Source organism: Vombatus ursinus, unplaced genomic scaffold (genome assembly GCF_900497805.2).
Source record: "Vombatus ursinus unplaced genomic scaffold, bare-nosed wombat genome assembly UNPS02014838.1, whole genome shotgun sequence".
NCBI lineage: Eukaryota > Metazoa > Chordata > Mammalia > Diprotodontia > Vombatidae > Vombatus > Vombatus ursinus.
This window is the reverse complement of record NW_020954616.1, coordinates 2,573,711-2,645,799: the sequence shown is the minus strand read 5'-3', so window position 1 is coordinate 2,645,799 and position 72,089 is coordinate 2,573,711. Positions and strand designations below refer to the sequence as shown.

The 72,089-nt window shown below is 37.7% G+C and overlaps 3 protein-coding genes across 3 annotated transcripts; all 3 read right to left on the bottom strand.

Moving 5' to 3' along the window:
- Positions 1–16,143: 16,143 nt before the first annotated feature.
- Positions 16,144–17,109, bottom strand: LOC114026351 (olfactory receptor 6K2-like). Its single transcript, XM_027840031.1, has one exon. The coding sequence runs from the start codon at positions 17,098–17,100 to the stop codon at positions 16,144–16,146; it is 957 nt and encodes a 318-aa protein (XP_027695832.1). The 5' UTR covers positions 17,101–17,109.
- Positions 17,110–35,166: 18,057 nt separating this feature from the next.
- LOC114026425 (olfactory receptor 6K2-like) lies at positions 35,167–36,138 on the bottom strand. The gene has a single exon (XM_027840120.1). It carries the CDS (start codon positions 36,136–36,138, stop codon positions 35,167–35,169), a length of 972 nt encoding a protein of 323 aa, XP_027695921.1.
- A 21,071-nt stretch (positions 36,139–57,209) lies between these two features.
- Positions 57,210–58,160, bottom strand: LOC114026427 (olfactory receptor 6K3-like). Its single transcript, XM_027840122.1, has one exon. The coding sequence runs from the start codon at positions 58,137–58,139 to the stop codon at positions 57,210–57,212; it is 930 nt and encodes a 309-aa protein (XP_027695923.1). The 5' UTR covers positions 58,140–58,160.
- Between the last annotated feature and the right edge of the window lie 13,929 nt (positions 58,161–72,089).

The following is a 72,089-nucleotide window of genomic DNA, read 5'->3' as shown; positions in this document are numbered from 1 at the left end:
CCAGCAGTAGAGTAGACATGGTTCTGAAGTCCAGAAAGTCAAGGGCAAGGCCAAGAAGAAAACAGTTTTCACGGTACTGCTCTCTCCTGCTTCTAGTCCTACAGTTTGATTATTCCTTCTCCATTCTCTTTGCTATATCCTCATCTAGTAACATTGGCTAGCTGTGGATGTCTCCCAAACTTCCGTCCTGGGTCCTCTTATCTTCTCCACCTATATTATTTGATCTGTGACCTCATCAGCTCCCATAGATTCAATTTTCATCTCTATGCTCAAATCATTACTCAGCCCCAACTTTTTTTCTCACATCCATTTTCACATTTCCAACTGTTTTGGACGTCCACTTTGAATTGGATGTCCTCTAGACATCTTAAACTCAATATGTTCAAAACTGAATTCATTACCCAGGAGAAATTATTATTTGCTATTATATTAATAAACAATTATTAACTTAGGATCTAGACTTTTCTCCTTCTATTTCTTCATTTAGGGCCCAGCCCCTGCAGAAGGTCAGTTGGTCTCTGAAGGACATGACTGATAGATGAAATTGTCCTTAACCCTCAGGTAACATGCTCCTCCAGTCCCCACCCAATTAGGAGAACTTACTTATGTTTAAAGTGTAAACAGAATCCAGTCTAGACAAGTTCTTGCTCCAGGAAATGAGCTCCTGTCTTTGTAACCCTCTCTTAGAATTTAGGATGACCCAATTCATGGAGGAGAAAGCCAACCAGTGTGGTCTGGGTGAAGATGGATTCCCCGGTCCAAATTGCTGAAGGCAACTGAATCTCAAAATCAAGCCACATTCTCAGCAAGAAGAGCTGAAGATTCCTAGCTCCTTAAATGTCCACCAATCAAAGTTGATTTTCACTTGCCAGGATCATCCCTTTTTACCAAAGGTATTTAAAGCTTTCAGTGTCTCTAAAGGGATTTTTTGGTTTTCTGAGAGAAACCACTGATCATCAATTTATTGATTATTAGTTAGCCTAATTAATAAGTTGTTGATTAATTACCCAGAAACTCTGTCTCTCAGGATTTTTCATTCATTACATTACTTTCCCCTCAAATCCTCCCCTCTTCCTAAATTTCTTTTTATTTTCAAGGGCAACACCCTTCCTCGCAAACAGGCTTGCAACCTAGGTTTCATCCTCAACTTCTCTTTCTCTCTCTTAACCCATGTCCAATCTTCTGCCAATTCTTGTCTTTCTACCTTTGTAACATCTCTCATTGATGACCTATCTCTCCTTTAACACTGCCGACACCCTTATACAGTTCCTTATCACCTCATGCCTGGATGATTGCAATTGCCTGTGAGTGAATCTACTCACTACAAATCTCTTTCCACTCCAAACCATTCTCTACTCAATTGCCAGTCATTTTCCTACAGCACAGGTCTGATCAGGTCACCTCTCCCCAACCTGCTACAACCCCCCTACCCAGTAAACTCCAGTGGATCCCATTCAAAACCCTTTATAATATAGTCGTGCCCCTAACTTTTCAGGCTTCTTACACCTAATACTCCCTTTCTCCCGCCCCCTGACACACATGTATATTCTTTAGTCTAGTGACACTGGCTTCCTTCCTATTCCTTAAATAAGGAACTTTTATCTCCTCACTCTGTCCATTTTTACTGGTTGTCCCTCATGCCAGAAACTCTTTACCCGCCTCATCTTCACCTCCTGGCTTCCCTGGCTTTTTTTTTTACATCTCAGATAAAATCCCAGCTTTTGCAAGAAGCCTTTCCTGTTCTTCTTCAATTAATCAATCAATAAACTTGTATTAAGTACCTACTGTGTGATATTGTGCTAAATATTAGAGAAACAAAAAGACAGTCTCTACCCTCAAGGAACTTAACAATCTAATGAGGGAAATAATGTGCCGACAAATATAGACAAAGCAAGCTATATACTGGATAAATAGGGAATAATTAACAGAGGGAGGACACTAGAATTAAGAGGGCTTGTGAAAGACTTCCTATGAATGATGAAATTTTAGCGGAGACCTAAAGGAAGCCAAGGTCTCCGCTAAAATTTCTGCAGAGTTGAGGAGGGAGAGCATACCAGGAATGGGGGACAGCCCACAAAATGCCCAGGGCAGACAGATGGTGTATCTTATTTGTGGAACAGCCAGAAGGCCAGGGTCACTGACTTAAAGAGTACATGTTGGGGAATAAGTTGTAAGAAGATTGTAAAGGTAGGAGGGGGCTAGGTTATGAAGGGCTTTGAATGTCAACCAGAGCATTTTGTATTTGGGGACAAGAGGGAGCCCCTGGAGTTTATTGAGTGGCATGGTCAGATCTGTGCTTTAGGAAAATCATTTTTGTGGCTGAGTGAAGGATGGATTGGATTGGAGAGAGAGATTTGAGGCAGGCAAGCCCACCAACAGACTATTGTAATTGTCCAGAAGTGAGATGATGAGGGCCTGCACTAGGTTGTGGCCATGTCAGAGGAAAGAAGAGGGCATATTTGAACAAGGTTGCAGAGGTGAAATCAGCAGGCCTGGCCAATCTCTTGTACACAGGATGGGAGAAAGTGATCACCTGAAGATGACACCTAGGTTGTCAGGATTTGCCTTGGTAAGGAATAAGGACCTTTTATTATGTGACACAGGGGTAAAGGAGGAGATAGTGGCAGAAGGCATCTGAAGGTTTAGAGAAAAGGAAGGGTGGAGAAGAAAGAGCTTGTGCCAAACAGCCTCAATTTTTTTCTACAAAATAGGAGGCAAAGATCTCAGTTGATAGGGCAGCAGGAGGGGGAGCCATGGGAGATTAGAGGTGGGGAGGAAAAGGTTTGGAAGAGAAGCTACAGAGAGTGGGATAGCCAGTTGATGAGGGAGGTGTGGTAGGATTGCCTAGCAGCAATGAGGGCCAGTTGAGGTTGTGTAACACACATTAATAGTAGACCCAGCCAGAATAGTTGCATGATTTTCTCCACCTTCATTTAGCAGAACATGATTAGGAGTAAAAACATCAACATTATTGTCTTCCTTCTGAGATTATTTCCAATTTGTCCCATGTTTATCTCATTTGTACACAGTTATTTACATGTTATCTTTTCCATTATTAGGTTGTGAATTCCTTGGAGCAGAGACCATTTTTTTTTTACCTCTCTTTGTATCCCCATTGCTTGGCCTAGACAGGGATTTGTTCTGTGAAGTTTGGATTCAGTCAAAGGGCTGCACTTGAGGACCTAGAGGGCTACATGTGGCCTCAGGGCTGCAGGGTCCCCACTCTTGGCCTACCACTTGGCACATGACAGGTGTTTAATCAATGTTTGTTGACTTGGTTTTATTCGACTTTTCTCCCCTCTGCCACCACTTACCGGTTGACATACTTCAGGTCCCTGTTAACAAGTCCTATAAGCCTAAAAACATGACCAAGAACCCTAATTTCTCTCTAACTCTCTTTCAAGCTCCTGAAGTCCTTCAAAGTACTAATGGAGGAGGAGGGCAGTATTTAATTACAAGGGTTGCTTCCCCAATTTGCTGGATAGTCAGGGAAAGCCAACCTTTGAGCTGAGACAGATAAGAGAAAAATAAAAATAAGTCTCCACTACCCTTCAAAACTTCAATATATCTCCAGTCTCACTGATGTGGTCATTCCTTCCACTGGGGCATGTTGCTAATCATCCATTCGTTTTTGCCTCATCTGATTCTTGATAGTACCTTTTTATAATTCCTCTGTAGGAGATCACCCACCATGCTGAATACCTTTCTCTGGTTCTTTTTAATATTTCCTGGATTCAAGTGCTATACTCTGACTATTCATCTTATTTTTCTTTGTTATCAAGCTATTAGCTATCTGTATCTCTACATATCAGGCCCATCACCTCTTCTGGTCATCCATGTGTTTAATGTTCACAGATAGTAAAGAACTATCATTAATTCTAGCCTAAAAATACTGGTATATATTTTCATCAGTATGGTAAATATGCCCATGTGAATTCTATGTGCCCACTTACCTATAGAGATTAATTTTGGTCTGGGAAATGGGCTTGTTTCTTTTATAGCATACTGGTGAATTGGCAACTTAAGTTACTTCTAAATTCATCTTAAGACTTATAGGAAAATGCGTGCCCTGAAGAAAAACAAAATAGCAAGTCAGAGCAAAGTTTCTGAATAGAGGAAATAGAATGCTATTCAACTTCCTTTCCTGAAGAGGAGAAGAAAGAATAAAATTTGATTTGTTAAAATTTCATTATAACAGATAGAGCCAAGATGGCAGAGTAAAAGCAGTGACTTGCTTGAACTCTCCCTCAAACCCCTCCAATTACCTATAAAAAATGGCTCTAAACAAATTCAAAAGCAGCAAAACCCACAAAAAGACAGAGTAAAACAAATTTCCAGCCCAAGAAAACCTGGATGGCTGATCAGAAAGGTATATCGCACGAGACAAGGAGAGGAGCGCAGTTTGGCATGGGCACGCAGGCCGCAGCAAACCTGGAACAGGCCTCAGACTGAATTGCCAACAGCTGTGGCAGTTTCCAGACCTCTCAACCCATGAATGCCAGAGACAGCTTAGAAGGTCAGTGGGAAAAGTCTGTGACTGCGGTTAGAGAGAGAAGCTAGGTCTGGTGCAACGGCTGCCTCCTGAGCTTCCGACCCACAAACTGAGGGGGAATCGAGTGGCTGATCAGAGACAGATTGCAGGGATCTCTTTGCCAGTGCTGAGGCAGGAATCTCCTGCTTTGCCCATGCTTGGATGGGCTTCTGAAGGGCAGTCCTGGGGTGAGGAGGAGTGCTGGCCTGGTGGAGTTTGTTGTAGTGGTGGAGAGGAAACACCTCGCCCCTCATCATAGCACCTGGGAAGAACTGAAAATTTTCAGATCCCTAGAAGTACTCTGAAAACAGCTGTATAAACCCCTGAAGCTTGGGACAGTACATTCTCCACATTGGAAGCAGACTCTTACCTTAACAAAGAGTTTAAAACTCAAGTAATTGATTGGGATCATGAGCAAGCAACACAAAAAGAGTCAGACTATATTATCTTACTTTGGTGACAAAGAAGATCAAAACATACAACCAGAAGAAGAAAACAAAGTCAAAGCTCCTACATCCAAAGCCTCCAAGAAAATTATGAATTGGTCCCAGGCCTTGGAAGAGCTCAAAAGGGATTTTAAGAAGCAAGTAAGAGAAGTAGAGGAAAAATTAGGAAGACAAATGAGAGTGATGCAAGAAAATCATGAAAAACAAGTTAACAGCTTGCTAAAGGAGACCCCCAAAAAATACTGAAAAAAATAACACCTTAAAAAATAGCCTAACTCAAGTGGCAAAAGAGGTCCAAAAAGCCAATGAGGAGAAGAATGCCCTAATTGCAAAATTGGACAAATGGAAAAGGAAGTCCAAAAGATTACTGAAGAAAACACTTCCTTAAAAATTAGAATAGAGCAATTGGAGCTAGTGACTTTATGAGAAATCAAGACACTATAAAACAAATCCAAAAGAATGAAAGATTAGAAAACAATGTGAAATATCTCATTGGAAAAACAACTGACCTGGAAAATAGATCCAGGAGAAATAATTTAAAAATTATTGGACTATCTGAAAGTCATGATCAAAAAAAGAGCCTAGGCATCATTTTTCAAGAAATGATCAAGGAAAACTGCCCTGATATTTTAGAACCAGAGGGCAAAATAGAAATTGAAAGAATCCACTGATCACCTCCTGAAAGAGATCCTCAAAGGAAAACTCCTAGGAATGTTGTAGCCAAATTCCAGAATTCCCAGGTCAAGGAGAAGATATTGCAAGCAGCCAGAAGGAAACAATTCAAGTATTGTGGAAACACAATCAGGATAACACAAGATTTAGCAGCTTCTACATTAAGGGACTGCAGGTCATGGAATATAATATTCTGGAGGGCAAAGGAGATAGGCTTACAACCAAGAATCACCTACCCAGCAAAACTTAGTATAATCCTTCAGGGGAAAAAATGATCATTCAGTGAAATAGAGGACTTTCAAGCATTCTTGATGAAAAGACCAGAGCTGAATAGAAAATTTGACTTTCCAATACAAGACTCAAGTGGAACATGAAGAGGTAAACAGGAAAGAGAAAATCATAAGAGACTTATTGAGGTTGAACTGTTTACATTCCTGCATGGAAAGATGATATTTGTAACTCATGAGACCTTTGTCAGTATTAGGGTAGTTAGAGGGAAAAAATTATATAGATATAGATATAGATATAGATATAGATATAGATATAGACATAGACATAGACACAGACACAGACACAGACACAGACACAGACACAGACACAGACACAGACACAGATATAGATATAGATATAGATATAGATATAGGTATAGATATAGGTATAGACATAGATAGCAGGCACAGGATGAGTTGAAGATGAAGGAGTGATATCTGGAGAATAAAATTAAGGGGTGAGACAGGATTATACTAGGTGAAGGAGAAAGGGATAGGTAGAATGGGGTAAATTATCTCAAAAAAAAAACAGAGAAGAAAAGTCTCTTACAGTGGAGGGGAAGCGGGGGAAGGTAAGAGGGAATGAGTGAATCTTATTCTCATAGGATTTGACTTAAGGAGGGAATAACATACACACTTAATTGGGTATGGAAATCTGTCTTACCCTACAGGAAAATGGGGGGGGGGAAGGGGACAAGAAACAAACAAAAAAAAAACCACATTTCTAATTCTAGTACAAAAAGGGCTTAAATTTCAAAGGGACCTCAGAGATGTCCAAATCTGAAATGTCACCTTCTATGATGTCTCCATCAGAAAGTCAGCAAGCAATTGCTTGAATGTTTTAATTCATTCAAAACACATTTATTAAGCACTTGCTAAGTGTCAGACAATGTTCTAGGTATTGAGGATACAAAGATGGAAATAAAACAGTCCCTGTCCTCAAGGAACTTATATTCTAGTGAATGCTTCCAATGGTGATTTAGGCTTAGGTCAATCATAGGAATTAGTGTGCATTTCCTGAACATATATTGACCGGGCAGGGTTGTGGAACAGCATGGAGCAAACAAGAAGTCAAAAGGGTGAGATTTGATGAGGTTCGAAGGGAGGGAAACTGGCTTGGAATTAAACATATGGACTTGATAATCCATTTATTGAGAATGAAGATTTGGCAGTAAAGGTAATTTGCTCTGTGGTAAAAAAAAATCATTATAAATCATTTTGGGCTTTTTTTTTAAATGCAGAAAAACACATGATTTGGTCCAGATTTTACTACCAAGACTATACCCTAAGGATGTTATTGTAAGGGAGAAAAAAAAAGGTCTCTCTATAGAAAAATACTGATAGCAACATTGTGTTATTATTCAGTCATTCCAGTTGTGTCTGACTCTCCATGACTCCATTTGGTGTTTGCTTGACAAAGATACTAGAATTGTTTGCTGTTTCCTTTTCCAGCTCACTTTACATTTATGAGGAAACTGAGGCAAACAGGGTTAAGTGACTTGCCCAGGGTTACACAGCTAGTAAGTGTCTGAAGCCAGATTTGAACTCATGCACATGAATCTTCCTGATTCCAAGTCTAGTGTTTTATACAAAGCATTATTATTTATACTATAATAAAACCCCTTCTATCCAATGCACAAATTATGGTATAACAAAGTAGGCATGGGGATGATAATGTCTAGCATTTATATATCACACCAATGGCTCTGGAGGAGAAAGTGAGGGTAGCAATTTTGCACAGCCTTCCCTCACTTAAATCCAATTCACTTGCATGTCTTGGCATCACTTCTTTGATGTCATGGTTCTTTTTGAGAACAAAGGGTAAACAGCAGCAGCTGCAAGATTAACAAGTGCTTTAATCTATGTTAACTCATTTGATCCTCACAATAACCTTAAGAGGTAGTTGCTATTATTATCCCCATTTTATAGTGGTGGGAAGTGAGACGGACAGAGGTTAAGTGATATACCCAGTGTCACACAGCTAGTAAGTATCTAAGACCAGATCTGAACTCAGGTCCTCCAGGCTCCAGGAACAGTCCTCTGGGCACTGCGCCACCTAGCTGCCTCTGGGGTAGGAGCTGAACCTGTGATTTTTTTTAGTATAAGGGACTTCCCAGATGAGAAAACTATTTCTTTTTGTTTGTTTTATTTTGTTTTGTTTTGATGAGAAAACCATTTCTACCAGTTCAAGTTGGCAACTGAGAATTTTAAAGAGTTGCCTAGTGCACTGAGAAGTTAAGTGACTTGTCCAGAGTAACAGGGCCAGTGTGTGAAGGATTTTAACCCAGGTCTTACTGACCAATCCCAGCTCTCTATTCTCTACATCAATGAAAATCTAAAAAAATGCACAGAGGAAAAATAGCTCAGATGGAGCCATGGACTCAGAGATGACATTTTTGTTATCATATTGTTAAAGTGAATACGCACATTTTAAATAAATAAACTTACAGTAATATAATAAATAAAACTTACAGTTCTGTGTGTGATCACTGTAATTTAGTTTGTGCATTTTAATATTTTTATTGAAGTTACTAAGCAAAGAATAAAATTTAATCATTTTAGCATGTGCCTATGTGACACTATATTATAATGGAATTGGAAAAGTAGGGGTTCAAGAGCCCCCTCTGATACCAACTAATTGTATCACCACAAGGGTGCATTACTTAACCCCAGGCAATTTTCTAAAACCATAAGTTATATTAAAGCTTTGGATATGCATCAGTGAAAGGAATTCTAATATGGGAAGGTCCATACACTGATGAAATCACACACACACATACACACACACACACACACACACACACACATTCTTTGTAGTATCTGGATATTGCTCCTGAGTGGAAGATCAACAAATATTATGTGCTTTCATAATGTGATGCATTTCATGTAATTGATTGTTACACTTCTGACAAAATAAATATAAAAGTTTTTGAGTATAATTTTGTTGAGCAGATTTGATTGAATTACAGAATCTGATTTAATCCAACCCATACCTGAAAGTCCTCCCCATTATAATATATCTAACAAATGAATGTTTAGTCTCTGCTTGGTGACCTCTAACAACAAGAAACCATGCCCCAGGTAAGGTAGCCTATTCACTTTTGAATATTTAAGTTTCCTGTTGAGGGTTTTCCTGACATCAAACCTGCATTGGCCCCTTTGAAACTTCCATCCACTACTCTTTATTTTATTTTATGTTTTTTTTTCCTTTAAAACATATTTATTTATTTTTAGCATTTAAAAGAGTTTGAGTTTCCAATTTTCTCCTTTCCTCCTGCCCCTCCCCCACTCACTGAGAAGGCAAGAAATCTGGTATCACTTATACATGAAAAATCAGGAAAAATGTATTTCTGCATTGGACATATTGCAAAAAAGCAAGAAAAACAAACAAAGAAAAATATATTTCAATATGTACTTAGAATTTATCAGTTCTCTCTCTGGAAGTGGATAGCATTTTTTCATCATGAGTACTTTGGAATTGTTTTGGATAATTGCATTGATCAAAACAGCTAAGTCTTTCACAGTTTATCATCATCGTGTTATGGTGTACAATGTTCTCCTGGTTCTGCTCACTTCACTTTGCGCCAGTTCCAGGTTTTTCTGAAATAATCATCTTTGTCATTTCTTGTAGCACAATAGTACTCCTTTACAATCATATTCCAGATTAGCCATTCTCCAACTGATGAGCATCTTCTCAATTTCTGATTTTTTTGCCACCACAAAAAGAGCTAATATAAATATTTTTGTACATTTAGGTTCTTTTCTTTTTTCTTTCATCTCTTTGAGGTACAGACCTGGTAGTGGTATTCTGGATAAAAAGGTATTCACAGTTTTATAGCCCTTTGGGCATATTTTCAAATTGTTCTCTAGAATGGTTGGAACAGTTCACAACTCTGCCAATAGTTTATTAGTATACATATTTCCCATCATCCCCCTCATCTTTTCAGTATTTGTCATTTCTGATAGGAGAGAGGTGGTTCTCCAAAGTCATTTTAATTTGTACTTCTCTAATTATTGATTTAGACTATTTTTTAATGTAACTATAGAGAGCTTTGATTTCTTCTGCCTATTAATATCCTTTGACCATTTGTCAATTGAGGAATGTTTTTTATTTTTATAAATTTGACTTGGTTCCCTATATATTTGAGACATGAAGTTTTTATCAGAGAAACTTGCCATAAGTTTTTTATATTAATTACTTCATTGTCTGTGGCACCTTTTAGCAAAATATAGTTTTCCTCATAATTATCTCTTTTAATTAGTTCTATTTTTGTTTTTGCTTTGTCTGAAATTATGATTGATATCCCTGCCTTTTTAACTTCAGCTGAAGCATAATAGATTCTGTTCCAGCCCTTTAATTTAACTCATTGTATATGTCTTTCTGTTTCAAGTGTGTCTCTTTCAAACAACATTTTGTGGAATTCTAGTTTCTAATACTTTTCCCCAGCCACTTTTATTTTATGGGTGAGTTCATCTCATTCAAATTCACAGTTACACCCATTATTCTTGAATTTATACTTTTAGCATTAAATTTTATTTTTTTTTCCATATGGCAGCCTGGCAGCCCTTCAAATATCTGAATAAAGATGGCTGTCCTGTCTACCTGAGTTTTCTCTCCAGGCTAAACATTCCCAGTTCTTTCCACTGATCCTCAGAAGAATTTAAGTTTTTTTTTAAAGCTTCAATATCAGTGGTCTATGACAGATCTACTTAAATAAGAAATGTTTATATATATATATATAATATATGTAATATAATTATGTATAATATAATATATTATTTTATTATATTATAATACTACACATAATTATATATGATATAATTATTTGTTTAGAAATGTCAATCACAAAGGTAGATATTACCATTATTAAATTGGGCATAGTATTTTTTGTTATGCTTGTAAATTGTTAATTAATCCATTAATTATTGTAGGAAGTTTCTCACACTGATGAATTCATGTGTTGACATTTTCTCTCTCCTCGATAAAAAAATAACAGATAATAATTACATACTTCGTTTGTATGGTGGTCAGCAGAGTGGTAGCAATGGTGATGGTCTTGGGTATAATCATTGTGAAATTCAAAACTGGAAAATGAATGCATGGCACTTAATCCTTTTGAATAATGTAAATGCTTGCTCCTAAAGGCAATTATTAGTCATGTATAAATATCAAAATTTTAAAAGCATGAGGAAAATGTTAACTTTTGCTTTTCATTTGAGGTTTTTTTACCTTTCTAACTCATAAGAATCTCCTAATTTTTAATATAACATCCTCATTTTTTTTTATATTTGCAAAAGGGAAACATGTACTTCTGAGTTTCATCTGTGATACTGAAGGGAGTGGCTATGCTTCACCTCTCTTAGACCCGTGTATTCTTCATCATGTGCTTTGAATCGTTAGCACAATCAGGGAGGCAGGGCATATGAGTTATGGGAACAGAAGTAAATAGTTTTGGCTAACTGCCCAAGGAAGTCATCAGTCTCTTTCCCACTCTATAGTTATCAAAAATCAACATATAAAGCAGGGAAAGCTTAGATGTCTGGGCTGGTGTCTGTAAACTAGCTATTATACTGGGTCTAAGGATAATGTTTTGACAGAAGAGAAAATAAGTGACCTGGGGGGTCGTTTGTGAGGCAGAGCATTGAAGCTCTGGGGCGTCTGACAGTCTCTCCTGTGTTTGTGTCTGTGTTCTTCTATTTTGTGTGTGTATCTGGGAATGTTTATGCATCTGATGGCACTGTGAGCTACCTGAATTTTTTGACACAGAATATCCCAAAAGACTATGCCGTGATGACTCTGTCATACGGTCAACAGTAACTGTATACTTTAAATCATTCACTCAACTCTTCTCTATTTTCGAAAGCCTTGCCTGTGTCAGAGGACTTAGGGCATTGACAGTCTTCAGCTAGGTGACAGAGTGGACAGAGTGTTGGACTTGGAAAATCCTGAGTTTGAATTCTACCTCAGACAGTTATCTTTGTGACCCTGGGCAAGTCATTTAAGTTTTCTGTCTCTATTATCTCATCTGTAAAATTGGAATAATACCAGCACTTTATCTCACATGATTGTTGTGAAGATGATTTAGATAATATATGTAAAGTACTTTGCAACCCTTAAAGCACTATGTGAATATTAGCTATTATTTTAATTATTATCATCATTATAAGAGCAGTAGCCATAGTACTTGACATAAGTAATCATAAAAGGGCTGTAAACTTTTAGCAATTTTATGAGGAATCACAAGACAAGAAAAATTTGTACAAGGTGCTTTGTGCCTGGGCCCTGGGCTATTAAGAATATCACAAACCAGGCTACCTATATGATATGGTCTTTTGGCTTATCAGCTAACTCACTAGAACTGGTAAAGATGGCATTTCTGATAGCACCTATAAAGTAGAAATTAAGATGCTAGTGATACAAAATGGGCCTCCTGGGAAAAAGTTTGGAACCCAGAAGCTTGTTTAGGAGAATAAAGGTGTATACAGAAACAGAGATTCCTACAGAAAGGAGCTTAATATATGAAAGTATGACAGCTGTGTGCCTTGCATGTGATGGCTATGGCACTAAAGTTAGTGCACTCAGTAGTGTAAATTGTCCCAGTAGACTTTTCCCTATCTCCACTCTGTGCCTGCTGCCTTGCCTGAGTTTTGTTTTTGCTTTGTTTTGTTTTGTTTTGTTTTTGTTTTGTTTTGCTTTTCATCTCCATGAAACACGATGCCCCTTCCAGGTTAACCTCATCACTTCTAAACTCATTACCAAGCTGCTAACTCAAGCCTTGACTGAAACCACCTTCCTCAGCCTCCTCTGCCCTCTGATTGGAGGGCTGGAGGATAAAATACAAAACTCCCAATGCCTTCATTAAGAAACAGCAGAAACTGTACTTTGGACTTTATTTCATTATGCTTCTGCTGCCCTGTCTGCTTTCTTTTCTTTCTTTTTTTTAGTCAACTCAAGGGAACAAGATTCACCTTTGCTAGATATCCCTTGATGTCTCCCTGTTCTCAAACCTTTTCCTGCCTCCTTTTGGTGTATGCTCCCCCATTAGATTGTAAGCTCCTTGAGGCCAAGGACTGTCTTTCTTTTTCTTATTTGTATCTCCAGGATCTAGCACAGTGCTTGGCACCTAGTAGCCGCTTAATAAATGTTTATTGGATTGGATTTTGCACTGCTTTCCTTAAGCCTAGAGAAAGGCAGCATTTTATGGTATTATTGAGGGAGTATGACAGCTGAACCCCCACCACGTGGTGCTCTGCTTGAGCCATCATGCTAGCATCTACCACAGTTCCGCTCAGTTGTAAATATTTTATAGCCTTCTTGAAGACTGCAGTATCCCCACTGGTCACCAAAGGGCTATCTGCTTGCAAATAATTGGGCTACTCTTCTATAATAAAGCTCAATCAACAAGCAATTATTAAGCCCTTACTATGTATCAGGCATTGCACTAGGCTCTAGGGGTATGAAGACAAAGGTGGAACAATCCCTGATCTTGAAGAGCTTGCATTTTACAGGGGGAATCAACATTTATATAAAAAAAATTTACAGCATATATGAAATCAGCAAGCAAGTTTGAAGTCAAGCAGTATTGGAATGTCTGGCAGTTTAGAGGTGAAAACCTTCCAGCCAAGCCACTAAGGAGGAAATATTTGTTGGGGAAGGCAGAAGAGTGGCTCAGCCTCATCTCTCTTTCCCTCTCCCTTGAGCAGAGGAGAATTTTGAACTTTAGAAGGCCACAAGATTTGAACTTTTTCATTGGCTTCCAAGCAGTGTGTCAGCATCAGGAGTCAAGGACGAACTAGACCCACTGAAAGAAGGCAGCTTAAAGTTTCCACAAGGACCCCAGCAGAAGGGTTACCTCATCCCTAAATGAAATTTTGTGATTACCCCATGAAAAAAAGAAAATGGCCTCTAGAGTCCAGGAATGATGTTGCCTCTTCACCTTATGTGCTCTTTAAACATGAGCCCACTTTCTCCATAACTTTTTATTACTGGTAGTAGAGTGTTACAATTTTTGGGGGGGGGGGCAAGGGGAAGGGTGGGGGAAGGGTGGGGGGATGTTTTGTACCAGCTGTTCATACCAAACCATCTTTGTAAAATCCTCCTTTCTAGAAACTAATTAGATCTCATTGACTCATTGATATCAACTGATAATTATAGGGGGAAGCACTCTAATGAGGGCTTATTAGCTATAGCATTAGGAATCACTACCATTCCCCTAGAACCCTGAGGGGAAAAGACCCCCTCTGGGGACCCCATTCTTTAAATGGGAGTTGAAAGTATAGCTTTAGAGATTGTACTCTACACATGCACGCACACATATACTTATGCATATTTTATACATATATACATACACATTCTCTTTCCAATAACAACAATGATTATAAATAACAACATTTATATAGCACATTAAGGTAAGCACTTTACACATCTTCATTTTTTTTGAACCTCACAAGGAACCTGTGAGGTAGGTGCCATTATGATCCCTGTTTTATAGATGAAAAAACTGAAGATGAGAAAATTATGCAACTTGCCCAACATATGAGTACTAAGTAGTTGAGGCAGGATTTGAATTTAGGTACTCCTTACTACAAGTCCAACACTCTACTTACTGCACCACCTAGATGCCACCAAAACTATTCATTTTTCCATTTAGATAACTCTAGTTGCTAGATTTTTTTGTATTTTTTCTTTGCATTGAGCTGAAACTTAGGATCATAGGAATATAGATGCAATCTTAGAGGTTGTCTCACCCAAATCCCACATTTTTTCATATGTGAAAACTGAAGTCTAAAGAGGTTAGGTGACTTGCCCCAGATCACAGAGATACTAAGTAATAGAGCTCAAATTCCGAACTAGATCTGCAACTCCAAGTTCAGACCCCTTTCCACTCTATCAGTTTTTCACATGCTTCTATTTCTGCCCTCCTGGGACCAAGTCCCATCCCTCTTACACCTAACCCTAACTGAAGGAAATAATATCTTTTCCCATTTTCCATTTGTCTAAAGGCCAGAAGTTCTCCCCATTTTCAAAAGTGTACTTCCTACTTCTTTTTTAAAATCATTTCTCTGTCCTCAAGCCATGAAGGGAGAAGAGGATGCCTGGTGCCATCTCCCTTATGTAGCCCCCTCATCCTTCCCTAACAGACTGGTGAAGGGCAGGGGGAGTCACCGTGCTCTTGAGGAAACTCCATGAAGCAACAAAGCTCCTGAGACTCCTGAGACTCCCCTAGGCTTTTCTAGAGGTCCTCTATGTAAGTTTCCTGTTCCATCTATGAAAACAACAAAATCAAAGAAATGTTGCTTAGCAGCACCTTGTAAGACAAACAAAACAAAAGAAGAGACAGTAGGTCTTGCTTTGTAGCTAAAGGAGTAAGAACAGTATACCATCAGACTTCTCTCCCTCTTACTCCCATAATCCAGATGTTTTAATACATTACAAGTTAGTTTTTGCAGACAGGTCTCTGTAGAGACTTTGCTACCTTCCATTTTAGTGTATATAGTAGAGGAAGGAACATTAACTTATCTTTGGATATCAGTCCCTCCACATATCCAATCCACATGCTTTCTTAATTGATTTATAACAAGTGAAATTCATGACACAAACTTTTTGCCCCTATTTCAGCCATAACTCTGGGTAATTGGCAAGTAACTATCTTTGGGGCACAACTTAGTGATTCTGACATACGGTTGCCCATAAACTGTTATTTCACTGGTTTGTCCAGTAAGTTACCAAAGAAGTCAGTTGCTTAGATTATTATGGTCAATTTTTATTTTATTTTATGTTTTAAATTTTGTTAATCCTACAGAGAACTCATGTATTTTTGAGGATGCAGATTTCTGAAAATATGCCATAAAAGATATCAAGTAATTCTTTTTTTAAAAATACATTTCTGGGGGCAGCTAGGTGGTGCAGCAGATAGAGTACCAGCCCTGGAGTCAGGTGGACTTGAGTTCAAATCTGACTTCAGACACATAACACTCACTAGTTCTGTGACTCTAGACAAGTAACTTAACCCCAATTGCATCACCAAAAAATATTTCTGATTCTTAGAGTTTATTTAAATTACCTTTATTTTAAAAATAATCTAATAAAGGCCTTCCATTCATTATATAGACCATGTTTGAAAAACATAGAGAGATTCATGGGGAAGTAATATAATGGAAGATGTAGATCCAGGTGTGCCTAGATGGATAAGATCATGAATGCATTGAAGTGTCAAAGTTCATATCATCTGGCCTTCTGAGAAAAAATCCTTGGCTGACTCATGTACTTTTTTATACTTTCCTTAATCTCTTTATTTCTCAAACTGTAGATAATGGGGTTGAAAAATGGGCACAAAACTGTGAATGCCAAGGCAGTGGCTATGTCCCAGATTAAGGAATGAGTGTCAGAGAAACGGAGGTATGTGAGTCCCACTGTACTAAAGAAAAGTGAAACAACTGTCAGGTGGGAGGCACAAGTAGAGAAGGCTTTATGGCGACCTTCAGCTGAGCGGATACGCAGGACCACTACCACAATGCCAGCATAAGAGAGGAGGATGAAGAATATGTCTGCAACTATCTCCAGAGCATGGATCACATCAACCACCTGGATCATAATAATGGTCCGGGTGTCTGTGCAGGCCAGGCGGAGAAGTGGGAGGAAGTCACAGAAGACATGTTCCAGGTGATTGGAGCCACAGAATGGCAGTGTGGAGATCCACACAACCTCAGGCAGGGGTGTGATGAAGCCACAGACACAGCAGAACAGGATCAACTGGACACATAGTCTGGGAGTCATGATGGTTGAATAATGAAGGGGTTTGCAGATGGCCAAATAACGATCAAAAGCCATGGCTCCCAAAAGGCACATTTCACTGATGCCTGTGGAGTGGAAGAAATACAATTGCACCATACAGACATTTAAGGAAATGTTCTTCTTCTCACTTAGCAGGCTTGACAGCATGAGTGGGATACAGGTTGTGGTAAACCAGATTTCCAGGAAAGAAAGAGTACTGATAAAGAAATACATAGGGGTGCGGAGGTGAGCATTCAGCTGGACAACTATGATGATGATCAAGTTTCCAATAAGGATGAAGGCATAGATGAAGAGGAGTGGGACAAAGCAGGTAACAGCATCTCCCCAGTCTCTGGGGAATGCAGAGAAGATAAACTCTTGGGCAGTGGTCCAGTTACTGTTCTCCATCTGAAGGAAGTGCAAGAGGATAATGGGTTCTAATGATATACAGGGCTTTTGAAAGCAACCTACCTTCAGTCAGTCAATGCTCTATGTGAAATGTATTATAAATTGTTCCAGTGGATTCACAGTTCCAGGTATGGCATCATCCTTATACTATATGTGGAGTGATACAGAATAAAGATAAGACCTAGCCCTCAATTCTGGGAAACTCACACTCTAATGGGGGAAAACTATCTAATACACATGCATAGCATAAAGAAAGTAAAAAACTCTATTGAAAATTAGAGAAATGAAAACAAAGATGAAGATGAGGATTAATTAGGAGCAACTAGAAGAAGATGTATTCATAAATTTTGAAAGGATAGTGAATGGATTGAAGTGTTCCCTCTTAGTCATTGCTTATGCTCTCCATAACATTTTCCTCTCCACTATTGTTCCAAACTATCTTTGGATAAGAGTGTGTAGTACTAGGAAAAGAGTACTAGATTTATAGTCAAGAGATGTAGTCCTGAAACCCAGATACAGAATTTCTTAACTGTCTAACTATGGGACAGTCATTCAAACTCTCTGAATCTCAGTTTTTTCATCTGGAAAATGGGAACATTTATGCAAATGGCAATGTAGCACGTTGGATAGAAGGTTGGCCTTGGAATCAAGAAGATCCAGGTTCAAGTCCTCCCTCTGACACAATATGTGTGTGGTCTTGGACAAATCATTCCACTTCTTGATGCTTCCAGGGAACTCTCTGATACTATAAGTTACAGATGAGCTGCTGATCTGCTGTAGCGTTCCCTACACCAATGAATCAGATTCACACCAACTCTTAGCTGGTGATTGGTCTCCTAATCTACTCACAAGATAAAGTCCATCAACATCCCTTATCTTTTAAATATCTTTGTTTCTGTGCCCATCTTCTCCTTCTTTCCTTCTTGCACAGTTTTCCTTTTCTTTTCCAAAGATAACCTCATCTGTGTCCTTGCTTCCTCAATCTCTCTTGCTTCTTCCAATATATTTTTCCATCAATGATTCCCATTCTCTCTGACATCTTCAACCTCTCCCTCTCCAGGAGTTTCTTCTCACCTTCCTTCAAACATACATGGATTTCCCCATTTTGACCCTTCTGACCTACCATCAACTACCTTCCTGTAAACTTCAATGATTCTATAAGGCATGTTCTATGCCTCTACTTCCTCGTCATTCACTCTCTCTCCAACCTAATGGAATCTAAATTTTGATCCCTCCACTTTACTGAGTGGGCTCTTCAAAACCAATAGTGACCTCTACTTGGCTTTCTCACAGTCCTCATTTCATCTGACTTCCCTGTAACTTTGATACTATTTATTGGTCACCCCTTCCTTCATAAAACTTTCTTCTCCTTCAGTCTCCTGCTCTTGCCTCTTTGAACAGTCCTCCATCTTCTTCACCATTTGTCTTCTTCTATCTCCAGTCTCTTCAATGTGTTCACTCTTCAAGGTTCAATCTTTAGCAACCTGATTTTCTCACTCTACATTCACTCCCTTATTTATATTGCATATTTTACATCTTTAGCTACCACCTATGTGGATGACTTCCAAATAAAAATATTCAGTCCTGACCCCTTTCCTGAGGACCAATACTATAATTCTAAATTCTAGAAATATAACTTTTAGCATGACTCAACTGAACTTATTTTCTTGCCCGAACCCAGATCCTCTCATTTTTGTTACCATTCTCTCAGTCTTCTAGGTTCCAGTTTTTACATTTAACTCACTTCTTCCTTTCCCTTGTCCCATGCCTAATTACTGACCAGTTTGTGTTGATACTTTATTTTCAATATGTCTCGATACTATCTTTTTCTTTCCATTCATACTACTACCCCTTTAATTCTGGCCCTTAACAAATCACACCTGGACTATCGCAAAATCTTCAGGATTGGTAGGCTTGCCTCCAGTTTCACGTGAACAATGACGACAAGCTAATTTTCCTGAAACACTATGTTCATTAGATCATTCCTGTACCATCCTCCAGGTGTATCTAAACTTAACCATCTATCAAGGCTAAGCTCCCAAAGCTTTCCCTGAATGAATTCTCTAGAAATGATCTTTCTCTCAAAAGATAATCATCTAGGCCAGGTGTGGTGGTACACATCTGTATCTCCTGCTACATGGGAGGTTGAGGTTGGTGGTTCTGAGCTGCAGTAGAAATGATCAGGTGTCCACACTAATATGGTGGAACACACAGGTGTCCAGTACCAGTATCATGATCTCCCTGAAGCATGAGTCATCCAGGCTGTCTGAGCAGGGATGAACTCACCCAAATAGGAAAGGGAAGAGGTCAAAACTTCTATGTCAATAAGCAATGTGATAGGTTTTGTTATCACCCCTACACTTCCAACCTGAGTGAGAAAAGAAAAACTGATCAGAGGCCATCTAACCCAACTCCCTCATTTTATAGATGATGAAACTGAGGTGCAGGGAGTATAAATGACTTGTCCAGTCACACAGTTAGCAAGTGTCAGAGTTAAGATTTTAACCCAGGTCCTCTGATTTCTGAATCAGTACTCTTTTGAGTGATTGTAGTCTCTCTAGTCAATAAACCTTCATACAGTAGATTTCTACTACCTGAAATGTTCCCACATGTCTGCTAAGTCAAATTATGACTTCTTTCTAATCATATTCAAAACTCATTTTCCTCAAGAAGACTTCTGACATTAACTCCACCTTTCTCTAATTGGAGCATTTAAATCTACTCTGATCACATATTTAAATTATGATTATTTTAGTCTGTTTCCATATTTCTTTATAAGCATTCTTTTCTTCTTATGTTATTGTGCCTCTCGTTGGATTGGAATTGCTTTATATGGATTGATATAACTTTAGCATCTTTGGAATCATCCCTTTCTGCTTAACACAGGACTTGACTCATGACCCACACGGTGGCTAAGTGACCAGAACCACATATAGCCCCTTAGTCCCTTAGAGAGATGTTGTAGGGTGACATAAAGGAAATAAAAGACTATTCCTGGTGATTCACACAAGAACACATTTATTTCTGCTTCTCATATCAACAGCTCTAGTTCCAATCCTATGTTATATCTCAGGTCTACTGAGTAGCTGTGTCCATGGACAGAACTCCAGTCTAAACTACTTATACCAAATTATTTATGTAATAATATAATATGTATAATAATAATATGTAATCATATAACCTGTGGTTTGCTTGAACTCTGCCCATGTAATTCACAGTCTGTCTTTCTTAAGCTCATGAGGTGGAAGCTAATAATCCTTCCTCTGACATACACTTGGCTGACCTATGTGACTTAATTTCTCTGGGCTTCAGTTTTCTCATCTGTAATATGAAAGGGTTGGACCAGATGACCTATGATTCTTACTTAATCTTTGAGTATCTTATAATGTCTAGACTCCTAAAAATATACATAGTAAGTGCTTAATAAATGTTAGTTGAATTGAAGTTAAATTAATTTTGATCATCCTTGACTTTTCCTTTTAGAGATAAAATTCCTTCAGCTCTGGCTCTATCATAATTTCCCAGTTTCTGGGTACTCAAGGTTTAAAGCCTTTGTCCAGCCTGGGTCTTCTCCCGATGACTCTTCTGACAAGATTTCTATTCTCAGAATCTAGTACCTACCCCAAACACATTCATACTTCTGATTATGCACTGGACTTAGACTCTGTGCAGGAAAATAATGCTTGCCCAGTGACTGTCCCATACCTCAAGGTGAAGCAGGCTTCCCTACACTGACCTACTGACCTTGTTGCAGCAGATCCAGGGGCTGAAGAAAGTCTACAAGTAGATGCTTTCTTGTTCACACCCTGGAGTGTCCTTATCTGTCATCTTTATGCTCTCTCAGATTCTAGGATGAGTCTTCCTTCTTCAATAATATTTTCACTTTGTCTCTGCATCCAAATTATCTCTCTTCACCAACACACAGGAAAATACAAGCATTCTTATTGGTTCTCAGGGGGGGACATCAGGAAGGTAAAGATTGTCTCCCTTGGGAATTTTACACAGATGACTCAAGATCTGGAAGAAAGCAATCCCTTCCATAATGGAGTCAATTAGGAAAAAGTTTCTGCCTAGTAATTAGGAGGGTCTAAGCCCCAGATCCCTGTTTTTTCTTTCTAAGAATCCCAGATATCCCACGATTATCACCAGCCTGTTGGAGGTAAGTCATGGAACTCCATTGATATTGAGAAAGTCTAATGGATATCTAACATTCTTGGAGGTTCTGAAAAATGAGAAAGGAACATAAAGCATAAATGTAGGAATACTGATCCAGTGCCTGGTAAGTACAAGGCACTATATGGCATGCAAAGAAGGGGGGGAAATGACCAAGGCATCAAAGGGCTTTTGAACTAATGAGAGAAATAAGGCAACTACTTCCTATGTCTTGAATACCCTCCCTCTTTCTCATAACTTGTTGAATTTTTATTTGTTCTTAAAAACTCAATTCAAAAGCCAATTTTCCCATAATATTTTCAATGGGGTACAAGTTGAATGGGCAAGCAATAAGCGTTGGGTCTTAGAAGAGGGAAAGTCCTGTATGCAGACTTGAGAAAGGGAGTGAATAGTCCTTAACAACTGTCTGCTCTCATATCTCATATAGTGCTTTGATTTGCACATTTATCATGTAATATTGAATATTAGACTTCCCTGTGTTTGAGTCTTTTCTTTTCAGGCATCTAGATGGTCTAGTTGACTGAGTACTGAACTTGTAGTCTGGGAGATCTGAGTCCAAACCTTGCCTCAGATAATTGTGTGGTCCTAGAGAAGTCATTTTAATCTCTCCTAGCCTCAAGTCTCATCATCTGTAAAATGGGGATAAAAATAACATCTACTTCTAGGGTTTTTTTGGTAGGGATCAAATGAGACAACATATGAAAATTATGTTTCAGACCTCAAAGTACTATACATATTATGCATGTATATCTACACATATAATACATATATGTACAGATACATGATATACATATGTGTGTAGCTATATGGAGACATGTATGTACATGATAGCTATCTTTCTTACTCAGAGAAGACCAAAATGACATCACTATGTCAGGGTCAAGATACAGTATGTCTGACGGCTGATCAGACTAATATGAGCTCAGAAGGCTCTACCACAAGTCAGGCACAAATAGTCCGTATGAACATTTGGAGTGGAGACAGCTCTAAATTGACTTGTCTTTGGGCAGCTAGGTGGTGCAGTGGATAGAGCACTGGCCCTGGAGTCAGGAGGACCTGAGTTTAAACCCGGCCTCAGACACATAACATTCACCAGCTGTGTGGCCCTGGGCAAGTCACTTAACCCCATTGCCCCATAAATAAATTTATTTGTCTCATGCTTCTTTTGAGCTACTGCAAATCTGCTTTGCTCATAGAACACAGCACCTTCTTTGATGTGGGGGTGCCATTCTGGGCAATCCTTTACAGGTGTCTACCATGTCTCACAATTGCTTCCAAAGTTCTTCAGAGAGACCTTGTATCTCTTCTTCTGACCTCCATGAGTGCTTGCATTGTGTGAGCTCTTCATAAAATAGTATTTCAGGCAAATGTATGTTCAGCATTCAAATAATGTGGCCAGCCTATCACAGTTGCACTCTCTGCAGTAGAGTTTGAATGCTTGGCAATTCAACTTTAGTTGAATGGGACCTTAGTATCTGGTACTTTATCTTGTCAGGTGATCTTCATAATCTTCCTAAGACAATTCAAATGGAAGCGATTCAGTTTTCTGGCGTGGCACTGTTATACTGTCCAGGTTTCATAGGCATATAGCAATGAGATCAGCACAATGGCTGTGTAGACTTTCCGTTTGGTAGGTGGTCTAATACTCTTCTGTCATACTTGCCTTCAGAGCCTCCCAAACACTGAGCTAGCTCTGGCAATGCGTGCGTCAACATCATCATCTATGTGTACATTCCTGGAACTGGTGAGGTAAGTGAACTTATCCACAATGTTCAAAATTTCTCCATTCGCTGTAATTGATGGTTCCACATGTGCACATATATGTTGTATGTATATATGTCCATGTATATACTTATACATATATACATATATGTGTGCATGCATGTGTGTATGCATATATATACCACCTATCTGTGATAAGTTAAGCTCCTTGACAACAGGAAGCATTTTTCTTCTCAATTTTGTTCCACCCCCAGTACGAGCACAATGGGGTAGGGACAAATATGTTTAAGGCCTGCAAGTGGGGCTGGATCCTTACAAAAGTAGTTGATAGTTGTAAGTAATAATTTGAATAACCCCACCCATTTGCCTAACAGACCTATCGGGGGAAGCAGTTGAGATGCTTGTTCTCTTCCTGAAAAAGCAGGGAATATGTCCTTGAATAGACGCATAGCTTCATGCTGAAAGGTTAAAGGATATGAAAATGTGTGCACCATACATAAACATGGGAATTCTCCTGAAGCTAGAGGAAAAGAGATCTGGCTCCCAAGAAGGCTATTGTTGGCTCAGAGACTGATAGCATTAGTGACAGGTAATAGTGCCAAGAAGAAAGAGGACCTAATTATACTGCTGCCCTATGCCAGGAGCTATACAACATAGAACCATATAGACAAAATTATATAATCGTTTTGTCAGAGGGTATCATATGACACAAAACCCCAGGTATACTTCGGGAGAATGTTTCCCCTTTGCTCTGTTGTTCTTACTTACAAATCTAGGACACTCGTTTTATGACTCCACATGCTATCACAAGCACCCTTTGCAAGTACACAGTTCAAAAGTCAAATAAATTTTATATACCAATAAAAGAAAACAAATAGAATTCACAACAGGTACTTTTAAAAGTCAACAAATCTGTGAGTTAATCAGTGTGAAAATTCATTCCAAGAGTGCAGCAAATTTAGCTTTGAGGCAAGGAAAAACATCCTAATCATTAGAACTTATCATAAGAACAGTGAGCTGCCATTCTGTTGATGGGCTCTCCTTTACTTACAGTCTTTAAGCTGAGGCCAAATGACCATTTGTCTTTATATCGAGACAAAATCATGCAGGATGTGGATTATGATACCTACGGTACATTGGCTACTGGGTAATTCTGCATAATATGCCTGTGTGAATGAAGGTTATTCATCCAAGATGAAGAATGAGAGAAAAATCTGGAATATCCAAAGGGAAGAAAAATTGGTCTTCATTGCTGCATCACTGGCATAGGAAAATTAGCCATATAATATGAAGGGGAAAAATGTATGTATGACTTTTAAAGGGATACTTTATAGAACTAGAAAAAGTAACAAACCACTTTCTGGTAGGTGGTGGAGTAAGAGATAATAAAATAGTATCATTCTATATCCCTTATAAGAAAAAAAAAACTGCTCCAAAATAAAAAAAAATATTGTAGAAGGATTGAATTAAGAAATGGGGGAGTGCCAAAGAATCTTAAAATAGAATAGTTATTCAGAAATAGAAAAAGAATAATGAAGGAAATAAATAAGCAGAAGGACAAACCCACCAACATGAAAACAAATGTTATAGTTTAAATTAAAATGAAGTCAAGTAACTAAAAGGGAAAAAATTAATAAAAGAACACCAAAAACTATCCCAGAAATGAAATTTGAACAATTAGAAAGTTCATTAAATTGGATAATGAACACATTAAAGGAAATAGATTGAAGAAGATAGGGAATTTGAAAAAAATCTATTAAGTTTTTAATAAATAAATCAAGTACCATAGAAGAAAAAGAACATGGCAAAATTTTTTGGGGGGGAATCAGAAAACAAATAGGAAATCAATGAGAAATATAATTATTTCCCTGAAATATTATTGCCTGAAAGGTAAATGGGCAGAATAAGCAGGAAAAATAAATCAAAGATCAACTCAATTAAAAGAGGGCTTGAAAAATTGTATAAGTAAAGATGACAGTTTAGAGAAATTGTAAACTGAGAATTTTTCAATCAGAGGGGAAAATATTTATCAAGAAACTTAAAGATTATTTATCCAAGATGAGAAATGACAGAAAAATCTGGAATATCCTAAGGGGGAAAATTGGTCTTCACTGCAGCATCATCTGCATAGCAAAATTAGGCATATGTTCTGAAGGAAAAAAGTATGTATGACTCTTAAGGGAATACTTCATAGAACTAGAAAAACTAAAACAAATTTAGCTAGATGAACCATGATCTGGACGCTATTGGGAAACAATGAAAAAGTAGGAATGCAATGGGAAGATCACCTCCAGATTTCAAAGCATATTATGGAGCAGTAAAAACAAATGAACAACAACAACAACAACAAAAAAAAACAAACCTATTTGATACTGGTTACAAAGGAGAAAAGTTAAATGCTTAGAACCGAATGGATAAGGAAGAATCAAAAAGTTAAACTCAACAATCCAGTGTTCAGTAAACTCGGTGACATAATTTCCTTAGGGAAGAATTCCCTATTTGACAAGAACTGCTGGGAAAATTGGCTTCCCCACAGGTTTAGAATGCTCTTCGTCCTGTCTCTGACTTCCTTAAATCCCACCTTCTACAGGAATCCCTTCAAGATCCTCCTTAATTCCAGTGCTTTCCTTCTGTTGATTATTTCCAATTTATCCTGGTACATAGTAGTTTGCATATTGTCTCTATCATTAGAATTTGAGCTCCCTGCGTTAGCATCCTCAGCATATCTTCTATGTCACCCATACTCTGCACCTTTATACAAAGACATTATGAAGCTGCAGAATTGATTGCTGGCTCCTTTCTTGGAATTTCCCTCCTGTGAATATCTGATATGCTACTCTGCTATTTTGGATAGATGATATTACATTTAGAACATGATGCAAGCAAACATAAATAGCCAGCTATTGCATTGCATCCTCACTAATATTTTGCGAGTTAAAAACATCACATTTCCTAGAAAGGCAAAGGGGCATCTTAGTTGCCCCCTAAAGATTCAAGGAGGTCATTTCTTTCTAATTTACCCTAAAGTTACCTTAGTAGGGTCCTCATACCCCTACATGACTCTAGGAACCCTCACTTCTCAGCTTTAGGTTACTGTTTGGGGTCAATGGGCATTTCAACCTCTGGCTTGCAGCCTTGTCCAGTATATTGTCTTGCAAACCGAACTATATTTGGTGCATGAAATTATTAATAGAAGGCATTTAATAAAAACAAAGTAGCGAGGTAAATTAGGGTCTGATCTGAGCAGCCACATTTTTGTTAGCTACACCATATGGCCACTCTCTCTCGCCATATGCGTCTCTTAGGGAGGACTAGAATTGTTCCCATTTAACTTAGTCTCCCCCACAGTGGAAAGAGGCTACATCTGTCACTCATAGAAGGTGCTACAAAATCTTGTTATAGGCTAATGGGTATTGTCTAATGCAGAATATAGATACTCTCTACAGCTCATTTCCTGACTCTGATCTCACTACTTCAGGCACTTGGTTATTGTCTATGGCCGGTTTGGTCATTTCTTTACCAGGTCTCTTCCTTGCTTCTGTTACTATCCTTGGCCACCTTTCTCTTTTTTCCTCCAAAGTATGCAGGTGTTTCAAGTCATGCTTGTAGTAAAACTCTGGGGCAGTATCTCCTATTAAATTCTCTCTTATACAAGATATTCTACCTAAAATCCAAGCGTAGACCTCTGGGGCACATAGTCCTAAAGCTTTTCTCCCTAATCGGTAAACTCTCTTGGCCTTAGGGCTTGTATGTCTTAGTTGGCTATTCATTTTACACTTTCCTTTAATTAGAGATGCTTTGAGATCTTCAGAATGCTAGGGCTTTCAACAGCTTAGCAGCCAACAAAAGCAGTACAGCCTCTGATTTTCTATAGAAAGATCTGAAAATTTTTCAAATAAATCAGAAAGAAAGCATTAAACTGTCTTCCTAGGACCTTCAATTAAGTATGAATGTAAGAATGTGTGCCTTGTTTTTCCTGACTCCTCTGTAGCATTTCTTAAAAAAAAAAAAAAACAGAAAAAGAAAGGGAGGTGTATCAGTGTATCAGTAGTACCTAGCCAGGAATCTCCTACAAAACACCAGATTCCTCCCTCTACGATTTCCCTATCACTAAGCTTATTACTTGCTCCATATCCATCCACCACATCCTAATTAGGTAAATCATTAGCTGTATCTGCATAAAATTCTTAAAGTTATTCCATAACTACTTGCCCTGTAGCTATGTTGAAGTGGGTTTGGCTTTTGATGCAGTTTTTTTTTTAAGGGGTTTGAAATGAACAAAAAAAGCTATTTGTGGATTTGTAACGACGTTTTCTGGAAATGATACATTATAAATAATTAGAAATTAATCAATTATGAAGAAATTCTCCTTCAGTTTGTTGAATAATAAATAATCAGTTAATATTATTATTCATTTTATAATGTTATATTAGTTATATAAAGCTTTTATTACTTGGTTTGAAGGAAGATTTATACTTATTTAGTACCCATTAAATTTTTACTAACTTGCCATTTGACAAATGAAAATGCTTTAGGGGCACACAACTTTTTTATGACCTCTTTAATCTCCTCATTTCTCAGACTGTAAATAATGGGGTTAAAGAAAGGAGATTAAAATGCATACAATAAATTAATGACTATTCCACAGGAGGAAAGGAGAGAACTTTGAAAAACTGAGATACAGAAATAACACACACCAAAGAATAGCAGCAAGATGATGAGATGAAGAATACAGCTGGAGAAGAATTTTCTTTGGCCTTCATAACTGGCAATACCACTCTGAAATATCATTACATAGATCTGTATGTAGATCAAGGTCACCAACAAGATGGTACCAATGATTTCTACTGCATGGGATGATATCACCCAACTTGGCCATCTTTTCTAGTGTTTATGCAGGCCAGTCTGAAAAGTGGACTCCCATCATAAATCAGTGTGATTTGGACTGCAAAAAGGCAAAATGTAGGATATCCATGCAATTTCTGGGAAGCATATGATGAAGCAAAAGACAATAGCAATAGACACACAAGTTAGCTAAATGTAAAGCTGAGGAATCATAATAATTCTGTGGCGAAGAGTGTTGCAGAAAGGCAGGTATCTACCTACAGTGATAATGGTCAGGAAGATCCCTTCTGAGATCCCAAGTGAATGGAAGAAAAATACCTGTGAGCAATAGCCAGTGACAAAGTTATGAAAATCTTTCAAATTCTAGTGAAGAAGATGTTGATGAAAGGAAAGGAATGAAGAACCTGAACCTGAAGATTGGGGAACCCAGAGAAGAGGAACTCTTTTCAATCAGTATAGTCTGGTTCTCAGTTTCCATTTCCTACCTAGTTTCTTCTCCTATAAAAGTAGGAAAGAAAGCATGAAGGAGCTAAGGTGCTTGCTGGCTTATCATCCATATTTCATCTGCTAACTATAGATGTTCCCTGAGATTTAGTCTTAGGCCCTCATCTTCCTCTATTTTCTGGTAACTTCATCTCTCATTGGTTTAATTATCATGTCTCTGCAGAATGAGAATCATTCCTCAAATGATAAAAAGATATGAATAAGCAGTTTTCAGAGGAAGAAATCCAAGTTATTAATGGCTATATGGGAAAAAATGCTTTAAATTACTAATGCTTAGAGAAATGCAAATTAAAACAACTATAAGGTTCTGTTTCTCACCATCAAAAGATAAAAAAAATGACTACTATTTGAGAGGATGTGGGAAATCAGGTACATTAATGTGGAGCTGTGATCTGATTTAGCTATTCAGAAAATCAATTTGGAACTATGCCCCCTAAATCTACTACACTATATATAACTACATTACTTGCCTTTTCAATGGGTGGAGGTGAGGCTGAAGGGAGGGGGAAATTTGGAATTCAAAATCTTTTAAAATGCATTTTAAAAATAAATTATAAAAATTTTAAAGTAAACTGTGTATACCCTTTGATCTGGTAATACCATTAATAGGTTTATGTCTCAAAGAGATGAAAGAAGAAAAGGATTCATATGTACAAAAATATCTATATCAGCTCTTTTTGTGATGGCAAAGAATAGAGAACTAAGAGAGTGCACCTCAGTTGACAAATGGCTGAACAAGTTATGGTATGTGAATGTAATGGAATAATATTGTTCTGTAAGAAATGATGAAGGTGATGGTTACAGAAAAATCCAGGAAGATGAAGTAGGGTGATGTGAGCAGAACCAGGAAAACAACTTTTACAATAACCACAAAATTCTAAAGGCAAACAGTATTGAAAGACCTAAAAACTCTGGTCAACACATTGGCCAAACACAATTCCAGAGGACTCATGATGAAACATGCTACCCTTCTCCAGATAAAGAGGTGATAGACACAGGATAAATTTATATATATATATATAATATATGTATATATATAATATTATAATATAAATATATAAATATCTACATACACATATATATGTGAATGACATGGCTAATGTGGGAATATGTTTTGTTTTACTCTACATGTCTGTAACAGTTTTGGGTTTTTTTTGATGTTCTTTTTTTTGCTTTCTCATTGGAGAAAGGTGTGAGAGGGAAAGAATTTAAAGATGAAAACAAAATAATATTGAATTTTAAAATATATATGTAATTCCCTGTTTGACTTTAAAAACCTATCATAACCTGCCCTCTCCCTCCCTTTCCAGGTCTTGTTACACCTTATACCACTGTTTACCCTACATACTCTGATCCAAAGAAGGTGGTCTCCTTGCTTTTCCTCACATAAAAAATGCTTTCTATTAAACCTGGCATTTTTACTGGTTGTCCCTTATTCCTGGAACTCTTTCTCTCTTCATCTCTTTCCTTCTGGCTTTCCTGGCTTCCTTCAAGTCTGAACTAAAATCTCACCTTCTATAAGAAGCCTTCCCCCGTCAACCTTAATGCTATTTCCTTCTCTGTGGATTTTAGGCAATTTATCCTATCTATATTCTGTTTGTACATATTTGCTTGCCTGTTGCCATCCCCATGAGACCATAGGCTCCTTGAGACCAGGTGCTGTCTTTGCCTTTCTTTGTATCCCTAGAACTTAGCACAGTGCCTGGAATATAGTAGATGCCTAATAAATGCATATTGATTGATTTCCCCATTGGTTATGAAATAAAGTTCATATTTCTCAGCCTGCCATTCAACTCTTTTCATGCTCTGTATTCATACTATTAATTTAAACTTGCCCCACACTAGCGCCACAAGTAAATCCTCCATTCTGCCAAAACTCTTTCATCTATTACCACTCACTGTTCCCTTATCACTTTTTTAAGGTCCCAATATTTCAAGGATCTGTGATTTCAAGTGTAGATATTCCTGTTCCTGACATAAGTTAAATTAATATGTGAAATAGAAAAGTCCAAGTCAGGTATAAAGATTTAATTATCAAGGTTGACTACCACCAATCAAAACAGGCATCTGACTCCTCAGAGGTCAGAGACAAAGAAATTATTTACAGAGCTTATTTTTATAACAGAAAAGAGGAATTAAAAATTACAGCAATTTTAGGAAGCTTGTTTTGAACATAATTCAATTAGACAAAGCAGGGCATTTGACTAATTCACTTCTTCTGGGCTTTCTTAACCCAAACTCATATTATTGACAACATTTGGAGTGTGGGCATGTTGGAGGAATAACTAGGGTGGGACAACTACTAAATCTGATATTCTGTTGGATTGGGGCCTATGTCTATCAACTTGTCTAAGTGAGATTGCCTTAGAATTCTTTGCCCTGTAGCTGTAACATTCTGCAATTAAAAGCATTACTTTTAAAAGGGCCTATAGAACTGGGAAAGAGGAATGTAACCTTTAGTTCAAAAAAAAAGGGGAATTTATCCACTAAGACTGGAAAGAGAAACATAGAATCAATAAGCTAGGAGTCAAACTGCCTCCCCCTTTCTCCAGCTGCCAGCCTTCATGATTATTTTATTCCTACAAAGATATATGTCTTACTCCAAATTATCTGCTATTAAATGATAAAGTCTTATCTACCTATTCACTAAATCTATAAGTAACCTAGACTTAAGAGAATATCTATGTTAGTTTGGCTTAGTGGTTAGGGCTAACTTTTCCTAAAGAAGGAAACTTAATCCTACAATAAAACTAAAAAATAAATCAAAGTAGTCAGTACTAATTGATTTAAAGATTATTCCTTTTCACATATATCACACTCCTAAGCCTTCATAGATAGGCTTTTTGAAAAGGAGATTTTAATGTCAACATTCGTTTATCCCAGACATCCTTTGACATCTTGCAATTTGACCTGCTGATGAAGTCCCTTTCCATCTGAAACAGCAACATATGGATCACCCCTTCCCTAATTGGCTCCAGATAGCACTCTAGATTAATCTATCTCAGACATTTTGACATCCACACTGCCACATGTGTATAGCCTTCTCTCCAGTCTAAAACCTCACACCGTACACTCTTGCTTTCTACCTCTTGCTCTAGGAACAGTAATTAAATGGCTAATTGACTGTTTTATGACTCCACTCACCATTCTTATGATTTCCAAGACAAAAAAAAACAAAACAAAACAAAACAACTCCCTTCCCTACTCTAATCCTGTTTGTGTATTGTCTCCCTGTACTAGAACTTAAGCTCTTGAAAGCATTGGCTGTCCCACTTCTGTCTTTGTAACCTCAGTGCCCAGTTCAGGACCAAGGATCTAATAGGCACTGAATAAATGTATTCATCCATCCATCCATTCATTCATTCATCTCATATTTCATTGTCTCTCACTCTAAAATGGGGCAAAGTTTAAAGCAATCTTGTCAATATGGGGAAACAAGAATCTAATTCAATTCAATATATGTTTATTAAGAGCTTCTACATATCATTAAGCGGCAGTGTGGCATATTGTATCAGCTGTGTAACCCTGTGAAAGCTATTTGTCCTCTCTGGGCCCTTGTTTCCATGTCTGAAAAATAGGAATAATTAAGTAAGTTGTGGCACTCTATATATAACATGTGACACTTGGAACACTGCCATAGTACAAGCAATCCCGATCAGTTCATATGCTCCTTCTTTAAATTCACAAAAAGCAGTGTGTCACTGTATTAATTGTCTAGCAAGAGAATTTGATATAAATGAATGAATGAGTGAGTGAAAAGCCATTTATTTAGTTCTTACTATGTTCAAAGTACTGTGGTGAGTGCTGGTGATACAAGTAGAAAGTCGAGAGTTCCAACTCTCAAATTCATTTATAATAGGGAGAGATAGAATATAAACGAATTTTTAGCTGCAAATCTAATGGAAATATGTTATGGTCCTTAAAGTACAGTGGCAAAACATATGGTAATGAATCTTGTTAATGTAATTTCAATTGATAAAGCTGTATCTATTTCTGATATTAAATTATTTAATGATGCCGAGGTGCCATCTTTGGTGACCAGAACTTTTGTTTCCAGTTCTTTAACAGCTGTGGCTGTTGAGGAGACAGCAGCTGCAGTATTTGCAGAGGAAGTTGCCAGGTCTTATTTTAACAAGATTTGTTTTTTGGACGATAGAACTGGTGGCCTGGGGATGGGGGTGGGGCATTGCTATTTCAGAGGCTTTTGGGCTTAGCTGTCCATCAGCATTAGTTCATTAGTAGTTGGTGCTAATGGTGGCAAGAATGACAGTTCTATTTTGCATGAGATTTCCTTTTATTGAAGATGGTTGTTGAACTGGGCTAGAAAGAGGACTGACGGCCTGAGAGATACTACAATTCCAGGAATGCTTAGATTCTGGGTCCTAGGCTAGGATTAGACAGTGGTCAAGGTGATAGAGGTGATTTGTCTCAATGGGCACATGTCACATTTCGTTTCTCATGCAGTATACCTTGCTGCTTCAGCTAGGCTGGCTTGTTTGTTCCCTTCTGGTGGCTGGTTGGCTGCTGGTGGGAGTGGTTGTAAGGGAGGGTTGGCCTCTTCTTTAATGTTTGTTCCCCAGGATGATGGCTACAAAGGATGGGCTTCAGAGGCCAGGGTCTTGTGGGACACTGCTATTCCCGGGGCTCATGGGCTTATGTGCCTATAGGTAAAAGTTGATAATTTTTGTTATGTTGAACCACCAGGCCAATAGCTACCTCAGTTCCCATCTAGTTCATTCAAGATAAAACTGGCTAAATACTGCAGTATCCCATTGGCCACTAGAGGACACACAGCCAGAAAATACCTAGATTATTCTGCCCCAACCCCACTCTACTGTCTATCTAGCCACAATTTTAGCAGCAACTCTGAGCAAATAAACTCATGATGAACAGGAGATAATAAAGAATTTTACCAAACTACAAAATAGTACATTTATGAATCTAGAGACTTCCCTTTATGCTCAGAATCTAAATCAACAACCCTCCCATTCACAGGATATAGGCACTCAACATACTATGCTCACATAATGTATTGCATATACTAAAAACGAAAGAGAAAATGTGAAACGTTCCCTCATGGAGTCCAGCTCTAAATATCTAAAAAGCTCCTTCAGTGCTTACTTTCCCTGCTCTTTGGATATGACCAGGGACTTTCCAAACTGCACTAATCTATAAATCACAGAAAGGAAACCATGTGAAAGGCCTATGTGTCTAGGATGCCAGCTTTGAATCACAGACTATAAGTTTTAAGAAGTATGGGAGTTGAGATCTGATAGTGATCTTTAGAACTGCTTTGCCAGTCTCTCATAATCATCACCCTGGATCCAGCAATAATAATAATAACAATAAATAATATTAATAATGATAATAATATCATGATAACAGATGGTCACAGATACTTGGGACCTTCTCTACTCCTTACACTTTATTATGAAGTGTCTGGTTGTCTTTGCTACAAAGTCTGATTTACTCTGCAATGGAAGACTTGTCTCATCCTCCTCCAGTCTCAGACACTGAAGACAGAGTCTTTGACCTTGTCAGTTTATGGTTACCAAAACCAAGCTTTCTCTAATGCCCAGAATCAGTTTCCATGTACCCTTATGGCAAATAGGAAGCTTCACTCCAATCCAGGCAACTGTCTGTTCCTTATTTCCAGGGACTACTAGGAAACCTCTGTGTCAAGGACAACTGAAAGAAATAGGGAATTCCAGACTTGAGACCTCACACACAGTCCCTATCCCTTCCTTATATTCTAGCAGGGATTGATGCCTGTTATGAATGCCAGCTCTCCTCACCCAGTGAGGGAAAGAAGGCATAGTAGTCATCAAATATGCTCTGCCAAGCCAAAAAAACAATATATATATATATATATATGTATATATACAATGATTACAACAATGAAAATAAGAACAAAATTAATAAATAATCAACATGAATATAGCAAAATTACAAAGAACAAACACAGTCACCAAAAAAAGACAGGAGAAGACACCTCCCTCTCTTCCTTTGCAGAAATGAAAGGTCCACGGACTAGAACATCACATACATTTTCAAACATATTTGTTGATATATTGATTAGTTTTTCTGTTTTTTTTTCTCCTTGAAAAAATATTCATTATATGGGATGGAGAGGGGCAAGGAAGAAATATAAAGAGAAATTTAAATGACATAAACATTTTTTTAAAAAATAAATGTTCTTCCACCTTCTCTCTTTCCAAATTATCATCCTGGGATCCCCCAAATAATTATAATAATTCATATAGAAAAAAACAACAATTTGTAGGAGCTGGTCATATAATGATAACATGGACTTGTATCAAATACATCAATGCATGCAAAGACTTTACAAACCACAAACTACTATGTAAATATGGGTTATTATTAAATTAAGTCGTGAAACCATGTGAGTGTTGAAGTAGCTATATTCAGGACATTACTTCTTACTGGGTGAAATCTACAATTAGGGAAATAGCCAATATTTGACCAGCCATCTGGCATTTTTAACAAAGCAGTTCAGTGCTTCTTACTACTGTGCATTTGAAAAAAATTCTTTGCTTATTTTTCTTTTTAGTTTTTATTTTGGTGGTCCTAGCCAGAACTGATATATCTATGCAAACAATGCTTTCTGTAAGCAAGCTATAAAAATGAGCATATTTCTTTTCAGCACACTGCTGATTCTTAGATTTTGTTTGAATTTTGATTTTTAAAAAATCAGATATTGACTTGCAGTTAGGATTCACAGGTTGAGAAGACATGGGTAGGTTATCATTAGTTCTGACTGAAAGATATTGACCTTGATGACATCAATCAAAATATGATGTATCATCTGGTCTTACAGAAAAAGATCCTTGGCTGACTCACATGTTTTTTCACAGCCTCCTTAATCTCTTTATTCCTCAGGCTATAGATAATGGGGTTGAAAAATGGGGACAAAACAGTGAATGCCAGGGCAATTACTGTGTCCCAGAACAAGGAATATGTGGCTGAGAAACGTAGGTACATGAGTGCCACACTGCCAAAGAACAGTACAAAGACCATGAGATGGGAAGCACAGGTGGAGAAGGCTTTTCTACGACCCTCAGCTGAACGGATGCGCAAGATCACAGCCACAATGCCAGCATAAGAGAGGAGGATGAGGAGCACAGCTGTGACAATCTCCACAGCATGAATCACATCAACCACCTGGATCATGACAATGGCCCAGGTGTCTGTGCAGGCCAGGCGGAGAAGTGGGAGGAAGTCACAGAAGACATGCTCCAGATGATTAGAGCCACAGAATGGCAGTGTGGAGATCCACACAACCTCAGGCAGGGGTGTGATGAAGCCACAGACACAGCAGACCAGGGTCAATTGGACACATAATCTGGGAGTCATGATGGTGGGATAATGAAGGGGTCTACAAATAGCCAAATAGCGATCAAAGGCCATAACTGTCAAAAGGCACACTTCACTTATGCCTGTGGAATGGAAAAAATACAACTGCACCATACAACCATTTAAGGAAATGCTCTTTTTCTCACTGAGCAGGTTGGAGAGCATGAGTGGGATAGTGGATGTGGTATACCAAAGCTCCAGGAAAGAGAGGGAACTGATAAAGAAATACATGGGGGTATGGAGGTGGGCATCTATCTGGACCACTAGGACAATGACCAAGTTTCCAAAAATGATGAAGGTATAAATGAAGAGCAATGGGACAAAGCAGATGATAGCATCTCCCCAGTCATGGGGGAAAGCAGAAAAGATGAATTCCTGAGCAGTAGTCCAATTTCTGCTCTCCACATCAAAGGAGGACATGAGAGTGTTGACTGCTAGTGACACGTGAACTGCCTAAGAGGAGTCTGCTGTCAGTCAGTTGACGCTTTTTTTCCTAAGTGTTGGTCTTTGTCCTATATTTGGAGAAATGTATAAGAAGGAGATACAGGTCACAAGTTTAGAGGAAACTCCCAATGGAAAGGGGCAGGGGGAAAAAGAAAAAAAAAACCTATCACACAAAGAGAAAACACAGGAGGAAAAAAGAAACAAACAAACAAACTTAGAAACAAGAACATAACTTGTACCTTTGAGGGGGACTCATATCCAGAAATCTCTGTGTGTGTGTATGTGTGTGTGTGTGTGTGTGTGTGTGTGTGTATGTGTGTGTGTGTGTGTATGTGTCTATGTGCGTGATGAGATTGCAATGATCTTCCTGTCTTTTTTCCTTTGTTTCACTGCTCCCTACTGCTGTATTTACCATTGCTATCCAAAATTTCTTTGTATGAACAGTGAGGCAGACTGGAAAGGGTGCAAGATTTTAAGTCAGTGAATTGGAAATGTTCCTACAAAATCTGCTACCAGTGTGACCATGAGCAAGTCCTATGAGCGCTGTGAGCTCGTGTTTCCTCATATAAAATCGGCATGATAGTGCTTGCCCTGTTTCCTTCAAAAGGCTACTGTGAGGAAAGCATTTTGTTACCTTCAAATATTATGTAGTTGATATTGTGAATAGAGTGCTGGACCTTGAGTTGGAAAGACCTGAGTTCAAATTCTGCCTCAGACACTTACTTGCTGTTTGACTCTGGGCAAGTCACTTAATCATTCTCAGCCTCAGTTTTCTCATTTGCAAAACAAGGATAATAATAGCACTTACCTCCCAGAGTTGTTTTAAGCATCAAAATGATTTAATATTGCAAGGCATTTTGTAAACCTTAGAGGGCTATGTTAGTGCTATAGGATCATTGATGTAGAGCAAGACTTTAGAGGTCATCTAGTCAAGTCCCTTCATTTTACAAATGAAATAAATGATCCATAGACATGTTACATGACTTGCTCAGGGTCACTAAGTATCCAAGGCATAATTTGAACTTGTCTTCATAACTCAAAGTCCATTGTCCTATCCTCTGTGTTGTGCTGTCTCAAAGAAATCAATCAACCAACCCCTGTGCCCTCCAGAGTTAAGTGACTTGCCTGAGGTCACACAGTTATTAAATATCAGAGGAACAATTTGGCCTAAGGTCTTCTTAAACTCAAGGTCCAGAATTCTATCCACTGTATCAATTACGTCTCTTCCCACTATCACCCCAAGTACCTCTATTCTTGGCAGTTTGACTCCCATTTTACTGAGAAAATCTATTCTACCAGTAACCCCAAACATCCTCTCTTTCCTCCTAGATCAGAACTGTCCCTCTTAAAAAAAAAGCTAATCTCATCACATATTTTTGACCCTCTTCCAATTCCTCTTGCTTCCACCGACACTGTCACATCAGTTATAGCATGCTATTTATGAAATTTTCAATTTCTCCTTCTCCAGTGGCTTTTTTTATATGCCTTTAAATATACAAAAATCTTCCTATTGTGAACATTTTTACTTGGTACTGTGGTTCCACAAAGCTACTGTCTTATTTTCTCCTTTCCTTTGAGTCCCAAATTTCTCTAAGAAATGTATAGTAATTGTTTTCATTTCCTTGACATTAATGAAGAGGCAGTGTTACCTCCTGGATAGAGTGTTGACCTTCCAGGCAGGGAGATTTGAATTCAAATACCACTCTGTTTGATATTGGTTAATTCACTTAACTGCCCAGCACCTTGAATTCCTTCTATGCAAAATGGCAATGGTAATACCTATGGCACCTATCTTTCAAGGTTCTTTGTGAGATGCAAATGAGATAATGAAGGCATTACTTAAATACCTATTATTATTTTTAAATCCCTAGAGTCTATTTATACTCCTTCATTCTACTGAAAGTCATTAACCAATTCCTAATTATCATAATCCATTGCGTCCATCTTAATTACTCTTGCTCTTTCTACAATATTTCTGCTCTTGATACCCTTCTCTTCTTAAAATTGCATTTTTCCTTGGCTTCCTTGAAACTATATTGACCTACTTCTGTTGCCATCCCTTTGACAACTTTTCCAATCCTTTCACTGTTTCTCCTCTTCTTTTCCATTCCTGAAATGAAGTGTGGATAATTTTCCCCAAAATCAGCTCTTAGCCCCTGAAATTTTCTCACTCTACATTCACTTCCTGGGAGATTTCATTCACTCCAGACTTCAACTATCACCTCTATGTGAATGACTTCTGAATCTTTATCTTCATTCCTGAACTCCATTTGCACATCTTTAACCATCATCTTGGCCATTTTTGTTGTAGATCCTGGTCACTCACTTATTATAAACTCAATTTGTCTTAAAATGAACTTATCCTGCTTGCCTCAACTTGATTTCCGTCCTGACTTCTTTGTTTTTGTAATAGTAGCTCATTTTTAATAACACTCCATTTTCTTAGTCATCTAGATTCCAAATCTTACATTTATTTTTTATTCCTCATTCTCCTTAATTTTGAACTTCCCTAATTTTATTAAGGGCAGCACCATCCACCCACTCACCTACTCTTAAGGCCTAAAGATTTCATTCTCAACTCCTCATTCTTCTTCACTCTCTATATCCAATCCCTCACCAAGTCTAATCACTTTTACCTTCAGAACATCTCTGTTATCTACTACCTTCTTTACTCTGATACTGCCACATCTTTGGTGCAAGCTCTCATCACCTTATGTTGGAATTATTGCAATTAACCTTCAGTTTGGTCTTCCTGTATCAAATCTCTCCCCAGTATGGTCCATCCTTCACTCACTCATTGATTCAAATTTCCTATGCAGAAGATCTTACCATGTCACCTCCCTTTTGAGTAAACTCCAGTGGCTCCCTATCTTCCCTGGAATCAAATATAAAATCCTCTGTTTCGCAATTAAAGCCTTTTACAACCTGGTCTCCTTCTATCTTTCCATTCTTCTTATACCTTACTTCAATCTAGTCTACTCTGTGATGCAACAACACTGGCCTCCTTGCTATTCCCTGAATCCAATACCTATCTCCTAGCTCTAGACATTTTCACTGACTGAGCACCATTCTTGGATTTCTCTTCCTCCTCTTCATCTTGGCTTTCTTGACTTCCTTCAGGTTCCAGCTAAAATCTCACCTTCTAAAAGAAGCCTTTCCTAAACCCCTTTAATGTTACTATCTTTCCTCTATTAATCTCCAATTTATCCTGTAGTTGCAGAGACACCTAGTTTGCATGGTGGATAGTGTTCTGAGCCTGGAAGACCTGACTTCAAATCCAGTATTAGACAATTACTAGTTGTGTGACCCTGGGAAAATTACTTAATTTCTGTTTGCCTCCATTTCCTCATCTACAAAATGGGGAGAACAATAGCACTTACCTCAAAGAATTGCTGTAAGTATCAAATAAGATAATATTTATACAGTACTTAGCACAGTTTCTGGCACATGGAAGGCATTTAATAAATGTTTGTTCCCTTCACCATATATCTCATTTTGTTTTCATCTTGCATTCCCATTAAAGTGTGAGCTCCTTGAGAGCAGAGATTGTCTTTTTTCTTCTTTGTATCTCCATTACTCAGCATATAGTAGGTGCTTAATAAATAATTATTGACTGATTGACTGACAGTCAGGGATTAATTAATAATTATGTAATATGGTTGAGTCTGGTCTTATTAACTGAGGGCTAGGCCTTTCATACTTTGCTCTTCCCATAGGCTTCTCAGGTACCTTGTAGAAAATGAGGAGTCTCTCTTCTTTGCCACAGACTTGAGCCCTCACCATTCATGTTCTGCCTATAACTAGTATTCCAACTGATTTAAACACTTACCATTTGATTAGCTTTTATGATGGGATATTTACTTCAAAGACAGTGCAACAAGAAGCAAACAACCTTGTGAAGTTTATGTAATCATTACTTCCATTTTACAGATGAGGAAACTGAGGCTAATAGAGGTCTAGGGACTTGCCCCATGGTCACACAGCTAGTGGGTGTCTAAAATAAGATTTGAACTCAAGTCCTCCAAACTCTAAATTTATGAATCAATCCACAATCCATCTGCCTGATTTTAAGGCTTCCTGCTTCTTTATTCACAGTGTTTTGATACCCGGTTTCTTTCTCTCTGTTTGAATTGCTACCACACTAATTCAGTCCCTTATCAACTTGTGGGTAGACTATTTCAATAGCCTCTAAACTGGTCTAACTATAGTTTCTCCTGCAGTCCATCCAGCACCTTGCCCTCAGGGCAATCTTCCTAAAACATTTTCAACATAGCACTCTTCTGTTTCCATCTCCTCCCCTATCCATACTCTAATCATTACCCTTCACAATGACTCAGTTCAAATTCTACTTCCTCTAGGGAATGTTCCATGACCCTGCACTATCTGAAAGTGATTTTTTTCCCTGAGCTCAGTTTCTCTCTCTGCTTGTCCGCATCGCTGTTTCGCCTCTCTTAGGATCACAGAATGTCAGGTCTGCAAAGAGACCTTAGAGACCATGACTCTGGTTCAGCTCCTGAAGAGTGGATCTGGTGATATTAGTATTGTGCTGACTGCTTCAAGATCTATAAAGCAAGCCACCAAACTTGACATTAGATTTCAGGTTCTAAAAGTTTGAGCCAAGAAACATGCAGGAAAGAGCACTTTTTTTTTAAAACCAATGGCTCAAAGTGACTCTTTCCAAGTAGGCAAAGAACATACACACTCATGTTTGTATGTGTATATACACACACATGCATGTATACATATATCCATATACATAAACCCATATATATATATATACATATTTTTCTCTAATTAGAGACACTGAGCTATGAATAAAATATACATATACATGCACATACACACATATGGGTATATGTGTGTATGAGAGAGAAAGAGAGAGAGAGAGAGAGGGAGAGAATGTTTTCTTCTACCCCCATAATGGTCACCTCGAGTTCCTAGAACCATCACTTTCAAAGACAGGCAGTGACACAGCTCTCTCTGGAACAATTGCCAACAGTCCCAGTTGGGGAGATTCAGGATAAGTGGGATATAAGTCTTTTAGACACCAAACAGGGAGGCTAAGTAAACATAGTACTAAGGAAATGGCACCAGAGGAATTGAGTATCTCAGGGTGCGAGAATCTAACCTTAACAATTACACCTGTTTTGTGCAAGCCATCTACCTCAAGGATACTATAGCAGAACCAGGGATAGGATCGATACAGTCATTCAAAAGCCTTGAACAACAGCAGGCTGACAGTTTGCATAGACTTCTAGGTTCTCTTTACTAATAAGATTACCCTTCAGGGATAACCTAACTGTGCCAAAGGGGAAACTGACCACCTGAAAGGGTTTGCCCACACTCACACAGCTGGTAAACAGCAGAGTCTAGATTCAAAAGCAAGTCATCTGATTCCAAGTCTAGTTTCTTTTTGTTATCTCTCTTAGTATCTCTTACTGCCTGGTATTATTAATCTGTTCTATGTATCTCACTAATCATATCAACTAACTTGGAAATTCCTTGAGAGTTTGTAACTCATTGTCTAACATAGTGATTTGATCTAAAACAAATATTTTTGAATATATGTCTTTATACTCATTCTAGTTAAGGCACATGTAAATGGAGTAACAAATTGCGGTAGATAATGAGCTGGACCTGGAGCCAGGAAGCTCCAGATTTGAGTCCTGCTGCCAACACATTCTGTGTGACTTGTGGTAAATTCCTTAACCTCTCAGTGCCTTAGACAAGTCACTATGATTATAGGTTACAAAGAAGGGGACATCCCACACTGGGAGACAGATGAAATCCCAGGTCCAGGCCCTATCCCTATTCTATTTAAGATGCTTGGCAATCTGGCTCTGTGAGGTAAGTGCTATTATTCTATTTAAGGCACTCAGCAATTTTGCTCCACTTTGGAATCCTATATTTCTTGATGCTTTTGGAGCTCAACATAGCATTTCTTGCCTTCATATATTCAGGAAAGCCATCCCCCAGACTCATGCCTGGAATGCATTGCCTCCTTTCACCCTTTAAGGGTCCAAGGTTTAGTTCAGGGGCCAAGTCCTCTCTGTAGCTGTATCTCTTCTCAGGTACCTCAAGAGCACATTGCATGATCCCCTTTGACTTCCTCAATCTTTACCTTCACTTATATTAATCTGGATACAAGCTGTATTCTTTAAGTGGAGAGCTAAGTTATTTTTGTCTTCCTGCCTAAGAATCCCTTGCACACAGTAGGAACTTAGTCATTGTTTGCTGAATTTAATGCTACACATGATAATAGTTCACAGTTACATAGCACTTTAAGGTTTGCAAGGTACTTTATACATGTATTGTCTCATTATATCCTTATAACAACCTTGAAGATAGGTGCTAGTATTCCCATTTTACAGATGAGAAAACTGACTTAGAGAAGTTGAGTGAGAGAATTCATCCTCAGGTCTCTTGATTTCATCTTACACATTCTATCCACCACCTAGCTGGCCACCAGAATCATCTTCCTCTACCATTTCCTTAGTCTTGTCCTAACCTTCTCAGGAAATAATGGTGGCTCCCTTTGGCTCATCATATCAGTTTCTAAGATCCTTATTTTGGGTTCCAAGACCCCTTCTTTCCAAATTTTACCATGTTGATCTCCTATGATCACTGAGCATATATTGACCACTTCTGCTAGGCTGACTTTTGTCTAATCCCCTAGTAAGCAGAGACATGACTCAAATGTCATGTAATCCAACCCCTACATGAAACTTGAATCCCCTGTACCGTATGCTTTATATCAAGCTTCTTCTGAACACTTCCAGGTATGAAGAATTACTTATAAGTCAGCTTTGTTTCATTTCTGGGCAGCTCTAGGAAGTTCTTTCTATCTGAAGTCCTGAGTTCAAAGCCTGGATCTACCATTTCCTATTCTATGATCTTGGTCATTAAACTTCCTAAGCCTCAATGTCCTTGTGTTTAAAATGAAAGTTTGGGACTAAATGATCTAAATGATCCTTGCAGCTCTAATTGAGGCTCAAATGAAATATGATATGTAATGCAGTTTTCAAATTTTAGCTATTGAAGTGCCAATACCAATTATGGTGGTTCTTGTATGGATCAATATTTCTAGCTTAATGAACCTCTTACCCCAAAATTTCCTTCTTCATACTTATTATTGAACCCCATCCCTTTCTTCCTAACCATACTCAATATTCACCTCTTCTATGGTTAATACCACCTGACCTTAGTAAACATCTTTTCTAAGTAGCCCACGTATAGATGTACATTTCATTAAACTTTAATCATCTTTCTTTAATTTTTTACATGATTCTTTTCTTTTTGTGTGTTTTTTGCTTCCTGTTAGATGAATATCTTCCTACATGCTCATTTCTCCCTCTTTAGTATTTCCCTACCATTCCCAATACAGGCCTCAGAATATGGCAAACTCAGTCCCGAGTCATAGAATTGTAAAATCATAGACCTAGAGCTTGAGGGCATATTAGAGATCTTCTAAGCTCAACCACTTCATTGCATAGATGAGAAAATGAGTCCCAGGGAGGTTGTGACTTGCCATTTCCTCCCCCAGCCCCCCACACACATACATAGTAAGTATCAGAGGCAGGATTTAAATCCAGGACCTCTAACTCCAGAAAGTGCTTGTTTCTACTATATTGACTGAATAAATGACCAGTCTGGCACTTTGGTCCCTTGAAGAGCTGTGTAAATGGAAGAGTTGCCCTAGTAGGCCAAATGGTATTTCAACAACCAACATTCATTCAGGTCTGCTTCTCAGTCCCTAATTTAGTCTTTAAATGTTCCCTAGCTTAAGACAGTACATTGTACATAGTAGCTGCTTAATAATTGTTTGCTGGTCTGAATTTCTGATCTCATCTCTGACTCTTAGAAAAAATAAAGCTCCTCAGATCTGAACCCAAAAGAATGCCCCATATGTCCTGGGTTTACCTCAGGAACTAAAGCTGTTGTCCCAGTCAGCATCTCACACTGGTTCCTCTATCCAGGCTTATTTGTCCAGTACTTATCCAGAAGCCACTCTCACCTCTATCCACTCACTGAACCCAAATTCTATGCAAAGTTCCCCCAAGTGAAGCAATCATCCTTGATAAGACCCACTGACCTTGGTTCAGGAGTTGGAGAGGACCTAGAAGAAGAGATTCTCTTGTTCCCACCCTTCATTGTCCCCTCTTTATCTTTAAACACACTTAGATGTTAGGGTGCCTCACCTTACCACTTCCTCTGCAGTGGTTACATTTTGTCCTTCCATCCAAATTATGTCTTTTCTCCACCAGTCAGGAAAATGTAGATGTGATTGCTATTCCTTGTGGGACGTGAGGAAGAGGATCGGGAAGGGAAAAATTGTCTCTCCTATGGGATCTTGTTGGGTGAAAAGATCAAAGAAAAACAATCCCTCCCATGAGAAGACTAATTAGGGGGAAAAATGTTCTAGCTTGTAATTAGAAGTTTCCCAAGTTCAGTTCCCCGTTTGTATCTTCTCAGACTCTCAGACCTTCTAAATTGACCCCAGATCTTTGGAAAGGAAGTAAAGTGTCCTTATTTTGACTGGATAAGAGAGACTGTTGGAATAAATTTGGTGGGCAAACTGGGCTTGAAGACTGACCAAAAAATAAGTTTTCTAATTCACAGACAGATTTAGTATCTAATAGGTAAGAGGCATGATGAAGGATCTGAGTGAATCAGAAGTTGCCCCAATCTTAAAGATGGATAACACAACTGCATCTCCTCCCCACCCCCAAGTAGCTGTGCCTGGAGGTCTCTTCTCCCTCTTCGCCTATTGGAGGTCTACTCATCCTTTAAAGCTCAACTCAAAAGTTAGCTGCTCCATGAAACTTTCTAGAATAACCTAGAAAAAAGAGCTCAGACTGAGGGTAGATTAGCAAGCAGAGTAACCCCACTGACTGGGGCTTAGAAAAAGGAAGAACTTGAATATTAGACAGGGGTAGTGACATTCTTTTCTTTGCTCCATACCTCTTTATGGTAGTGATCATATATCAATAAGAACTATGGTTATAGAGGTTTATGTCTCATTCTCTTCTAGACTGTAAGCTACATGAAGGATGATACTATGTATTATCTAATATCGTACTTTAGGCAAGTCACTTAACCCCGTTTGCCTCAGTTTCCTCATCTGTAAAATGAGCTGGAGAAGGAAATGGCAAACCATTCCAGTATCATCGCCAAGAAAATCCCAAGTGAGGTCATGGAGAGTCAGACACAACTGAAATGACTGAACAACAACAACAATAACAATAACAACATTGTACCTTTCCCTATACTAAGAAAAATGTTGTGTAAACAGTTGATGCTTTATAAATGTTAGTTGAATGATAGAATAAAGGAATTGGCTATGAAAACACCAATAAGACTAGAAAGCAATATAGGCAAAGTGCCAAATGAATTATAAAGAGGATAACTACTATGAATAGATGAGAAAAGCTTTGGAAGAATAAATTAGGTAGGGAATGAATGAAAATGAAGCCAGTGTTGGAAAGGGAGGCCAAAGAAGTTGTGTCATCAGGACAGAAGCAGGTCTCAGTGAATGCCAGAAGATGGAGGGAGTTGAAAAGGAAAAGAATGAAGATAAAGGCAAATTTCTTGTCTGTCTATGGAACAAGCATTCTAGAGAGCACAGCGGAAGGGGTGGGTAGCTTTAGAGTGGGACATCGGGATGATTGAGTTGAAAGAAATAGGAATAAGAAGTCAGGCAGAGGGGGCTGGAGAGCCTTGTTTGAATGATGATAGCCTGTAGTTCAGAGTCACTAGGTTGGGGAGATTATTCCCCGGGGGAATTTGTTGATCATTGAGGAATGAGATCAGATAGGTTTTCATTGTCCTCAGGTGTTTGTCCTCAGGGTGGAGTTCTGGGAGGGGAGTATAGGGAGTTCTGGAGGTGAGAAGTGCTGGAAGTTAAAAGAATGGAGTTACTTCCCTTCCCCCAGGCAGGAATTTAGCGACTTTTAGGCAGAGTTCAAATTACTTTGGAGATTGTCTAGACCAATTCACAGCTCCACCAACAATGCATTCATGTGATTGTTTTCCCACAGTACTTCCAAATTTCTCATTTCCCTTTTGTCTGCTTTGACAATTTGATGGGTGTGAAGTGGAACTTCAAAGTCAAGTCACACTAATTTGCTTTTCTCTATTGGTGATTTGGAGCATTTTTCATGTGGATATAGATAGCTTTATTTCTTCCCTTGAAAACCATCTGTTCATAGTCTTCAACCATTTATCAATTGAGAAATAAACCCAGTTCATTTTTCATAGTTAGTGTCTATATAAGCTATTGTCAACTGATGTACCAGTTCTTAGGTTGTCTGTGTAATTGCATTATATTTTGGTCAGCAGTTATTCTTCATCCATTTGGTTTTACTTGTGTGGATAGTTAGGTCAAACTATTTTGCATGATTATGGATCCCATTTAAGAATTTACGGGGCTTATTATATGAAACATTATTAATATATGAAATCTGTTCCATTTAGATATTGTGATATCTATTTTGTGTCTATGAAAACATCTTTAGCAAGGACATATCTCCATATTTCATGTCTTGCTTGGTATTAATAATCAGGGAACCATTGAACAAAGTTATCTCAGTTGTTATATCTTTCAAAAATCTGTTATACTTTTTACATATGCATGAGAGATATCTTGTTGGAGAATAGCATTTAAAGTAGTACCTTGCTCTATCATTAAGCACATTGAGATTTTATATTCTCTACATCCTTCACTCAGTTGTGTGACTATAAGATATGGTTGGTGGTAGAACCATTGGTAAAAAACAAAACAAAACAAAAACTATAACGAGAAGTTTGATGAATAAAGATATCTGTTGTTATTTTTTTTGTGGGAATTGAGTGAATCCCACTGACTCTATCTTTTGGCTCAATCTGAATCTAGCTCAGTTTCCTTTTTTTCTAATTATAGGTCTTGTCCCATTTCTGTCTGATGAGAAAATTTTATTCAATTATGGGAATTATGAGAAAACTTTATTGCATTGTTTGAACTTAGCCCTGTATGTCTGGGAAGCTGGACCACCTCCATCTGTTGCTTAGAGACCCTTAACTGAGGATTTAGGGATTATGCTAATCAGAAAACCAGTCAGATCTGAAGGTTGAGGCAAAGAGTTTTCTCACAATTGCACATCTCAATCAACCAATATGCCTTATCTGAAAACTGGCTCTGTACTGGCCAATTAGTTATTGTTTCTGTATTCCTTTGATTGAAAACAGACACATGGGCAGAATTTCAGGAAAATAAACCCATTCACTCTCCCTCTCCCAACTTGGAAAGTCCCTAATCTTTTCTCCAATTAGAAATCAGATTACCTAATTTTATATCCTGGTTTATTGTTTTATTTAAATTAATTGGTCTTATTTGATTTTTTTTAAATATGCAAAAATCTGTCTCACTCTGTATTCAGTCACAGTCTCTGGACTGACTGGGAAGTCTATTGACCCATTTATTATGCCTGTTTGGCTAATAAATTGTGTAGCTCAGACTGATGCCTCCATTGTTATTATTTACCCACCACACTTACAAGGAATCATATAACTTTGACATAGTATGCAAGACAGGGCAGTTAATTGGCACAGTGGATAAAGTACTGGGCATGGGGAATCAGGAAGATTCATCTTTGTGAGTTCAAATCTGGTTTCAGATACTTTCTAGCTATGTGACCCTGGGCAAATTACTTAACCCTGTTTGCCTTAGTTACTCATATGTAAAATGAACTGGAGAAGAAAATTACAAACCACTCCAACATCTTTGCCAAGAAAACCCCGAATGGGATCACAAAGAATTGGGTAGGACTGAGAAACTACTGAGCAAGGCAACAATAGTGAAGACACACTATTGAAGAAAAGTCTTAAATGGCCCATTTTGCTCTGCCAAATCTGTTTTTTTCCCCTCCCAGCAACAGCAACAATGAAAACAAAGCATGATCTTGTATTATCTATACCTTTCAGTCAACTGAGAGATTGCAAAGCTGTTGTTTAATGTGCAATATTGCTGGTAGTAGCCTGCCTGCTCCCCCCCATACACACTTTTTTTTTGGCTTTGAAATATATTATATTATTTCTTTTCACAGAATATTTACCTTTTTAATCACATTTTGTCCATGCAAAAATCTTTACTAAATAATGGCTCAAATTTTTAAAATCATTATATCCGTATGAAAAGATGAATTAAACCCCCAATGGTACAAATGCATCATACTATAGTTATAGTTCCAATACCACTTCTATACAATATTTTCTGAATTAACAATTCCAGAAGCAATAAACATTACACTAACATAAAATAATATCACAGGCTTAAAATGTGAAATATGAAAACAAAATTTATCACTAGTCAAACAACATTAGTCCAGTTGAATGCATCTCCAAATTATTTTATGTGGAAAACCATTCTGTTTATTCACCAATTTTGGCATCTATATAGTTGAAATCAGAAACTGGTAGATCAGTTATCTCTTACAACTATAAAGATGTAGCATCAGCAGTTACATACAGAGCGCAGATCAACACTAACTGAATAATGCTTTCCCCCAATTAATTTATCAAACTCAATATAAATCCAAATTTTAAATTGCTTAATTTTAAAACTTTCTATAGAACACCAGCTACTTTTCCACATCTACAACAATATTAAAAACTGTGAAATTGAGGTTGGAAATCATGAGAAATCTCAAAACTAAATCCAAATTCTTGAGGGGAAAATAAACATTATTCTGAGTGGTATACACAGCTCTTTAGTCATGGCAATCTTGCTATTCTCCTCTTATCTCAAGGAGGTCTAAAACTCATTTAAAATTTCCACAATATTTTCCAAAATCCTGGGCTTCACTTTTGGGTAATACTGGAGATTCTGATTGCGGGTGAAGATGAGGACCCAGCAGGGTTACATTTAAATGAAAAATCATTAGTTTTATTTTCTTGCTGTTGGGCAATTAAAAGTTGGTTACATTTTTTTAAAAAAATTCTACTTTTAATAGTACCTTTATGTATTTCTTATCTTCTATGAAAATTAATCCATCCCTTCCCCTAGCCCTCCAATTGAGCACTTTAAAAAATAAAACATAATAAATCTTTTGGTACATAGCTGCATAGTCATGCAAAACAATTCCCTCATTGACATGTCCAAAAATGCATGTCTCTTCCTGCATTTAAACTTCATCACCTTTATGTCAGGAGGTGAGTGGTGTGTTTTATCTTCATTCTTTTGGATTTGTGGTTTATCATTAGTTACTTAATCATTAATTAGCTTTCTAAAGTCTTTCAATTGTTTTTTCTCTATGATGCTTTTATCATTGTACGATTTTTTTCTCTTAAGTTCTCACTTCACTCTGCATCAGTTCAAAGAGGTCTTCCCAGTTTCCTATGAAACTGTCAATTTAATCATTTCTTATGGCACATTAATATTCTATTACATTACATAATGGCTAAGCCTCAATTTGCTGTAGGAAGATGAACTCTCAATCTCCATTTTTTGACTATAATGAAAAGAGCTATCTATGCTGTACATATTTTTGTATGCATTGATCATTTTCCTCTTTCTTTGGGGTATAGGCCCCATAACTGGATCGAAAGATATGTGTATTTTAGTAACTTCTGAACCATAGTTCCAAATTGCTTTGCAGAATAGCTGGACCAATTCACAGCTCCACCAATAATTCCTTTCCCCCACCCCACAGTCCATCTAACATTTGCCATTTTCTTTTATAGTCACCATTGTCAATCTGATAAGTGTGAGGTAGAACCTCAGAGTTAGTTTAATAGTTCATTTCTCTAATTATTAATAACTTAGATAATTTTTTTCATATATTTTTGTAGCTTGTATATCTTCCCTTGAAAACTCATTACTTGTATTTGTTCACAGTGATGGTCTTATAAATTTGAATCAGTTACTTTTATATCTTGGATATACTATCTTTATCAGAGAAATTTATTATGAATATCTTTTACCAGTTACCTATTTACCTTCCAATTTTGACACTATTAGATTTATTTGCATAATTAAATAATCATATCCATAGACATGAAAGCTAATTTCTTCTCTGCTCCTGTAACTTGTTCAAGATGTGACAATTTATATCTAGGTCATGTTTCCACGTGGAGCTTGCCTTCATATGTGATGTGCTACCTTTCCTTTTCTAATCTACTCATTAAGGATGGCCTTATGGATTTACAGATTATTTTCATAAAAATTATGTAAATAGGAAACTTCCAACTATTGGTTGGTAGCTGTTGATAACCTCTCTGTCATCTGGGAATAAGAAAATAAGATTATCTATTTAGAATTAAAAAGGATCTTAAAGGTCAATTAATCCAACCTCCTCATGTTACAGATAACAAGTTGAGAGGTCAAGTCACACAAACAATACATAGCAGAGTCAGGATCCAAAACATTCTTTGCAAAATAAGGACTGAGATTTCCCCTATACTTTATCTTGAAGCAGCTAGGTGCTGTTGTAAATAGAGCACAGGACCTAGAGTCAGGAAGACCTGAGTTCAAATCCAGCCTCAGACATCTACGAGCTGTGTAAACCTGGACAAATTATTTGATCTCTGTCTGTCTTAGTTTCTTCAACCGTAACATGGATATCATAATAGTAGGCACCTCACATGGTTGTGAGGATCAAATGACATAATATTTGTAAAGTGCTTAGCACGTGCCTGGCACATAGTAAGAGCTTTAAAAATGTTTATTCCCTTTCCTTTCCATACCTTACCTTACTCTGCTTCTGATGTTTTAAGAATTAGTTCTTTAGTGCTTTCAAATTTGTGCCACTTCCAGGGCAGGCTTATTGGGTAAGTATTTGATCTATTATGACTGCTTTCATCATTTTTATTTTATTCAATTCTACTCATTCATACCCAGGAAGTACATTAGGGACTGCAACATTATAATCAAAATATATTGGCTCTGCAGGATTTGCTGTAAATAGAGTTTGTTGCAAAAATCTTTATTGATTGTTCCAATTTTTTCTTTTTTTTGTCCAGTCCTCCATCCAGTTTCTTCCATTAAGTGCACGTAGAATGACTTTGTTTTGTTAGATCTCAACACACTTTCTTAAAACTTTTTTTCTCTTTTCTCGTTCTTTTATGAAATAATATTTTTTTCTTAATCTTCCACCATCCTTCTTTCCACAAGATTTTTCAAATGTCTTTTCATTCTACACTCCTATTACCCTTGGTGGCCACTTCCCTCTGCTTGGCAGAGATTAAGTATTTGATGGAGAATGTGAATTTTGGTATTTTCTGGTCACCTCATTATAGAAATTATTTTATATCATTTAAGCTTCTATGTAAAATTATTAGAATCAATGTCTGTGCCCATTCTTCTATACAGTTCCCATTTTTAGTGCTGATGACTTATTTAAATGGATCAGATTATGTTGTTTTCATTATATGCCGTACCTTTTTCTCATTTTTATTCTTTTAATTTTGTATTGCTTTTGATCTTTACTCTAATAAGTCAATGATCTAATTGCATAGTGATTGATAGTTTATTCAGGTATATTCTCATCAGTAAGAAGTCATTTGCTGCCCATTAAAAAATAATCAACTTTTTGTGATGTACTTTGATGCTTGATATGGACTTGCCAGAATTTCCCAAGTTTTCTCACAAAGAAAATCATCATCATATATTAGTGGAAAGCTTCTATAAGCCTTGTGCTACCTCATTCTTTACACATGAGTCATACTTGCAAGATACTTTTATCATCTTCTTCTACGCCCATCTTTGCATTGAAATCATGAGTATTAATGCATACCTTTAGAATTTCTGTTTTCTCATCTTACACAAGTGATACTATCATGTTATATTCATATCATTATCATATCATACTATCTGCTACTATCTTCATGGCAGTCTTTTGTTTTGATTTGTTTTTGCCATTCTTATTTAGTTACTGGTTAGATCAGATGACTTTTAAAATCTCTTGCAATTCTGATAGTCTTTTATCTCAACTATGTTAGCCCTGGAACTATCATAGATGAAGGATGTGGATCCCTAATTATTGCTAATTACATGAGGTCAGTAGTCTGTCCTTCATTTCCTACCTCCCTTGCCTCACAAATGATTCTTCCCTACATTCCAAACCTTGGCTTTCATCTAGTCAACCATTGAGTTGAATTATAAGCTCCATCACTCTATCCAAATTTGGAAGAACTAAATACCTCCTTAATGGATGCTTTCATTTCCTTCAACCCTATCCTGAATATGTCCACCAACATTGCTGTAGGCCAATCTGTAATCTCCAAGAATGTCTAAGCTCATTGATCCAAATGACTATCCTAACACAATTCTAAAATTATTGCAACTATATATTTCTGATGAGAATATCTGAATTCCTTCCATTAAAAATTTTCCCTTGAATTTGTCATAATCTCCTGGCAAGAGGGTACTCTCTTTGCATCAGGGAAATTGCTTAATCCAGAACATTATTTCTCAATTTCATGTGTTGAAGGCCTAATTTTACATGAAATACAATCCCCTACCATATACTCTACGATATAGTGATCCTGGCTTCCTCGCTATTCCTCAAACAAGACTCCTCATCTGCTGACTCTAGACATTTTCATTGGTTCTCAGATATACCTGGAAAGCTTTCCCTCCTCATCTGTACCTCCTGGCTTTCTTTAGGCACCAACTAAAATCCTATGTTCTGTAGGAAGTTTTGCCAAATCCCCCTTATTCTAATGCTTTCTCTCTGTTGATTACCTTTAATTTATCATATATGTGTATATATGATAAATGTATCATTATATATAATATGTAAACATTATATATTACATTATTGGGAAAGGTTCAAGTATAAGTGAACTATAGAGAATGTTTGTCATCTGAGGATCAATAAACCTAAGTATTGAGAGGTTCATCAATACAAAGTTGACTAGTAGGTGATGAATTTTTGGCCATAGCTTTCCACATAAAGATTAAAAAGAATCTCATTTGTATTTGTAACTAAAAATACGTGAGTGTCATGTCTGTGTTGTCTAATAAGTTATATGTGAGTTTTGCAGTGTGGAAATTTCACCAGTACAGACTGATTCTGTAGGTCTCAATCCAGAGTAGTTTCAAAATGCATTTGGATTCTTCTTGGAGTTGGTGAGACAAGAAACAGCAAGAAAATCACTGGGGAGAAAGACAAAAGAGTCAAGATGGGGGAGGGAGGAGAGATGAGAGACAGAGAGAGAAGGAGAGAGGGAAAGAGGAGAGAGAAAGAGACAGAGACAGAAACAGACAGAAACAGAGAGAGCTGAAAATCTTTTCTAGTTCCCAAGTTAAGTCAATAGTGTCCCTAGATGGCAACACAGAAAAACAAACACGCAAACAAGAGTCATAGACTTCAGTGCCAAGAGGAGTAAATATTACAGGGGTGGGCGAACCTGCAGCCTAGAGGTCACATGTGGCTCTCTAGGTCCCCTTCATAGAAGGATTTGTTCTGTAAAACATGAATTCAGTCAAAAGGCCACACCTGAGGACCTAGAGAGCCACATGTGGCCTCGAAGGCTACAGGTTTCCCCACCCGTAACTCAGGCATTGCTAGCATTCAGAAAAGTAAATATTCTCTAGACCACAGTGCTGAGATTGATAGAAGCCATCAAGCAAATCAGTTTCTAGTCTTTGGAGGCAGCAAGGTGGCACAGTAGATATATACTGGGCCAGGAGTCAAGAAAATCCAAGTTCAAATCAGGCCTATATTATACTTATTAGCTGTGTGACCCTAGGTGAGTCGCTTCTTTTCTGCCTGTTTTAGTTTCCTCGACCGTAAAACAGGTAAAATAATAGCATCTATCCCGCAGGGTTGTTGTGAGGAGCAAATAAAATTGTAAAGTACTTAGCACAGTGTCTGGCACATAGTAAGGACTTAATAAGTATGTATACCCTTCCTATTTAGGTATGGGTACTGAGAATTCTTCTACTTACTTTATATCCATGTTATTTATCCTTCTATAAAGCTTTGATTAATTGTTATTTGATCTGATCTGTCATAGAAATTCATTGGAATGGATACCTAAAGGTGGAATTTGAATAGATCGTGACCCAAAATAGCATACCGAACACAGCAAGAGGTTTTAATGCTACGTGGGGATTTGAGGAAGCTATGAAATAGTATTTAATTTAAAGAAAATTTTTTATTTATTTTTAGGCAATTGGAATTAAATGACTTACCCAGGGTCACATAGCTAGCGTCAAGTGTTTGGTCTGAGGCTGGATTTGAACTCAGGTCCTCCTGACTTCAGGGCCCACGCTTTATCCACTGTGCCACCTAGCTGCCCCTAAAGAAAAAAAATTTAAAATGCCAAACAAAACCTAAATATAATTAGTGCTGCAACTATACCATTTTGCTGTTCAAAACAAACAAACAAAAAAAATTACTTAATGGAACCCATTTCCCTTAAGCTTGGACATAGATTTTTCTCATTCACCTCAAGCCTTTCCTTAATTTGAGTAGTCCTCGATTTGTTTGTACCTCTTAGATTTTCAACAGCTTCATACACAAGGTGAGCTTTGATTTCTATCAAGAGACCTGACAGCATTCAACTTAATAAAAAAGAAGGCAGTTGCTTTTCTTAATTCTTTCTCAACTAGCTCTGAGTATGAGAATTTCTGCCTTGTTTTCTGTCACGGTACTGTATCTTTTCTCATTTTATGGCAAAACAGAAATAAAACGGACAATACCCAGGAGAGTATAGCTTCTAGTCCATGGGAAACCTCTGACTGCCTGCTGTGGTTCTCCAGCTGGTAAGCTTCTCTGTAGTACCATACTGTAATACCCCAGACCCATTAATCAGGTTAATATTTGGCTACTAGGGTTTTTTTAAGGATAATTTATTTCCATCTACATAACATGCTTTAAAATGACTCCTTAAAAACTTCCTGTGACACACCAAAACTCCCTTGAAATGCCTTGAGCTTTTCACACAGACTTGTGTTTTTGTTGGAATGTTTATAAAGGAGCTTGGAATGAAAGATGACAACAGCCTACACTAGAAATTAATTTTTTAAAAGACACACCACAACAAAGTGTTGCCGTGCATTTGGGATTTGAGAATGAAACATAATTTGCACTCCAAAAGAATGTGTACTTTATGCAACCAAAACAAAAAATAGAGGACCTGGGTACTGAGTGTGATGTTGTTCATCATGCAGTTTCCAAATATCATCACATGTGCCTATTCACAAGTATCCCCTGAATCCTGGGGGGAGAGGTAAGGAATACACTTTACATCAAGTCATTGTGGAAAGTGGAGAGGGCACTGGGCCTGGCGTCAGGAACACATCTTCTTGAGTTCAAATCTAGCCTAGGATGCTAATTACCAGTGTGATCCTGGGCAAGTCACTTAACCCTGTTTGCCTCATGTAAAACGAGCTAGAGAAGGAAATGGCAAACCACTCTAGTATCTTTGCCAAGGAAACCACAAATGGGGTCATGAAGAGTCAGACACAACTTAAACTACTGAACAACAGCAATAATTAAATTTCAAGTTAGCCTAGAGACCACACATAAATTTAAGAAACTCAACACTGTTTTTTTTTTTTTTTAACTGCTTGAGTCTGCATAGGCTCTGAATAAAAACTTTTTTTTTACATTTTGCTATGAAAACTTGGAATATTAATAATTCGCTCTGAAAATACTATAATGTAAGCACTTTGAGGGTAAGGACATCTCACTTTTGTAATTACAGCCGTAGGTGACTATACCAGGGGTGGGGAACCACATGCAGCCCTCTAGGTCCTCAAGTGAAGCCTTTTGACTGAATTCAAACTTCACAGAACAAATCCCCTTAATAAAAGGATCTTTTCTGTAAAACTTGGACTCAGTCAAAGGGCCACACTCAAGGACAGGTTTTGCAGAACAAATCCTTTTATTAAGGGGATTTCTTCTGTGAAGTTTGGATTCAGTCAAAGGGCTGCACTTGAGGACCTAGAGGGCCACATGTGTCCTAGAGGCTGCAGGGTCCCCACACCTGGTCTATACCATGCTAGGCTCATATTAAGTACTTAATAAATGCTTCTCAAGTGATTAATTGTTTGATTATAGAATGGACAACACTAAGTTGGTTGTAGGGTGAAATTCTGAATATTGAAAGTCAATTTTCATTTGAGTCAGTAAGAAGAAAAAAAATACATTTTTGCAAAGTAGTCATAATGAACCATTTTGGTAATACAGTCAAGGAAATTTAAACCTGTCTTTAAAGCAATTTGGTGATTTATCCTGAGAAAATAATACAAAAGTAATTTAAATTAATTTTATTGAGCAGGATAAAATATATCAAGATAATGTTTTTGAATGAAAGACATAGACCCTGATATACTGGCCCTTATAAGTTAACCCCGCCCCCCCCCCCCCCCCCCCCCGAAAAAAAAAAAGCCCCTACTGGGAAAGCTGCCATTAGAAAAGTGAAAAAGGCAAGGGGTACTAAAGGAGAAGTTTACCCAGTATATAAATAAATAAAAATAAATATAAATAAAATAAAAATAAATAAAAATAAAAATAAATAAATAAAATTTATAAATAAAATAGCAAAATAAAAAAGAGGCCATCCTGTAGCTTCTGGGTTTAATTACTTTGGTTAACTTGCAACTAAGTTGTTTCTATCTTGCTGAAGAGGTGAAAATATAGTCAAAATGAAAATGTGACTTTTTTTAATGCACACTATTTAAAAAAAAAATCATCCTACAAGATATTTTACCCCTTGAATATCAGTGCCCAGGGCCAAAGTTCTGCTTATCTCACCTCAGTTACAGGATTAAGGGCAAAAATAGACATTATATTGGGCTTTTTAAATTTTTTAACAGCACCCAACTTATGGGGTTGTAGGGAGCATCAACAGAGAAAAGGTACATAAAGTTCTAGGTAAACTGTGAAGCCTTAGATATGATTTAACTGCAATGTGTATTTATGTACACAAAAGTATGTATATATGTATATAAACATACTACATACATAAACACATATACACATTTACATGTATATAAAATATAGGTGGATATATTATATATGTGAATTAGTACACTTGTGTGCATGTATGTATGTATGTTATTATGCTTCTTTTGTGCAGAGAAGTCTCTTGATGGCTTCCTTCATGTCTTTGTTCCTCAAACTATAGATAATAGGGTTAAAAAAGGGGGCAAGGACAGCAAACATCACTGCAATGGTTGTGTCCCAGAATGGAGGGTAAGTAGCTGAAAAACGTAGATACATGAGTCCCACACTGCCAAAGAACAACAGAAAGACAGAAAGGTGGCTGGTACAGGTGGAGAAAGCCTTTTGTCGACCCTCTGTTGAGGGTATCCTTAGGATCACAGTGATAATTTGAATGTAGGAGAGGGCGATGATTAGGGCAGTAGAGAGGATGGCAATAGCATGGATTATATCTTGCACCAGGACCACGGAGGTATCTTTGCAAGCTAAGTTCAGTACAGGGGCAAAGTCACAGAAGATCTGATGGATCTGATTGGAGCCACAGAAGGGTAGGGTGGAGATCCATGCAATCTCAGGGAGTAAGATAAGGAAGCCAAAGACACAAGAACCAAAGTTCAACAGAGCACAGAGCCCGGGCGTCATTATGGTTGGGTATCTAAGGGGATTACAGATAGCAATGTATCTGTCAATGGCCATAATCATCAGCAGGATACCCTCAGTGTTTCCAAGTGAATGGAAGAAATACATCTGTAAGAGGCAACCAGTGAAGGAGATGGTCTTCTGGTCACTGACCAGGTTTGAGAGCATCTTGGGGATGGTGGCTGTGGTGTACCAGATCTCTAGGAAGGAGAAGATGCTGATGAAATTATACATGGGGTTATGGAGGTGGGCATCCAACCTGATAGCAATGAAAATCATGAGGTTCCCAGTGACGATGAACAGGTAGATGAGGAGCAAAGGGATGAAGAAAAGGAAGCCCCCTTCCTGGAACCGAGGAAACACAGAGAAGAGAAACTCTGTTACCGTTGATTGGTTCTTATTCTCCATATCATGGGCAGAATTACCTGTGAAGGGAAGAAAGAACAAATATGGCTCCCCACATAAGAATACCAGTCTTTGGGTCTATCTTAAAACACAAATCAACACCATCACTGTTCCCTTCTCCACCTCCAATTTGCTCAGTGCTTTAAATTCATGTGATTTAGAGTTGGGAGGGATCTCAGAAATTATTTTGTGCCCCTCCTTCTTTTGCTTTTAATAAAGTATTTTGAATATCTCCATTTTCCTCCTAGTGTGGAGGAGATCCTAGGTTCTTGGAGGCCAGGCCTTCCTCCGCTTGTTGATGGCCCCATCTCTAACACCCTTCATTCCCACCAGCAAAAGAGAGTTACAGCAGCTTTTCCAAAAAAAATTTCTTTTGGGATGGAAAAAATTATTTCTTTGAGTTTTCCTTTGGGGATCACAGCTCCAGGGAAAATCAGAGAAAGGGTATGGTTGGGTTACTAGTTATAATGCCCTACATTTGGTGAAGAAGGAAGGACCTGACCATGAGTAGAGGCTCGAGTCCCTTTGCTTATTATATGATGCTGGTGAAGTCACTTCACATTGAAGCACGTTGGTTTGCTCATCTGTCAGGGAAGGCAGTGGTTTATGTAGTGGAAAGGCCATAAAACTTAGACTTAGGAGCATTCCAGGCTTCATCCCTTACTGTTTATCTCTGGACTAGTTTACTTAACCTCCCTCAGCTTTAGTTTCCTTGTCGGTAAAATAGAGATAATACTTGTAAAACCTATTTCAAATAATAATACCTCTGGAAGCCAAAGGGCCATGTTAAGTAGTAATTCTACTAGTAACAGTACTAGTAGTAGTAGTAGTAGTAGCAGCAGCAGCAGCAGCAGCAGCTAGTATTTATACAGCCCTTTGAAGTTTGCAAAATGCTTTAAAAATACTATTTCATTTTATCCTAACAGCAACCTTGGGAGGTAGGTCGTATTATTATCCCCATTTTACAGATGAAGAAACTGAAGCTGAAGGAGGTTAAGAAATTTGCCCAGGGTACACAATTAGTACCTGATGCTAGATTTGAATTCAGGTCCTCCTGAATTCAAGGTCAACACTTCATCAACTACATTTACTAGCTGTCTTCCTAAACCAATTAAGTACCATAGAAATTATAATTATCATAATGGTAGCTGACATTTGTAGGTGATACTTTAGTTAAAATGCTGGGCTTGGAGCCAAAAAGACTTGAATTCAAATCCTGTATCTGATACTTAGTAGCCATGTGGCTCCAGGCAAGTCTCTTAACTGTCAAATGGAGAGGTTGGCCTCTGGGGTCCCTTACAACTGTTAAGTCTATGATGGCTAGTATTTATATGGCATTTTCAGTTTTGTAAACATTTTACATGTATTAACTCATTTGATCCTCAACTCTGGGAGGTAGGAGCTATTATCATCATTATTTGACAGATAAGGAAACTGAGGCAGAGAGAGATTAAGTGACTTGCCTAGGCTCTCACAGCCAGTAAGCCTCTGGGTATAGAATGGAATTCAGCTCTTCCTGACACCAGGTCCAGTGCTCTATCCATTTAGCTACCTAGCTGCCTATGGTCCTGTGATCACTTTAAGGTTCACAAAGTGCTTTTTATTTATTGTCCTATTTGTTCCTCATTACAACCCAGTGAAATAAAAAGTGCTTAGTCCACAATACCTGGAGCATAGTAGACAATAAATATTAATTCCCTTCCCATTTCTCCTCCCTCCCTCCTTGCTCACAGATAAGGAAAATGAGGAAATGTTTATAAGTAAGTAAAATGTTTGCTAGTAAGTGTCAGAGGCAGGATTTATCAGTTTAGGTACCTTCTGACTCCCAGTCCAGCTCTCTTTCCCCCCTACACTAGGCTCCATCTCAAAGGGGTCGAGTGAGCTATGCCTAAGGGTCCATCTAACTTGACATCCTAAGAAAACTCTAAGGCCTGGCAAGTCCTACAAACAAAAAGGAGGTATTAAATTCAGGTCTGTTGGGGCATTGTCTGCTTTCTGTTTGGTAGTAAGAATCCTTAAGGGCTAGAGGCTCATTGTGTAAGGTTGATTCCCAGCTGATGAATTTTTTTGGCCAACGACAATCATCAAACCATTTAATAAAGGCATGGTAGAGAGGTTGAGACCTGCATTGGTGTAGAAATCAAGACACTAGGGAAAACTTTCTAAATACAAGCAGTATCTATAAACATTCATAAAAGCAGAATTTCCAGGAAAGTTAAACAGGCAAGCATCTATCTCAATAATCCAGTAATTATATGAGCTGCAGAGCAGAGAGATCATTTACCACAAAGCTTTTTCAATGAGAACAGATGTTAGTCATGTGTCGTTCAAAATGACTCACAGGGCTTTCCCCCACCTGATCAGAGAACCTCTTTAGGCTCCAAGGGTCCTTTGGCTGAATATGTTTTACAATCACAGAATCAACAGAAGCCAGAGCCCTAGGACATTGCCTCCTAACTGTATCCACTCACATAATCTGATCTGTGTCTTCTTAAAGCTTTCTATACCTTAGACCCATAGATGATATCCTCACTTCAGGAAAACTTCATTTTCTGACACAGTAGACAGTAGCTCTCTCCAATGGCTCTGACTGTCCCTCTAAAGACAAAACTCACTAGTAGTGGTACTCACATTCACCTCTGCCAGGTAGCAGGAGCACTTTCTCCTCTCCTCCTTCCTTGCATGGCCAATGTCTTCGTATGCCACTGACAGTGGAGGATTATAGCACTTTATCAGAAAATAGTAGGATTAGGAAAATTGTCTCTATTGGGGATTTTTTCCCTGATGGCTACAGTTCCAAAGAAAAACAGTTCTCTTCTCACATGGAGTCTATTAGGATGTTTATTTGCACAAAGGTAGGCTTTCCTCTTATTATATTCCCAGTTCTCAATGAAGTCAGGAGCATAAACAAGAGTAAACATCCAAACGAAAGACTTTTTGGTGGTTTCTGGCTCTGCCTTTCTCACTCACTGTCCCCTACATGAAAACCCTTCTTGTCTGTCCATTAAGACTGAACTAAAATGCTACTACCTACATCATGACCTTTCTAATCACCCTTAGAAGGGGTCTTCTAACCCCAGAATCCTTAGCATTTTCAACTCTCTTGCACATTTATCACATCTTATTTTTCATTGAAATTACTTGTGTACTTGTATTATCCGTCTTAGACTATAATCCCTAGAAGTCAGGGACCTGGCTCTACTTAATCACATGTCTTTCTCTAGTGCATAGCACAGTGCCCAGCACATTGTAGCTGCTTAATAAATGTTTATTTAATTCCAGTTGCTTCTTAGTCATGCAGGCTGGAATAGTAGAAACAGAAATGGATGGTGATTCAGGAGTGAGGACTTTTATAAATGCTTGTTGGATTGGTAGGATTCAATTGTAGCTGAATGATAGTATTAATTATATCTCTAATTATTTGTGACTTTAGACAACTAATAGCATCTCTGAACTATCAACTCCTTGTCTAACTTCACCCATTCGTTTTGTAGACAATCAAAGGATCATAGATTTAAAGTTGGGAGGAATGTAGAGGAAATCTAGTCTAATCTCTTCATTTTACAGATGAGGAAACCAAGGACTGGGCAAGTTAAGTGACTTGCCTAAGGTTGCGCAAATAGTGAGCTCCAGAGATGAAATTTGGACCCAGATTCTCTGATTCCAATGCCAGTGTTGTCTCCACTATATAATAACTCTTATGCAACTATAAAAATTGTTCTATCATGATCATATACAGTCATTTCTGAGGATGTCAATGTGATGGGCTATTTTTCTTTCTTTTTTATAAGTCTTATGAAGTAAGGTCCTGACTAATGGAAGCTCTATCCTCAGAGTATGCTCAGCCTGCTCTACCTGCTGCCTGTGCACACTGAAGAGGCTGGGGAGACTGTAAAAAAAAAGAAAAGGGGGCATGTAATGGAAGGACACAGCTGACTGATATGAAGTGTGTGTAGAAATTCTGTAACTCATTTCTGCCTGCTTTCCAGATGGTGAAGAGACGAACTGTTGCTTGGTGGAGGAACCAGGTGCATTCGAAAGGCACTAAACCAATCAAAACAAGTCTCTTTGCTCTGCTGTTTCCTCCCTAGCTGGGGGGATGCCATGGATCTGGTAATAGGGTCCATCTACCTTCAGAGCAGGCAATAAGGAAATAATTTGGAGAGGGAAGTTCTGAGGAAAACAGGGCATCTAAGGACAAGAAATTCCTTCTTGGCAGGTCTTTAATGAAAGCAAGAGGAGTGGATTACCGAGACTGGTTCAGGTGTAGCACTTAGGTATTGGTATGCAGAGTAAGAATTTCATGTTCTTCTGCCCTGAGACCTAAAGCAGAGTTCTTGAAGTGGGGGAAGGGAGAAGAATCAGAGATCCCTGGCATCCCCCCAGAGGAATCAGTACCCTAAGAACCAAATATAAGAATTTCCAGGGCCTGATGATGGGCAGCTGACCAGAATTTCAGAGATACTTCTTCTTTGGAGGAAACAACCCTGGGGCATTTCATTAATGCAATTTAAAATTATTAACCCATTACTTATTGCTACTTTTTGTATGCTGTAATATTTTTTTCCTGGCATGCTTATATATACAAATTTCAATACAAGAAGATTTTCAAAACTGCAATAATTTTCTGGCTATCATTATTATCATTATTATTATTATTTGTTTTATTTTTTGTTTATTAGTGAAAATAATTTTGTGTTATTGAGGAGAAGGGTGTTAAAAGTCTCTTCTGGATACAATAAATGCTGCAAGTCTCTGAGTTAGGGAGAGAAGATGCCTTGAGCTTTTATGTCCCACTTGGGTGACCATAATGTGGTCTATGAGCACATGACCCTGCTTTTGCTTTGGTCTCTGTTTTATCTATTCTTTCTTGCATTTAGATGAAGGAATATTGGCAATGGCTGTGAACTTCAACAGGTCACTAGAGTGAGCCACTGTGAGCCTGTAAGCCACAGTCCATGCCAGTTTGGTAGCCAGACCAGTAGATGACGAGTGAATTCCCTGTGACTTGTTTAACCCAGCATAGATCAAAGACTGCCAAAAGAGTGAAAAAGTAATTCATTCACTAGTTATGTCAAATTTGGAAATAAAATTGATGTATCAGTCTTTTAAGTTTGAACCCACTTTACCCAGGGACTGAGGTGGTATAGGAGAGAGTTTGTCCCCAAGTGTTGGAGGCAGATGTTTGTAACTCCTGGTTTTGTTATATCTTCACAGTAATTATCCTTTCATTTAAAAAAAAAAAAACAACTAATCGATGTTAATTGGTTTCATGGAAATGGGGCACTAGTCGCTGAATCTTAAAAATGAGAGGAAAACAGCCGAATCAGGGTTCTAGCTAATAACATTGGAGAAAGACACCTCTACTAACCTTAGAGGGTGCCCCTAGATGGAGATAGAAATAACCTAGCTCTGGAAACCTGACTGCTAACATGTGCAGGTTGGGAGAGTAAGTCCATGGTATAGCTATACAATTTTACTGATATCTTTTCCTTTTATGATATTTTCTTTTCCAAATATATCCTTCCTCCTTTCCTTACCCAACCAGTCTTTAAAGGGAATTTTAAAAAAATGAAGAGAAAAAGTTCAGAAAGACTAATTATTTAATAAACTATGAGTAATAGCATATTAAATATTCTAGACTGATAGTCATCTACCCCTGAAAATGGAGAAGGTAGGTACATTTTCTTTTGAAGACTGAAATTGGTCATCAAAGTTAGCCAGAATTCAATTTCACAAATTTTGGGGAAAATGTTGAAGGAAGACCCCCATGCTTCATACAGAATACTTTTTGTAGAGGGCATGATCTGAAGTTGTTTTTTGTGGAGGCTGAGGGGAAAGTCTCACAAATGCAATGCATTTTCAAATTGTTGCACAAGTTTGGGAGGTGCAAAATTATAACTTTGCCAGCCTGTCACCTGCTATCTTGTACTTAATGCTTAGTTTATCCAGAGAGAGACTACAAAAAAGGTAAAGTCATCCCACTGGGTAGTGGGATTTCTTCCCCATCCTCCAGAGGAGACGGGAGGTTGATGTTTATGCTCTTCAGGATCTGTGGAGAAAGACAGAGAAAGAATCCTGCAGACATGATGATAAACAATTGCTTTGAAGGGGATCTGTTACACTATATAATTGAATGTCTCTGAATGAAAGGATACCAGTTTGCTAAGATTTATGAAGTTTGGCAATTTCTGAAAAGTTCCACTCATCTTTGTGATTGAATTTTTCTCCATCAATGCCAGTAACAGGAGGCTTCTGGTTACCCTGGTTGGTGTAAGACAATGAGCCAGGATGCTCAATAAATACAGGATTACAGCTGCAGAGATGGCATAAATATCAACCTTTCCTCATATCAGTGTGAACCACTCAAGGAGACAGATTGCCAAGTTGTTTCTGAATTCCCTGTAGGGAAAATTTGAGCAATGGAGCAACCTTCCTAATATTACTCCCATGAAGGAAACTTTGGAGATTTTCAAGTATATCTTTTCATTTTCCTGTTATGTTTTCTACTTTTACCTCACAGATGATGATATGGCCATGATCTCTCAGAAGTATACCAAGAATTAGTACATACCACAGAGGACTTCAGATATTAAGGAACTTATCAGCTGTTGCCTAATGAGCTGACTGAGCTTGTACAAAGGAATGAGAAAGTACAAAGGTAGAATCTGTGATCTTGTGGTATTATTACAAGAAGGATATGCTGATCATAAAATATCCCTGAATGTTATATTGCCCTGAGAGCATAGCTATGACCAATGTGTATGATTTTATCTACTCTAAGGGGAGTGGCATTAGGAGATGCATGGCCATGTCAAGGTTTATCTAGCTAGCTAGCTAGCTAGCTAGCTATCTTTCTAGAGTCAAAGAGTCCTGTTACTGCCCAGTAGTTACTGCTACATGAGAAAATGTTTTCCACTCTTGCTATGCAATGACTAATGTACACAGTTCACTATGAAGGGATTGCTTTATGTTATGCCTGCCAAGCTGAAGAGGTTGATGTAGACCCTAAATTTCTGAATGGTTTTACTTTAATAGATTGCAAGAGGAAAACTTTTAAATTTCAATATTGTTTTTCCTGTGGTTGTCTCATCTGCTATTGCGAGAAAGAAACATTTTTCGGAGGCCCCACTTTTGGGATCTTTTGCATGAGATCAGACTGCTCATCAGGCAGCAGCTGATTAGGTCTTTATGATTTTAAATCAGGCAAATATCCTATGTAATCATGATTCAAGGTTTTATTGGAAAAGTCTGGTAAATAAATGACCCTTGCACCCAGGAAACCCATCAACTGAGGATGTTTGCCCAGCTTTATCAACAGAAAGTTTGTTAGTTCATTTATTCATTCATTCATTTACTAATTCATGATTTGTTCATTTATTTTTTAGTTATTTCTTTGTTGTTATTTTTATTTAATTAAAAAATATTGATGTTTTGTTTTTACAAACCTTTACAGATTACTGCCAGTCTGTGAGAAGTCTCTTATAGCAAAGTAAACAATTATGCAAAACTAACCATAAAATGACTTCATCTGAAAGTTCATGCAGCATTCCATATCTGTAGCCATCCCATCTCTATTTTTATTTTATTTTTAAATTTAAAAAAAAATTAACAGAAATGAATTTTTCCTTCCCCTCCAACCCCTTTGGGGGGTAAAATAAATTCCTTATAACAAATATGTCTAATCAAGTGAACAAATTTCTTCATTGGCCATATATATATATGCATGCATATATGCACCATATGTTGTTTAAATATTATATATGTATACATATATACACATATACATGCACACAAACACATACACATACACACACACAAATACACACACATAGGTTTATGTGTGTGTGTGTGTGGGTGTGTATGTGTGTGTGTGTTTCTCATTCTGTACCCTAAATCCATCACTTCTCTGTCAGGTGGACAGTCATTGTGTAGATCAGAGTTCTTGTAGCTTTTAAAGTTGTTTGTCTGTACGATGTTGATGCTCTTTTATAAATTGTTCTCTTGATTCTGTTCATTTCATTCATCAGCTTAAAAAAGTCTTCAAAATCATTCATTTTATAATATCAATTTTATAGTAACTTGTGTTTCTACTCAATTCACTCTGCCTCAGTTTATATGTCTTTTCATGTCTCTTTGTAATTATCTTTTTTCCATTTCTTACAGTCTTCTATCGCATTCATATATCCCAGCTTATTCATCCATTCCTTGATCATGAATTGGCATCCTTTCAGTTTCCAGTTTCTTGCTCCTACAAAAAGACCTGTTGTAAATATTTTTGTACACATGGGACCTTTTCCTATTTCTTTTATCCATTTTGTTTAAAAGAAATTAATATAAAGGTTGAATGGAGTGAATGTTTAAGGCCTTAATCCATATACACATTAGTTTCTCTCCCCTGTCTCCACTTGTGTGATATAGCCTCTGGTTCCATTTTCTTAGAAAGAGCTGTTGAACTATAAAGTTCACGTCAAGAGATTTTGAATTATGGGCAATGAATATGAAGGTTTTAAATTTGGTATTGATGAATTGTTGCTCCTGTAGCTGATGATTGTTCCATATGATATGAGCCCTTAAATTCCCACTCCCAGGAAGGCTTACACATGTGTGCACCATAAATTACATTGTGATATGCCTTCCTGTCTCTTGCATGCATTCAGAATCATACTGGATATATGTGTGTGTGTATGTGTGTGTGTGTGTGTGTGTTTGTGTGTGTGTATAGTGGGTTCAGATTATTTGATCATCCCCAGGTAACAGAAGTGTCTACCATCTCACAGGACACATATCTGATAGATATCTCACCACCTAAAATCTCATACCCTAAAAATGGTGATCTTTAGTGGGCACATGGTCTTGTATTAGCCTTCACAAAATTTTTGATCCTGGCAAGATATTTCCCCAGATTCTGCCAAAGCTCTGTGCTGATCCAGACAGGCATCCAAGTGACAAAAAGCCCTGCAGTAAACAGCTCAACTGTTCCCCATTTGGCATGTTGATGATGCCGCAAAAATAAAAGCAGCTTTGGTTCTGATTATGCATGAAGACTGTGTTGCACCTGTCATAGGTATAGTGTGCACCTAGAAATTCTTTTACATCTAGGGCTCCATAATACTGGTCATCAGATAACAGCTTAAAGACTATCTGTGAGTAAGGTTGTGCCCTGGTGATGAATGATTGGCACTCTCCCTCATCGTGGGGTAGCACACTAATTGTTACCCCAGAGTGTTCCTCCAAAAAGACATATCCATAAACTAGATCTCTTTCTGATCTATAAATCCTAGGGTCTGTTGAGATAGTAGGGCCTCTCCAGTCACCAAGGATCTGAATGATTGCTTTTGAGGATGAACAAGAGTTCATTGCAAAGCACAAGTTAGTTCTACAACTTGTGTAATTGCTGTCCACCAGATGTCACCTTTCAGAATCAATTACTATTCTACAGATGATCAATTTTAACTTTCTATGTGTTCCACCCCTTTACTCCCTAGTATTCTGAACCACAGTCGCTGTCAATCTCAAGAGGTGATTCCCAAGAATCTTGGCATCTCTGAATCATTTTGAAATATTGTATAGGGACCATTTATCATCCAGCTTTGAAATATTTTTTCCTTTCTGAGGACAGGAGCATTTAACCCTGTACCACCCCACTGTATCTATACAAAAGTTTCACTTTCAGAATACTTTTGGATTCTGCCCAAAAATCATTGAATATCTGTTGTGACAGATTTCTTGTCATGTTCAATGGTCCTAAAACACTTTATGGGCCTCTCCTATCTCATCATCCTTTCAAGAAATATTTCAGGGTCCAGATCCTTACCATCAGGTGCCTTGGGCAAAGAAGGTTATGATGGCAACCTTGGTATGTATTGGGGTGCTTGAAGAGAGACCACAAAGTCAGTACTAATTTGTAGGGTTTATAGGCCTTAGACATCTCTGATTGCTACTGGGTATATTTGGATTTCCAGAGCACCATTTGATTCTATGGAGGTGAGAAAATCCATGAAGAGCATTTCCTTTCCAAGAGGGAGTTTTTATCACTACCTATCACCATCAGAGGTAGGACTATGTCCTGTGATTCTGAGGGAATATATAAACGAATCCTTTCTTCTAGGCTAGGAATTCCCATTGAGGTTTAATCACCTTCCTTAGGGACCTGAACATCATCAGAGTCTCCAATCTCTAGAGGATTACTCTTATTAAAAAAGTACAAAAACAAAGAAAAAGAAAACAACCTATCTATGATTCAGAGCGTTAATATGAATTAACATTGCTTATTAATAGTTAAGGTTCTGCTCATGCTTCATTAGTTTATAAAAATCCTCAAAATATTCATTTTTTATTATTTTAATGTTACAGATCAAATGATTTTTCTGGTTCTTCTTACTTCACTCTGCACCAGTTCATATAAGTTTTTCCATGTATCTGAAATTATCTATTTCCTTATTTCTTAATTACAATAATAATATTTTATCTCATTCCTATACCACAAATGATTTGTCATTCCTCCATTGCTGGACATCATTTTAGTCCCCCCCCACTTTTTCATCCACCACAAAAAGAGTTGTTATAGATATTTTCTGTAAGTGTGAGACTTTTTCCTCTTTCTTTGATCTCTTTTCGATAACAACACTAAAAATGAACAACTTCAAAGGTGTTAGTTAAAAACTGATGAAGACAATGACGATTCATGATTTCCAGAGTACATGTGATTAAACATGCTATCCATGATAGAACAGTGTTGGATTTAATCAATCAATCAATATTTATTAAGCACGTACTTTATGTCATGCCCTGTGCTAAATTTTAGGGATTAAAAAGGGCAAAAGACAATCCCTGCCCTCAAGGATCCTACAATCTAATGGGGAAGACAACATGCAAAATATATGAATGTGAATATATATGTATTGGGGAGTAAGGAGACTGGACAGGTAGGAAGGAGTTAGGTTATGAAGAGCTTTGAATATCAAACAGAGCATTTTGTATTTGATTCTAGTGGTGACAAGGAGGCACTAGAGTTTATTGAGCAGGCGGGTGACATGATCAAACTTGTGCTTTAGGTGCAGAAGGAGAAACACATGTTTGTATACATCTAATGAGGTAATTTGTTTTGTTTGACTATGCACATTTGTTACAAGGAATTTATTTATTCTTTCTTTTTTTTCTTCCTTGGAGTGGGAATGACGGGAAGAAAAAACAGATTTCTGTCAATTTAAAGGAACAATTAAAAGTAGAGAGATGGGAGGGATGCTACAGATATGGAATATTGCATGGACTTTCAGATGATGTAATATTATTAGTTTTTCTTAATTGTTTTACTTTGTTGCAAGAGACCTCTCAAGGAGGGGTAATCATTAAATGTTAGTAATATTAAAAAATACATTAATAAAACTTTTTTCAAAAAAATAACTCATAAAAATGAGCTAATTATTCTTGATCTAGGCTATGGTTAATGCTGCCATTCACAAATACAGTCAGCTCACGGTGAGCGTCAGTTACTTTTTGGGTTACCTGTCTAGCTACACAGAGAACCACCTTTTTCTGGATATAGTCAAGTTAACAGGCACCCAAGCACGAACAAGTACTTCCTATGTGCCAGGCACTGTGCTAACTTCTATGCATACAAAGAAAGGCAAAGGATGGACCCAGATCTAGAAGAGCTCACAGTTCAATGGGGAAGACAACATGCAAATGTATAGCCAAGGAAGTTTTTCAGTTGCCCAGCTATAGTTGGAGTATGCTGGCAAGCCTGCACATGTGGTACAGACTCTTAGGTCTGCTACATGGTTCTCTCAACCATGAATGATTCTTTCTGTTTCTCATCTCCAATCATGGTATCATTTGTGACACACATACAAATAGGATCTCTTACACCCAATCATTACCTATTCTTATTCCTAATGTTGTATCATTGGAAGTGTTTGTGCATGAACCAGGGCAAAACTCACTCACCTTACCCACAAGGGATATTTTAGCTTTATCATTTTGATCAGGTGTTTCAAAAGTCTCAACATCTGATACCAGCTTGTACCTGTTGGAATCCTCATGACCTAGGGTTTTGGAGGAGTACTTCAAAGGCTTAAGGTCTTTCTATATATTTGACATTACAGTATCTGAAACCTAAGAGAAAAGTTAAATATTTTGTTAATGTGTGCATAAACACATGTGCTGTTAGCATTCCATGTTCTGCTGATCATTTCATTCCTGGCTGCTCTCATAGACTTCACGTTCTCATCAACTCTAAAGTGCACATCTCTTCAATATCCCTTGCCTCTGGGGCCACTTCCTTCATCTGAGTAGAGAAAATGGAAGGTGGACATTAGAGAGTTCCTCTTAGATCCTTTATCATCTAAAGAGAACCTGCCAGGACAATAACCTCATCATTTCCCATCCTGACTACAGAACTTTATCATTTACACACACACACACACACACACACACACACACACACACACACACACACCCCTTATCAGATACAATTTTCCTCATTTTTTAGCTTCTTTGTATGTTATCATCCACATTACATTGTGAGCACCTTGAAGGCAAGTACTATCTTTCATTGTTCTTTGTATTCCCAGCATTAGCATAGAGCCTGACACATAGTAGGTGCCTAATAAATATTTATTGACTATTGCTGAATCTATCTTAAAGATAATGACTCTGTTGTGTCATCAAGACCACTATGGCTGTTGCCTTAGTTACTTCTCTTAACTCTGTTAGCTAGCTGTTACTATACCCATGATACTAGGGGGGAGGGGAAATTCAGCAAAACTGATCCATATTTAGAAAAAATATCTGACAGTATATATAATGTGCCACATCTCGGGCCCACACTTCACCTCTGCAAAGTAATGGGTTAGGGAATATCTTCTCATATCTCTTTTTTAGAACCAAATTTGTTTTTTTTTAATGTAAATTTGTATTGATACTTTTTCTTTTGATATTGTCTGGATTTCTCCAAGCCTTTGTCCCCTTACCCCTCCCAGACAGCCATTCCATATAACAAAGAATGTTTTCTTTTCTTTTTTCCACATTGGTCATGTTGTAAAGAAGAATTAGAACCAATAGAAGGAACCACAAGAAAGAAGAAACAAAACAAAACAGAAGAAAAAAAAGAGCAAATAATATGCTTTGATCTGCATTCAATCTCCATAGTTCTTTCTCTGGATATGGATAGCATTTTCCATCATGCGTCTTTTGGAGATGTCTTAGATCCTTGCATTGTTGAAAAAGATCTAAGCCTATCAAAGTTAGTCATCGTACAATGTGGCTTTCACTGTGTACACTGTTCTCCTGGTTCTGCTTACTTCACTGAGCATCAGTCCATACGAATCTTTCCAGGTTTTTTTGAAGTCTGCCTGTTCATGATTTCTTATAACACAATAGTATTCCACTATATTCATACACTATAACTTGTTCAGCCATTCCCCAACTGATGGACATCCCCTCAATTTCCAATTCTTTGCCATCACAGAAAGAGATACTATAAATATTTTGGTACATGTGAGTCCTTTCCCCATTTTTATGTTCTCTTTGGGATATAGTCCTAGAAATGTTATTTTTTTAAATTTATTTTGATTTATCAACAATCACTTCCATATGCTTTTGAGTTTAAAATTTTTCTCCCCATTCCTCCCCAACACCCTCCCCAAAATGGTACACAATCTGATGTAGGCTATATGCATACATTCTTATTAAACATATTTTCAGATTAGTGATGTTGTAAGTAAAAATTAGAACCAATAGGAGGAACCACCAGAAAGAGGAAACAAAACTCAACAGAAGAGAAAAAATAGCAAAGAGTATGCTTCTATCTGCATTCAAATTCCATAGTCCTAACTTTGGATGTGGATAGCATTTTCCATCACGAGGCCTCTGGAGATGTCTTAGATCCTTGTATTGCTGGGAAGGGTTAAGTTTATCTATATTAGTCATCACATAACATGACTGTTATTG

Excerpts from the sequence above, each read along its gene's own strand:
- LOC114026351 (XM_027840031.1), bottom strand. The coding sequence starts at position 17,100 with ATGGAGAACAGTAACTGGACCACTGCCCAAGAGTTTATCTTCTCTGCA.
- LOC114026425 (XM_027840120.1), bottom strand. The coding sequence starts at position 36,138 with ATGTCCTCCTTTGATGTGGAGAGCAGAAATTGGACTACTGCTCAGGAA.
- LOC114026427 (XM_027840122.1), bottom strand. The coding sequence starts at position 58,139 with ATGGAGAATAAGAACCAATCAACGGTAACAGAGTTTCTCTTCTCTGTG.